Source organism: Corvus cornix, chromosome 20 (genome assembly GCF_000738735.6).
Source record: "Corvus cornix cornix isolate S_Up_H32 chromosome 20, ASM73873v5, whole genome shotgun sequence".
NCBI lineage: Eukaryota > Metazoa > Chordata > Aves > Passeriformes > Corvidae > Corvus > Corvus cornix.
The window spans coordinates 12,541,238-12,612,260 of NC_046349.1; the positions used below are offsets into that span (position 1 = coordinate 12,541,238).

Below are 71,023 nucleotides of genomic sequence, written 5' to 3' on the forward strand. Positions count from 1 at the left end.
GGCTGTGAGATATCAGAAACCAGGAGGCTGGAATGGATGTTCACGCCCTGTGCCTGGAAGGAAGTTTGGGAAAAGGTGTTCAGAATCTCTGTGAGTAAATCTGAGAGAATCCAGTCTTTTTAGCCTAAAAACCCCATAAGGTTTAAGGAGAGAATTGGGATTGTTCAGCCTGGATAAGCTTTGGGGTGACCTCACTGTGGCCTTGCAGTGCCTGAAGAAGCTGCAGGAAAGATGGAGAGAGACCCTCTATAAGGGATTGAGTGTCAGGATGAGGGGGAATGGCTTCAAACTGCCCGAGGGCAGGGCTGGATGGGATATTGGGAAGGAATTGTTCCCTGTGGGGTGATGAGGCCCTGGCACAGGGTGCCCAGAGCAGCTGTGGCTGCCCCTGGATCCCTGGAAGTGTCTGAGGCCAGGCTTAACAGCATTGTTGATGTTTTTCTGCAGCAAAACTTGCTCTGCTGCTCCAAAACATTTACCTTGAGCATTGTTCAGACAGTGCCCAAAGAGTTCCTGTTCTTCCATGTTGATTCCAAGCCCTTTTCCCCACAATTGTCATCTCCACTGGAGGGTGGTTTATTCCAGCAGGGAATTTTCCCGTGTGTTTGCCGCAGCTCATGATTCTGGCACATGTTGGAATCGATTCACTGAGAGCAAAAATAAGGGAAATTACACCAGAGCCTTTGTTAAAGGAAGGTGTAATTAACGGCTTCAGATTAATTGGAAATGTTTGCTCCAAGAGTAGCAATTGAGCTCTATTCTGATTAACTGCTTTCTCCCAGACTCTGTAGCCTTGCAGAACATGCTGCTCTCCAGGCAGCGGAGGGGAAAAGATCATCTCATATCTCTGCAGAGCCTTTGTGAAAGGAGCCTGTCATTTCCCCACTCTGAAACGTTCTGTGCTGCTATAATCATGTTATAAAGAGAAGTTCCTTGGGATTCTTTCATTTAAAAAGAAAATCGTAGTTCCGCAAGGGCTGAGGATTCTTAGGGGGAATAGGCCAGCACTAGAAATGCGATTCTGAGTGAATTAGTTGCTATTGTATTTTAAGCAAATGGCTTCAGATAGCTGTCAAAGAAACACATTTCCCATTATTTCTTTTTCCAGTTTAGTGAAAAATTTCCATCTGTCACACTGGACATAGAGCAGTCAGAACTGAGGGCATTGAAAGACAATCTTTTATTAAATTTTTTTTTAGAAGACCTGGATTTAGTCAAGCCCTGTTACATGAGGCTGTGTTAAGCTAACACTCCTTCAAAAACTTTTAATCAGTTCAACTGATTAAACCCTGTTTATATTAGCATATATTGACCTCCCATTTAGTTTCCAGTGCCTCAAGTGATCTGGGAGAGTTCATTCCCAATCCTTTCTCTCCCACTTCTCACTCCAGAGCTCTGGCACTGATGGGTGGGATTTGTACCTGTGGGTGTGGGGGCTGAGCCAGAGCCCACCCTGGGCTCAGAGTGATCCAGTGGCACCTGCTCTGCCCTGGCCTCCTCAACTTCCTGTGTTGTTGCTATTAAAAAGCTGCTTTTAGAGCAGCAGAGGAAGGAGACTTGTCATCAACCCCAAATGTTTTCAATTCCTGTTGCTTCTTAAAAACTCTGCTTTGTAGGTGACGTTTCAGAGCTTCTGATTTTCCCCTCTGCTTGGAGGAGAAGAAATTTCAGAATATGAAGAGTTCATGTTCCAGCTGTGCGTGTCTCCAGAACTTTCAATCTCCAGATTGATTTTGATGTGGGTTTGTGATGTTGCAGGAGTCACTATATAAAGGTGGGGAAGCCAAGGTGTGTTTTCCCTGTAGCTGCTGAACAATTTTTGTCAGGGCTGGGGTTTGATTTCAGGAGTGCTTTGCTGGTAATTTCCTCTCCGATTCACAATTCTCTTCCCTGTACAGACAGCAAAGAAAAAGTTTAAAATGTTTTTTGTCTTTGGAGGAGTCTTGTGCATGAAGCTGCGGGTGCCTTGGTGCTCCTGTCCAATATGCAGATATTCATGCTGGAGTTTGGAGATGTGTTAAAAATTGCTGCTGTGCATAAAAGCACTGCTGGGAAAACTGGGCACTGTGTTTGTAGCTCCTCAGGCAAACTTTCTTACATTTAGCATGGACTTTATTTGGGTAACTAACATATGCTGGGTGTTCAGACAGATGCAATGTAATAAATCATAATAAATAGTAATAAATCATAATTTCAGCAGTCTGGGCTTGGTGATTTCAGGAAGTCACTGGAATATAAATATCAGTTCAGGAAAAGCAAACAAATAACTTCTACTTTTTTTTTTGTCTTTTCACAGAGCTGCCATAAGGAAGAAAAGCATCATTATTGTTTCTTTCAGTTCTCAGCATAAAAGGAAGTAGCACTTAATAAAAGCCATTGGCTGCAAGATTTCATAAGAGACAGAGAGGCAGAGAGCGAGCAGCATGCTGTGGAGAAGCAGGTGTGATTCATGAATAAACTGCACTTTGCAGCCCTGTAGGATACTGATGAAACAAATAGAATTTCCCCAGACATGGATAATACAAGAACACCAGACACTTTTTCACAGGTAAAGGCAGAAAGTGTTATGGCTTGTGTGGAAGTGCTGCTTGTTGTGCGTAGCTGGAGATGGTTTATCAGAAACTGGGAATGACTTTGTGCTTTATTGGCAAGGAATTTGCAGTAGGTTGTTTGATGTAATGGACTATTACGTGATATGAGCTCAGACTGGTCTCATATATCAGAGAGTGTTTGCAGAAGATGTGTAGGAGACAATATTTTTCTGTACTTTATTCTTGAGAAAGTTGAAACGTGCGAAGTTTTCCTGATACAAGGAGAGAAAATCAGTCTTTCTCTTGCCATGCTAGAGAGGATTTATTAACACTGTATATTATCTGTGCTAAAAATTTCCATAAGGTAATTGGAGGGGAGAAAAAGCGCTTTATATTATAGGCAAAAGCAGTCTTTTGATAATCCTACTGGAATCTGAGGTGATTGATATGCCAGAACTGAATATACATCAGCTTGCAGCACTGTGGATTTGTCTGAGTGCCTGCCACACACAGAGACTTGTAGCCTCCTGCTTGTTTCAATATTTGCATATTTGGAAGTCTGTTACCTGGAGAATTGAGCAGTGGGAAGCTCCTCTGTGACTGGGACAGCTGATGGGATTGGCAGAGGGAAAAGAGCACTTAGGGAAAAGAAGGATTGTGTTGTGTGCAGGCTCTGAGTTCTCCTGGCTGGCAAAGTGGGAGGGCTGGGGAGGATCCAGCCCTGTTTGCATGGTTCCCCTTGTTCCTCAAATATGAGAGATTTGCTAGGCCACGCTCTGGAAAACCCCAGAGCAATTACACAGATGAGGAGGAAGACCTATTTATTGGTCTTTGGATTGTCACAGGGGGAAGAGGGCAGGGGCTGCCTCTGGTTACCTCCACACAGCACCAGCCCCCTGGGCCTGGCAAGGTTTTTGAGCAGGGCACTGACAGGTGATCCAAAGACTGAATTCTTGAGCTTGACAGTTAATAATTGCTTCACCTCAAGTAATAGCACCTTATCTGGCACTGCTCCTGCCTGGCAAAGTGCGAGGGCTGGGGAGGTCCAGCCCAGTTTTCATGGTTCCCCTTGTTCCTCAAATATGAGAGATTTGCTAAGCCAGGCTCTGGTGGTGCTGGGGTCTCTTTGGAGAAGCTGTTGATGCCAGAGGGGTTGGAAAAGCACAAACCCAGCCCTGGAAGGGTTTTCCCTTTCCCTGCTGCCCGTGGCTCATGTGTTTATGGCTTGGCACAGACACACAGGCACGAGTGGCAGCTTATGAATCTCTCATCTTCCCTCTTGCACTGCTGGGCAGGTCGGGGGCAGCACAGATGTGGAAACAACCAAATGTTTGCTACCAGAAAGGGCTTTACATGAATGAGAACCAGCAAACAGGAAACCACGACCAGATGGTGTCACTTTTCACTGACTTTCACTCCCCCAGCCCTGCAGTGAAGCACATGCACAAAGCTCAGCTTGTACGAGCACCAAAATGCCCACACAGAGAAACTGTGCCTGAGAAAAAATGTGTTTTAAACTTCTTGTGAACTCCTTTTAAAAGTTGACTATATGTCTTTCTGGGGCTTTTCATCTGAGTCTTCTGAGAGCTGATAAGATCATGGTGCAAGGTGGAATGGCTGCCAGACCTTTTGCTTTTCCACCCTGCTTTACTTTAATCAGCTGCTTTAAAGTACTTTATCCCCATGGATTTCCCCTACAATTTTCATTAGACTTTTTCTTAAAGGCCACCTCTCTTAGGTGATTCATTTTTTTCCCCATTTTTTAAAATTTCACTGTTTTTTTTCTGAGGTAGCTTAAAGTGGATTTTTACTGTATACTTACCAAGGGATCAATTCCATTTAAATGAGGCCAAATGATTCCATATTTTCTGATATGTGTATTCATGAAGGTGCCCCCAGCCTTGGCAGCAGCTCTGGTAGCCTGAGGGACAGGGATGAAGCACATCCTGAGATGTCTTCCTCATCACCCAGACAAAGGTGAAGCCTTGCTGTTAAATTTCTTGCTCTTGAGGCATTTGGAGCTCCATGTGTCTTGTTTAATTCTCAATATTGCCCATATTCCTGAAACTGGGAGCGCAGTGAATATTCTCAAGCCTTTTTTTGAACAGAAATTATCTTCTGACTTTAGGGCCCAGCTTAAATTGATGTCCAGGTAGCTGATCCTGAGGAATCTGCCCCTGTTTGGAAAATGTGGTGTATTTTTATAGGCAGGTAGTCAGAACAGAAAACAAAACCATTATACAGACAAGGATCATATCCTGCTAAATCTGTTGGAGTTTAGGAGGAGATGGGTAAGGAGAAATTTACCTCAATATTTTGCTAGGATGGTTTATTAGCAAACCAGAATCCTGGGGAAAGGAGAAATCAGGTCAGAAATGTTGCACCAGCAGATGGATGCTCGTTGGGGGTTTGTTTTGTAAGCTCTTAGTCTGTATTTTGATTAGAACGTAATTTAAGAGTTTGTTCATTAAATGTTCCAGCTAATTAATGTGAAACTCATGGAGACCCTGGATCCTCAGTTAAATGTGTGTGAAATCAGTGCTGCTTTCTCTGTTGCACTTCATACCTTTGCTTAGCAGGTGTTAATGTGATTTAATAAACCTCCAGCATAATGAAATCTCTTGTTCAGCATTTAATAATTTTAGCAGCCTGGTTCGTGCTTGATATGAATCTTTCTGTTACAAGGCATGGGGGCACAAGATGAGATTGTGAGCCTGTGAGCAGAAGGATGCATGTTTTTCTCCAAAATAATTAGATGTTGCTGTTAAGTAGCCCAGCAATCTTTTTGTTTCTTCACAAGATTAATTTGACTATCATGTTAATAAGCAAATATGATAATCCTTGATACTTCTTATCACTGTGGGTTATTTTAATTACCGTAGCTAAAGGCATAGAATGTTATTATTTTAGTAGCAAACTGAAATGCTCCTGTATGAGCCACCTTCTTTATTCTATTTCAGTCCATTTTGTAGCAGAGCATTTAAATTATACCTCAGTACACCAAGAAATTACTGGGTAAGTTTGCACTTAAATACTGTTTTGAAATCAAGTCTAATTTAAAATATTCAGGCCACAGACTGTGGTGATGCTGAGGCTGGTTCTGATAAAGCAGCACATGGTCCCTGAAGGAGAGATTTCCAGGGAGCATCTCTGCCTTGGAAATAAAAGCTCATAGGCTGGATGGAGTTTTCCAAAATTTTTAAATCTCTGACTGCCTCTTTCCCCTGGAAAAGCAGTGAAACCTTCTGTTCTTTGCAGGCTTGGACTGAATCAAAGTGCAAAACGAGTGTGCAAAATGCGGGTCCAACAAGGAGCAGGTTAGATATGGCACAAGCATTTGTTAAATTCTTCTTAAGGATGTTTAGTGGTGGGAGACTCCATAATTTTCCCTGGATGGCTCAGTGTTATCCTTGTATTTTCCAAACATCTCAGCAGAACCTCTTTTGCTGTAATTTATCCCGTATTTCTCCTTACCCCACCACACAGGGAGCCGCCTGCTCCTTCCCTTTTGGCAGCAGCTGTTTATGAACCTGCCCCAGCCTTCCCCAGGCTCTGAAATCCCAGTCCTTCCTCCCTTCCCTTGTAAATCCCGTTTTCCCAAAGCTCTGATTGCTCTCATTGTCCTGAGCTGGACTCCTCCAACTCTTTCCTGGAGGCATGGAAAACGTCCTGCCCTGTTCCAGCAGAATCCTTCCTCAGTGCTGAGCACTCTGTGTTTTGCTGCTGCCTGGAATCTCCCCGAGGGAAATTCCCTTTTATTGCAGCAGCACCGTGTTGGGAACTGCTGTCGTTGTGCAAGCTGCTCAAACTTCTGGGCTTTTTCTGCAAAAAATGTGGTCTTCAGCCAGTGCTTGTGAAGCTGGCAGTTCCTGCTGAACATCCTGATTTTTTTTTCCCCACCTGCTTGCTGAATTATAGATTATTGCTGCTCTCATTTGTCAAAGTTGTTTGGAATTTGAAGCCCCCTCGCTGTTCTTTCCACCTGCCCGTCAAAATCTGCAAATTTAATGAACATAATCTCCAGTCCTTGAGCAGATCACTGATGAAACAGTGAACAGAACAAAGTCAGTCTCCTGTGCAAGCAGCACCACTCAATTTATCCTGAGTTTCCACAGTGAAATTACTTTCCAAGTGCCATTTCCTGACGAGTTCTCAGAGCTGTTGGAGCAGGAGGGTCCATGCTGGTAACTGAGGGAAAATCTGAAGTGTTTGCCTCATGTGAGACCTAGAAAGTGTCAGTTTTTCAGAGGGGAATTTTAAGAAATGTCAAGGCTTTGAGGTTCCTCAATATGGTGATGTTTTCAGTACTGAGAATAGTTAAAATTGTTGGTATTGTAGCTGTGCTATGGACATGTCACTGGGCACCAGTTTATATCTTCATATTTTTTGAGAATAGTTCTTTGAGATTTTTTATGTTATAAACAATCACTCCATACCTTTATACCAATAAGAAATAAATTACAATAAAATATCTTTGGGCTCCTCCAGCTCCTTCTGGAAGTGGCAGAATTTGCAGTATTTTCAAGGAAATCAAGCTCCTGTTTGATGAATACCTTCTTCTTTGAATAAATGTTGACAGATACTATTCAGCCAGATATGGATCTGAAGAAATAATGCAAAACATTATTACAGATGGATAATTTATTTGATGAATAGCAGCTCTGTTTGACAAATAATATTGGTCTGTCTCTAGGTCTGGCTACAAAAGATGGTATTGCCACACAAAACCACCACATCAGTCACCTGGATTGATATTTCACGTAAATTAAAAGTGAAGGCCTTTCAGATACCCCAGTCCTAGGAGACAACCACCCCCTTGGAAATGTATGGGAGCACTCAGCACGTTTTGGGCCAAGTTCAAACTTGGTGGAAGTGAATAAATTAGGAGATGGAAGTTGATAACACCAAGCTGGAGCTTTAAGGCAATCCAGATTGTGTCTGGTTTTAAAATCACTTAAATGACACGTTCAGCATGCAGGCAGAGTGAAGTTCAGTCAGATTTATGCCCCCAAATTAATGAGAGTTCTGTAAAGCCACAATTAACCCTTACCTGATCCTTTCCTCTTGGGCTGAGCCCCTTATCCTTGGAGCATGGAAGTGCCAGGAGGGAGATGCTGCTGTGGAGGGCAGAGAATTTGGAACAAGCCCTCCCAGTCCCACCTTCCCTCTGGATCCTGCACACCCAGGAGCTGCTGTCTCTTGCTCCTTGCAGGGAGCAGATGAGGATGTTTAATCTTTAATCGGGACAAGTGCAAGGAATGCTTAACAGTGAAAAGCTTGACTAGAACTGCATCAAATTTGCTCCTCTTTGGTGCAGGGAGCAGGATTTCTGTATGACTGGGCTCTGTTGTCTCAGGAAATGATAGAGCTGGGGGCAGATGAGCTGTGATCTCCTCCTGGGTGAGCCTGAAATGATGTCTCACCCAGTCATGCCGGTGTTTGTGACAGCTGTGGTCATGTGTGGGGCTGTGGAGCCCCATGTCCTGCTCTGTGTCTCCATGGATGCGTGTGCACAGATCCCAGGAGCATTTTTGCATTGGATTGCTGTCATATTGTTAGGATTCAGGTAGGATGGTCCAAGGAACAAGAAGAAGCCGAGCAAAAGCCACATAGCTCCAATTCCTCTGCAGGTAGTGCAGGGAAAGGGTTCTCAGGTAACAAGACAGGTCTGCAGGGGTGGATTGTCCCCTGGAGAAGCCCAGGGAGCTCAGGTGGCTGCACAGGAGTCAGAGCCATCCTGTGACCCTCTGGGGGAGTGAGCCAGTGTTTATTGCAGGGTGAGAGTCAGGAAGAAGAGCAGAGGAACACATTTGGCCTTTTATCCTTGAGCAGTGCCCCACGTCCTGTGTGCTTCCCTCTGCCCTGCTCAAGAGTGACTCGGGTGATGTGGCTTTTGCTCAGCTTCTTCTTATTCCCTGGACCATCCAACCTGAATCCTATTTTTCCTATATTTCCACAGTGTGGAGACTCCATGCAAAACCCTCTAGAGGGTCCTTTTAGGGCCTCCTGTGAGCCTGTGCTGGGGAGATGGGGAGAGGCAGGAAGGCCTGGGAGGGGTCATGTGCAGGGCAGCGTTGGCAGCTGCCCCAGAATGAGCCAGAAATCTCCTCTCTCCCCACGAAACACATTTTGTACCAGGCCAAAAATGTAAAAGCCTCTCCTTCCAGAGAATGTCTGGAGCCCCATGCTCTTCCTTCAATTGTGAATTCTCTCAAATCACTTGTGTGGCTCTACTGAATTTGGGGTGGGTGATGAAAATTTAATCTGTTTTAAACAAGCTGCTTTAACCTGGCAGGTGAGTGAGTGCATTATTAACACAATCTCATGTATTTCCTTAAAGTGCTGGCTTTATAATGGAAGAATTTAATTTTTTTCTAAGTTTTGTTATTCAGTCTTGTATAAAACATTCAGTTTGGTTGCTCCAGTCACATTTTATTAGGCAGTGTAACACAGACTGGCTTAGTGGCATTTTGGTGGATAATATGACAAATTTTGCTTCTTTTTAAGAAAAATATAACCAAAACAAACACATTACAAAAATTCTGTCATGCTGAGAGAAAAGCCCCCGAGGTACAAAGTGATAAAGGTCAGGATCTGATACTGGAGTCTTGTTTGCAAGTAAAAATACCATGAAACATGTGACTGTCAACAACCTAAGTGAGCCAGACAGGTTTCTGACAAATAATTCTGACAGTTCTCATGAGCTGAAAAATGCCCTTTTTTGCCTCTCTTGGCTTTGGAAATGTTCCCCTCCTGCTTACAGATGTGCAGAGAGTTAAGAGAGGTGAAAACAACAAGGTGCTGTTAAAAACAACCTGCCCCAAGCAGTGCCTTTTGTGTGCTTCTTGGGAATGGATTCTCTGTCAGTCTGACTTCCTAACAAACCTTCCTGAATTTAAATACACAGAATGATTTGTTTCTCTTTTGTAAACACCTTTTTCCTCATCCATTATTAAGCAAATTAAGACATTTTCCCTGTTGCTTTCATGTCTTGGGCAGAAATTCATTTGAGTCTAAAAGAGACTTTGGTGAAGGTAAGAAGGAGGAAGAGTTGAATATTAAGTTGAATGTCTCCCTTTCTGCAATTTTTTTTTTTTTAAGAAAAAAAATCTTAAAAAATTAAATTTGAAAAAATGAAATTAAAATTGTCATCATGCTGCAAAAAGTCTTTGAACCTTTCTCCATACAAAAAGGCCTAACAGGCAAAAATACTTTCCAACTTCATCTCAGGAGCTGCTATCCTGAATAAATAGGATCTTGCAGTTTGGAGCTGGCAGAGCTTAGCCTTAGGGTAACTGTGTTTTTCAATTCAGATATATCCATATTCTTGTTTACTCACACAGAGCCTGTTCGGTGGGGAATTGTCTTGTTAAGATCCAATCCTGCCCAGTGCATGTGAGGTGTGAATATGTGGCCATTTAAAATTCCAGCAGCGAGTGGGGAGGTCATTGTAGGAACCTTCTGTGAATGAATTATCAGGCTGCTTTCCCCCTTTCCTCACTGTTCCCATTTCTGCTTGCAGCTGGGAGCTGTGCCATAAGTTACCTTTATATTAGCATTGAAAATTCCAGGGCTTTAAAAACAAAATATTTCTTTTGCTGTCAGTTTTATTTGGAGGCTGTAAAAACGTGCAGAGTGTGTGTCCCCCAGAAACTGGCTGAGATGTCAGAAATTTGGTAAAATAATGAGTGTTGGGTGTAGTGTGGCTTGGAAAAGGGGAATCTGTGGGTTTGCTGGACCTCTGTGGTGGGACTGGTTGTTTTTATGGGGCACATCAGCTGTGCCAGGTGTCCGGGGGGTTGGGGTGTCCAAGGAAGGACTGGGCGTGGTGGGGATCAATCACAGGTTGGACACAAGGGTTGGGAAGATTTTTTCCAGCCTCAGTGATCCTGTGTGACTCTGAGAGGGCCTTGTGCTGCATTGCTGGGGTGTTCAGCAGAGGAGCTGCTCTCTCTGTGGAGAGTGGTGGGTGTAGGAAAAGCTGGGCAGGTCCTCAGCATCTCCAGCTGCAGGAGAGGCCCCTTCCCAACCCTCCTGCCCTTCCCTCGCTCCTGCACAGCCTGGGCTGGGCTCTGCACCTGGATATCCACCTGGAGAGTTTGAAAAGAATGCTTGCAAAGCAAGATTTCCCTCTGGCAGATCTGTCCCGGTGGTGAAGCCATTCTCAGGGCACAGGGAACGCTGGATCTTGGAGCTAACGGAGTCTGGATAAAAAAATTCCAACTTCCTGAGCTCTGCCTGTAAAACCTCCAGGCTCCTCCCGGATTCCCAGCTCTGCTGCTGTTGAGGGATGGATGTCACACGCGGGGACTCTGTGGTCTGTCTCAAAGGAAGTTGTTTATTGCTCTGCAAAGCCCATGGCTGTGCCTTGCCAGTGCTGTGACAGCGGCAGCTCTGCATCCCTGGTGCCTCCCCTCGCCTTTCTGCTTTGCTCGATTCCTGTTTGCCACTGCAGCCACACCTGCTGCACTCGGGAGTGACAGAAATTTGTGTCTGAGTTTACTGGCAGTTCAACCTCCTGTTTTTGGGGAGAGAAAGGGGAAGTGCAACGCTGGCTTTTAATGTGCTTCACTAAGTCCCCCTGGCAGCTGCACCTCCTCCTACCAACAGCAGTTTGCCTCCTCTTCACCCGGAAAATTTCAAATGCTCCTGATTTTTCTTTCATGTTGTCTTGTATGCAGGACTTTACACTCAGGATTAGACAGGCTCCCATGCAAAATTGATGTTTTCACTTCTTGCCAGGGTTTCTAACTCAGAAAGGTTTCCCCCGGCAGTTCTATCTCCAGATATTACCACCACATCTTCTAAAGTTGTAAAAACCCCTGTATATTTGATATCTTGTGGACTTTCACCACGTTTCAAAGGGCGATATATATTTGCTGGGCAGGTTGTCAGTAGGACATAAAATATGAATGAAATTGTAACTTTACGGCACCTACCATGGCTGTGTCACGAGCACTCTGTATCCTCCACAGCCAGATGAAAAACCAGTCTCCAAAAACATTTGATTGACTTTTTTTTTTTTTTTTTTTGCCAGTTAAGCCAGGAAAAAATCCTCAAAATTATGAATATGGTGAAAAATAAAGAAGTGAGCATTGAAGGAGCTCTGCATTTGGCACAGAAGGAGGTGTATGCTGAAAAGGTAAGGCCACTCCTTTGATCTATTTTGTAATATAGTCAGAGGTTCTGGAAAGCCCTGCTGAGATGAGGAGCATGTCTGGATTGCTGTCAAGGATACAACCACAGCCTGGGAATCACAGACAGCCCCGTTCATAACCAGACAGGACAGGTATGACTGGCTGGTGCTGCTGGTGATGTCCTGTGTGATGGATATTCCATGGAAATGCTGCAGCTGCACTGGTGGCATTACCTGGATGAAGGAGTTCAAATCCACACAAGGGTTGTTATTCTGAGTGCTGCATCAAATACTGGGTCAATAAATGTGGGGCAGAATTGCAGAATCATGGGATGGTTTGTGTTGGAAGGGACCTAAAAGCTCATCTTGTTCCACCTCCCTGCACCTCCCACTATCCCAGGTTGCTCCAGTGTTCCCATCCAGCCTGGCCTGGAACATTTCCAGGGATGGGGAATCCACAGCTTCTCTTTTCTAGGGCCTCACCACCCTCATAGTAAAGAATTTCTTTCTCATATTTAATCCAAACCTGCTCTGTGTCAGTGTGAAGCCATTCTCCCTTGTCCTGTAAATCCATGCCCTTGTGAATAGCCTCTCTCCCCATCCTCATTAACATGATTAACAAAGGTCAGGAGGATGCTTCCATCTATCTCCATGTGGAATTCTCCTGCAAAACCTCCGGTGCTGTTTCTGTTCACAGAGAGAGATTTCACCTGAGAACGGCTGGATTTGGGGGGCCAAACGTTATCCCAGTGTGGGATGTGTGGCTGATCTCTGTTCTGTTTTCCAGGATCCACAGGATTTGCTAACTGGGTCACAATTTAACTTCATTATCTACAAATACAAACACTACCGCTGGCAGAAACGAATTTTGCAGGTACCTTTAAAAATCCTCACTTTTGGTGCAGTGTATAAAAATATATTAAAGCAAACTTGTGTTGACAACACCTGATGGTGATTTCCTGCTTCCATGAAGTCAGGGACAAAGATTTCATGTTTTTTTTCCTGGATTTCACTAAAGCTTCTTGAAGTTTGGACAAAATTTGATAATGAGTAAGTCCAAGTCATGCATGCTACAGGGTGGTTTTTATCTACTGTGTCTTAACTGTGCAAAATATAATCTTCTTAATTCCATCAATATTCACCACTTTTTGAATGAAAAGATTATTTGTTTAGACATAAAGTGGAAAAATGGAGAGAGGTGTAGTAGATGTGGAAGTTATCAGTCTGGGAATCCGGATTAGCTTAATTTCAATCCTCCAATTACCAGCAGCCTTCAAAAGTCAGAGATAATCACGAGCAAAGTTCTGCTTTGGAGGCTTCCTGCCATAGACAGGACAGAGGGAAAGGCCACAGTGTGGGCATTTGGTTGTGTGGTCTGCACAACAAGTTCTTGACTTAGAACTGTTCTAAACACCTTCACTGCATTTCAGTGCTGGGGCAGAGATCGAAGGAGGGAGGAATTCAATCTCTGCTGAGGTGGTCCTGCCATTATTCTGTGTTGAAGGGGATGTTTCTGTGATGGCTTTTGTGAGACAAGGAGAATTTCAAAAGAAGTAATATTTCAGAGTGATAAATTGAAGCATATTCATCAAAAGAGAAGTGGAAACACAGCTTCCAAGGAATATCTGTTTGCCTTGTGACTAAAACAAACATTGGGCAGTATCTTGATGGTGGAATGTCATTTTTGAATTCTATTTATTCTGGTCTTTTATCTAAATGCCTTCACGTGGTAATACTGGGATGCTGCCTTTGCCTTTCAACAAAGATGGCCTCAAGTGATGAAGAATTTTCTATTGCAGCTGGATTTCAACACCAGGATCGTTTTTAACATTGAGAAAGGAATTATTAAGAAACAGTTCCCTTTCTCCCAAGTCAAAGGCTGTGAGGACGCTGAGAGGAGGCGCTTCAGCATCGTGTTCCACGGGAGGCAGGATTACGAGCTGGAGGCTGTGTCCCTTGATGACAAAAGGAAGGTGGGTTTGTGAAAAACCCCAGACATTGCCATAAATCCCAGCTGGTGGGGTGGTGGCACCCAGCAGGCCCCAGGCATTGCTGGGCATTGTGCAGGCAGGGAAGGAGGGATGTCTGTATTCCGTGGGTGTTCGGACACGGAACAAAGGGAATGTGAGCTCAGGAGGAAGTTTGGCCTCAGGATTTTGGCACAGTTCATAGGACTGGGGTGTAAAGGCAGCTCGAGATGAGATAGGAGAGTGGGGGCAGTTCTGCAGCCACACCTGGGATGGAACCGCTCTGGGAGTGTTGAAACAAGCAAACAAAAGTGCTGATGTGCACAGCTGAATCCTAATTGGAACTTTCTAAGCACTTTTTGTTCTCTATATAAGATATTTCTTAAAATGCTCAGTTTTAAGGATGAATGAGGATCGTCCTCATGCTGAGAAAAGACCCAGTGGTTTATCTTTGACCATTGTCTGAGATTTTCAGCTGAATCAATAGAGTGCTGCTTGGGCTTGAACTGAGCTGGACAGAAACTGTGTCCTGGGCTGCTTTGTATATGAATGAAAAAAGTTGTGTTTTACAGTAACCCCTCCAGAATAAAATTATATTCTCCTTCCACTGACAGGTTTAGAATTGTGGGCATAAAACCAAATTGCAGTTAAGTAGTTTAACATCACAGAAAGACCGGAGTTATTTTATGTTGGTTTATTTTACCTATTGACTGTGGCTTTGTACTTGTAAAATCCAACTATTGATGTGTTTGTTATTGAAGGCAATGAACATGGAAAGTATTTTTTCTCTGCTGCCTCTTATTATCCAGATAATCTACCTGCTGAGCAGAGTCATACAGAGCAATTCTTACAAGAGACCAGCGGAGTCCTGCTCTGGGGGACCTGCAGAATGTGATGTGATCCACGAAGGGCTGCTGGATTTGCAGCAGAGCACTTCAACCTCCACTAAATGGGTGAAGTATGAACTCTGGCTTTTGTTAAAATTTCTGATAGATGCATTGAGATTTGAATGTGCTGATAATAAGTTAATTCTTTAGTTTCTTTTTAAAGTGTAAAGGTAGATGCATTGCAGGGAGCTGTCAGTGCAGTAGAGGCACCCACAAAACCAAAGCTGTGGTGTTATGTGGAGCCTGCTGGGAGCATTGGCAACACAAATCTCTAATGGGGACGGTGCTCAGAAGAATTTTGCTGCTGGGAATTTGTTTCCCTCTTGACTTTTCCCTCCATTCTCAGTCATGCAATGGTTTTCCATGTTTGCTCCCTATTCTGCAAACAAACCACCCTTCCCTGAGACAGCTCCTAAAACACCTGGAAATTTCTTACACCATCAAAGGAGAGAAAGAGAGAGGAAAAAACTTCTGTCTAGCAAAACCTAATGAAAAAAAAATTCACATTGTAATTATCTGCACAAGGCAATTATCTCAAAAGACTTCACAGTTCACAGAAAATGATTTTAATTGCCTTTAAAAGGCTACCACTGTATGTCTTGTAAACACTGTCCTCAAGTGTCTCCAGGATTTGTTACCTCGCAACACTGAACAGGTTTGTTAACAAACAAAAATTGATTTTTATTTATCTTGTGAAGCAAAGCCCTTGTTGTTTTCTTCTTGATATTAATCCTCTCTCTTTCTCCTTTTTTTTTTGGCAAAGTAAGTGATGGTGGAAGCATCTGGAGATCCGATTAAACCATAAGTCCCTGCCTTGAAGAGAGAAGAGATCAATATAACTGCCAGCTCCATTAAGCAATTCTTATCACCTTGACTGTTTGTGTGGGAATAGATGCAATTTATATTTTATGTTTAATTTGTTCTGGAGCAGCTAAACTTATTTAAATTCCTCATAGAACGCCTTAATCAACCAGCCACACCTTGAAGAGAGAGTGGAGGGAAAGAGAGGTTTGATAGAACTGCCAGAATGATAAAGAAAGGGAGAAACCTCCAGAAAAATGAGAAGGCAAATGCTTAAATAAGAATAAAACCCACATACAGTAAAGCCCAGCCTGTTGTTGGGCCTTTGTTATAAACAGCAGGGCAGAATTCCAGAGGAGAGGCTGAAGCAGAGGATTCTGCTGGAATGGAAGCTCTGTATGCTCGGGCAATTTCTTCCAGGGTTAATTATAATTTAAAGAGCTTTCCCCCAAATTTTTCCACAGTCACTTCTGCTGGAAGCCCTAATGAGTAGAATACTTTGACCCTTTCCTGCCATTCCTGGGAATGAGGGAGCCCAGGATGAGTTCCCATGGAGTAACAGGATTTCCAAGAGAGAGGGATATTGGACTGTATGATTGGGAACTAAATTTGATGATTTGTTTATGGCTTGGTGGAGTGAAACGTGGAAGGCACAGAAACTCTGAAGCCTTGTCACACCATGCACTGCTCAGTCACAGTGGATTCCTTTAAAAGCTCAGAGTCCCAAAGATGCACTGTCCCAAATAAACAGGAGGAGTAAATGGAGAAGGAGGGACAGAGCATAGCTAAAAAATTAACAGGACTTGGATGATTTTTAATTGATGGTCAGATTTTAGTTTTAGCTCTCACTGGGCTGTTCAGATTTTATGTCACACTTTTTTAAAGTGTCAGATGAGAACAAGAAACTCTCAAACAAGAACATCTCAAAGATTTTGTGCTTTACTATTGATATTTTTGACTGTTCCGTGGAGGATGCTGTAAAAATGTGGAGATTTATTGACACTAGAAAGCGCTTTACCAAGGGCCAGGCTGTGTAAATAAGAAGTCAATGAAGAATGAGCTGTGTCTCCATCCCTTGTCCTCCAGGTGCTTGGCACAGCTGCGGGAAGGAGAATTGGCTTTGTACTGCCTTGGGCTGGGGCACAGGGGCCAGCCTGCAGCCCCTGCCACAGCCACAGTTCCTCTCTTGGCTGGGAACGTGGGTGTCAGTGGGGACAGTGGCTGCAGCACCTTCTCCCTGCACACCAGAGATCACCATTATCTGTGAGTATAGTTGGTAATTGATAATTTGTTAAAGCAGAATTGTTGCAAACAAGGTCAGGCAGCAGAGGGTCTCAGTGTCCTGGGATAAAATAACAACACTGGAGAAATGAGGCCACCAGAATTATTTCGATTACCCCTCCCATTGCTCTTCAGAGATTTGATGAGGATCTTCTGGAGGAATCCAAAGTGGACCTGAGCTGATCCACTGAAATCCTGCCCACAGCAGCTTGTGGAGTTGTCATGTCAGGAGCCAGGGAGGAGATGCCTGGTTCAGCTGCTGGGACAGATGTGAGCAGGTTCTGAGTGCCTGTTACACCCCAGCCAGGTGTAGCACACTGATCACGAGGTCACTGCAGAGCCAACACATGGCAGAACCTCAGCTCTCCAACCACAAACACATGAGCAATTAACTCTCAGGAGGTCAGAGCCAGCAGCCCTGGGCTCCTCTGACAAGTGCAGCTGCTGAACATCGCTGTGCTCAAACCAGGGATCTCCGTGTTAGGCAGGATGTTGTTTGCACTCCCTGGCGTTTATAGACGACCTTCTTCCATTTCAGGTTCCGGATACCCTTCACTGTCCAGAACACCCGGCCAGAGGCTGCTGGCAGGCTGCAGAGTGAGTGGGTGTCTCTCCTGGAAAGGCACTGCCAGCCGGGCAGCGGTGCCTCCCTGCCCCAGGAGGGCTCTCAAGGATGCAGCTCCCCCGAAGCTGATTATGAGGAATTTATTGTGCCTCTGAATGAGCAGAAAGAGGACACCCCTCATTTGGGTGGGAGCTCTGCAAGCAGCAGCCTGAGCAAGCCTGCAGTGCCCCCGGCCAAGGCTGCAGAGGGGGAGGCAGCCCCAGCAGCAGCAGCAGCAGCAGCTCTGCCACCTCCCACGGGCAGGGCAGAGGTTCCACCAGCCCCACCTGCCCTCCCACAGCCCTGCAGCCTCTCTCCAGCAGCAAAGAGAACCAAAGCCTTTCACTGGGATGTCGTTCCTTGTGACAAGGTGAGGATGAAACTGATGGTAGCTGTTAAAGGAAAGAAACCTCAATATTGTAGCCTGGATGACATGGAGAGGTATAAAAATCCAGCTGTGCCACGAAACAACCTGGATGCCCTTCTCCGGGTTTGGACGGAACAAAGGGCCTCTGTTCTTCTGGCTTTTTGTTTACCCAGTGTCCCTTCTGTATTTTTAGATTCAAAAATCTGTCTGGGGATCATGTGACCTGTGCAAGAGAAAAATAGATGTATGCAGGCTCTGTGAGCAGTTCCAGATCCAGGACACGGCAGTGCTCTTGGGCAGTGAGCCCTCAGTGAATCAGCACATCCTGCTGGATCGGAAAGTTGCGCATAACTTCAGTAAGTGGATAACAAGGGCTGTGTGCTCCTCTCTGGAAGCCTGGGCTGAGCTCTGCCTGCATTTGCTGTTTGTGCTTTCTGCCATTCCATAGGCAGTAATCAAGGCTGTGTGTAAATCATCTTTTAATTCAGTGCTTCTCTCTTTACAAAAAATGACCCCATGGCTCAGTTGCTCCCAACGTGGTCCTTGATGCTGTAGAGATGAATCCCCAGGCTGCTTCTCTTCTACAAAACCTGGAAGTGCCACTGAGCTGTGATGCTGCTGTCTTGGGGCAGAAGTGTAAAATCATCCCTGACATGTGCAAAATCAATTTCAGCCTCTAACTTCAAAGACTTTTCAAATTTTGTGGGCTGCAAAGTCAGCAGGAGCCGGTTGGGAGACAGAACTGTGACTGCTGTGCTGCACTGGGGTCAAGAAATCCCTGTAGGGGGAGGTGGGTTGGTGTGAGGAGCCTTTGGGGCAGCTCCAGGGCAGGCCACAGGAATTCTTTGCTTCTCCCTGGCCACGGGCTCAGGCTGTGAACAGGATCCTGTTCTTGAACAGAGCCCTCTGCTCTCATATGTCAGGTGGGATTCTACGAAAAGCCTGACCTAGAACAGCCTGGCAGAGCTAATGGAGCAGCTCAACACCCAGTCCTGGTCTTCCTAATAAAATACTGTGAAGGTTTTTCAATTCCTCTGATGAGAAGATATTAAAGGAGCAGGAGTAATTGTTCTTCACAGAGCAGTGGGATTTCTGTTACGAAAATGGATTTCCAAAAAATTTCTATAACCAAGAGATGCTTTTAAGAAGTGTTCCGTGTGTAAGGAATTTGGGGCAGTCAATTCTGAAGTTTTAATGATTTCATCTTGATGAATGTTAATAAGAAAAAATATATTTTGGAGAGCGTGTAAAGTTTTAATTGGGAAATGTAAATGGAGATAACTTGGAATTATTGCATCCCTTGACTAACAATTTGAAGGGTTAAAAGGAAGAGTGATGGCAAAGTGCTGTTGCAGATAAAAGAATCTTGTAATAGCACTTTTATCTACTGAATTATTCCAGTTTCTTTGAGGAAATGTCTTTCTTTTGCTTTGCAAATTGCACCATTCCTCCTTTTGATCCTGTTCCTCTTACAACGTTTTTCACTGGGACGTTCTACATCCGTTTCTTAATCTTATCCTCGTCAGTGAGAGTTTTGGCATATCCTTATTATAATGGACATGACTTAGATCAAAAGTTAATTTCATCCTGAGAATTCTGATTAATCTTCCTGCAAGTGCTGCAAACCGCGGCCCTTAAATTAAGGAATAAAAAGATGAAGCTCCAAAATGCCAGGAGGTTAAAAATTCTGGAGATTTTGAGTGGAGTTGTGAAGAGCAGAGGAAAATGAGAGTTCTGAGAGATCTCCACACTAAATTGAAGAGCAATATAGGAGAAAATACAAATAAAAGCTAAGTTCTCTAATGGATTCTTGTTGAAAAAAGAAATTTCTGCCACACAGGGAGCAAGTATCAGTGAGAGAAAATCATCCCCAGATTTCTTTTTCCTTGACTACTGGCTATGTAAATTTAAAGAAAATATGAAGACTGAGTTTTTGCTTTAGGATACCAGCTGCTGAATATTTTGGGTTTTTTTTTTCCTCTTTGGTTGGGGTTTTTCTTATTTCTTTTTAAAATCTGCAAAGTTCAGATGAGGTATTTTGGTGATTTTCCTTCCCTTGAGCATTTCCTTCCAAGTAACCCAAGAATCCTTTTTCTCCAGACATTTTTCTTAAAAGTTTCCGTATAAAACCGAGTGAGCTGAAGGAAAAACTGTACATCATCCACGAGGAGAGTGGTGGGCTTACAGATGAGCAGATTACAGCACTGAGAAGGTAACTTTGGGGGGAATTGTTTGGTTTTGGGACCTTTTGGAGAAGGCAGAATCTTCTGTGAATGATGTGGAGTTTGGAAAGGTGGTTTGGAGAGGAGGAAGGCAGACAAGTGTTAAAGGAGCTTTATGGGATGATGGGATATTGGGAATATTTGTGCGCCTGAGTGGCAGAGATTTGGGGGTTTCAAGCAGAGTGCAGATTTCTGTGGCTTGAACAAAACTGAACAGATTTCAGGAATTTGAGCAAACTATTGGTGTGTGAAATTCACAGGAACTGGATTTTATCTTTTTGGATAGTTTGAGATGCAGAAAGAAAGGAAAGAAGTGGGATCCTAGAGCGGGATCTGTTCCACATCCCAGCTCCCATGTAACACTTGAGCCATTTTAATAAACATTTTTACATGTGAAAGCTTGATGTGAAACTGTTTCTTGCCTCAAAATGAGAAAAAAAGGGGTGTTTTGCTAAAGAAAACTGGGAAAAAGAAGGCACTGACAGAAAAGTGAGGAAGTAAATAATTGATGCTTCTGCTTCTCATGGAATCTGTTTAATTTGGGCCTTAAAATCCTGATCTGAAACAGAATTTTGAAGTCTTCAGGGTCATGTCTGTACTTGGGAAGTGATGTGAGCAGGAAGAACATGGAATTAATGTCATTCTGTGGGATGGCTTGTGGAGGATGAAGGGCCATGGGCAGGATGCTGGGTATTTAAATGTTTTTTATGTTCTGGAGGGTGTTTCCTTGCTGCCCCAGGGCTCTCCCAGTTAAACCCCACACTGGTGCACATGAATTAGGATCTGGTGGAAGGTGCATGGCCCCACTGAGGGGGCTGCTCAAAATCTGACCCTAAAGCCTCAATGAAAACAGGAATATCTTATTGCAGTGCTGGAATTGGGCAGGAAATAACTGCAGGGAACAGTTGGACATCGAGGTGCTCTCCAGTGACATGAGGCTGTTTCTGGAAAGGCAAAAGGAAGGAGATTTCTCCAGCCCCATTTCCCAGGGCATCCCCTGCTCCCACCTTGGTTCAAATGGAAGCACTGACCCCACTCTGCCACTCAGGATTCACTCCTGACGCTGCAGACTCAGCCCAGGATCTCCAGGCTGCTGGAATTGCTGTGGCATCACTGATTTATGGCATCTGGGCTCTTTGCCATCAGACAATAATAATAATAATGATGGCAATGGAGCTTGAAATACCACATTTTTTTCCTTGAAGTCTCTCTTTGAGGGCAATAATGCTGAAGGAATATTCCCAGCAGTGGAATGTGGAAGGGATGTTGATTGTTGTGTTGCTCAGTGTTATATATTTTCAAGGATTCGAACGATGGTACGTGGCTTCAATGATTCTGTCCCTGGGATTGTTATTTAGTGCCAAAATCGAGGAATCCACTTGGAGGCAAATCTTGCACTGAAAGGAAGATGTTTCTTTTTCCACCCCAAGAGGTTTGAGTGTGACTGAAACAGTTGAGATGCATCTCAAAATGAAGGCTTGGATTCCCAAGGCAGTGGAAAATCGAACGAGCAGACAGGAATTCTCTTGAGCTTCACCACTCCCACGTTGCTCTGGTGCAATGCTCTGTGGTGGATTTGTCACGACACAAGGAGGACACTCAGCACTTCTGGAGACCTTTCCACTCCATTTGGGAGTTGCAGTGAAAAATTTGACCTTTGAGAGCTGTGGCCTTCAGCTAACTGAGAACCCATGGGCAGAACAGGAGCTCAAACAGGACAGTCCAGGGCTGGAAAATTCCTCTCAGTGCAAATCATACCTGTCAGAGTGTCTGAGCCAGGGCAGAATGTCTGAATCCTACTACTGTAGAATAAAAAATACTTAAAGTCAAACCCAAAGTTCCATTTTCAAGGCTGCCACCGGGGACCAGAGTGTCCTGCTCATGTATCCAGTGGAAGTGGTGGGATGTCATTGGGAACTTCAGGACTGAATTTGATATGGAAACCTCTCCAGGGTTCCCTGAATGATTCTTTATCCTCATGTCTTAATAACAAAGCACTCCATGTCTCTCTAAACTTTCTTTCTTTCTAAAGAAATGGGAGTCTTTTTCATTGTACAGATTCCATTAGAGCGGCATTCATGTAAAAAGATATTTATGGAGTGCATTCCCATGTTTGTGTGCCTCCTTTCTCAGGGCTCCCATTGTTTAATGCTTTAAGCTTTAAACCTTCCAGATAATCTGTTAGTTCCATTTTCTATGCATAATGCAGCTGAACAATTTTATGGGGTATCAGACTTCTGCTTAAATGAAGATGTTTGCTGTCACCTTTTAAAATACCTTCTGTGAATTTGCTTAAAAACTCAAGCTATTTTTAATGATGAATAAATACCCTTTCATTTGCCAACAGCTAACTTATTTTTAAATGAGAATTCATTTTTTTCCTGATGGTAAAGTGGGCTGAAAGGATTACATTGTAATCTGCTTTAACACAGGTGGAGTAATGCAAAGCCAACAATTTTTCAATTGAAATGTTATATTAATTATTGACAACAGTAAAATAAATCTTACTCTTTGTCCTGTGTTTAACGTGCTAAAATATTTGCTTTTTTCCATCTTTGAGTACATTTCCTGACTTTGAATGGAAATGTATTGCTATGGCCATGAATGTTTAATCACTCTTGCTGCAAATTTAGAAGGTTTTTTGAAGAGAAAGAAAAGAGAGTAGACCTGAATACTTATTTCAGCTTCTTTACACTCCTCATATGTGAGCTCTGACATCGATTCCATTTTTCTTAAGAAATGCTGCGAATTCCCCCAGTGATGGCTCAGACAGGCAGGAAGATCTCCAAAGGAAGGGAGCTGTGGGGCTGTGTTTGTTTTTCCAAGCGAAGGCATATTTGAAGACATCCATTTTCTAAAAATCTGCAGCCCTGGAGGATATTCTGTGACCTTGTGCAGAGGGGAGGAAGTTGTGGGTCTGTGTTCTGTGCTGTCACTATTGAAACAAGTAAAAAAACCCGTGAAAATCAGGGTAAAGAAGAGAAACACTCCCAGGGTGGGGTTGCTGGGGTGTCTGTGCAGGGCCAGGATGGACTGGATGATCCTTGTGGGTTCCTTCCTGCTCATGTTATTCTGTGATGTCAGAGATAAGAAATGGATCCAACCTCTTTGCAAATCAGGGCCTGAACTCCTCTGTCTCATGGTTTTGCCTTTCTGAAATATTCTGTCATTCTAAATTATCTGTACAGCTGCAGGGGAACATTCTGGCTGTTATTTTCCTCGTGTACATATCAGCATTTCCACGTACCCAGAGCTATCTGCAGACTTTTGCTTTCCATCTCACAGCTGGTTCAAATACCTACTAAGGATAAATATGAAACACATAAACCACAAAATGTAGGAAATTCCAGGGCAAGGAATGGAATTTCATCAGAATACAGAATGAAGAGGAAGAGGACATCTAATTTTCCTTTTCTCTTCACAGATATTTGCCCACACCAAAAGATGCAGAAAGGTACCTGTCCTTCAAGGGGTCATGCTCAGAGCTGCACATGGTTGACCAGTTTATGTTAGAGGTAAGGAGTTTCAACATTAAAAGATACCACATCCTATTTTTAGGACATTCTCCAAGCTAAAACCACCACAAGAAGCTGTTGATTAGCACTTAAGTTTAAAATCTCACCCAGAATCAGCACAGGAGGATTATTCTGATGAAGAGTTGAGACAGGTAGATAATAAAAAGAGAATTATGGATCCCTTTGTGTCTCCAAATCACACTCCCTCCTCTTCCTCCAGAGTAGGAGCTGATTTATTCTGAGCTAGATTCCCAAAATCTATAAAATGATATGTGTTTAACTATTTTTGCTCACAAGGAAGGATTGCAATTGATTTTAAGAATGTGTGCCCTAGGAGCAGACAGTGAATTTGCAGTATGTGCCAGAGCGTACCCACAGGATTAGACCCAGAATAAAATGAGTAAACGAACACAGAAATTAGGAAAACAATGGCACAGCTGAATTGCTCAATAAATAATGAAATGTTTGTATGTTTTGGTGTAAATTGTAAACAATGCATGTTTTGGTGTAAATGTGAGTTCTGATTGCTGTTCTGTTCCATTCTGTGCAGATGTGTAAAATCCCTCAGCTGGGCCAGAGGTTGGATCTCCTGCTCAGTGTCCGTGAGCTCCCCGAGAGCATCAGAGATCTGGAGCCTGTGAGTAAGAGGAGCCCTCATGGTGTGTTTGTGATCAACATCTGTCAGTTTGATAAGAGAGGCCCAGGTCACCTCAGCGCAGATTTCAAAGATTTGTAGTTGTGGAGGATTATTTTGGGGTTTTTTTCCTTTATTTTCCATACGTACATTTAATATCATCCTTATTCTACCAAGGTTCAAGATAATGGGCCTGGCAGTAGAATAGACTTCCAAAAAAGAGGGAGAAAAGAACAGGAAAAGATCTTCAAAATTTTCTTTGGTGCTGTTAAGCTTTCCTCCTTCTTTGGGCAGTGATAAGACAGAAGTGAATTTCACCATTAAAATTCAATTCCCTTTGTGGGGAGGTTCCTGCCCCATGAGCTGAACGAATCAATCTAAGACATGGAGGAAGTTTGTTTGACAAATCTCAGAGAGATTTAATATTTCCTGAAGACTGAAGGAGCTGTTCCCTCTAAGGATTACAGCTCTGGACTGAAACTTTTGGGAATTAGAGCTCAAGTCCCTCTCTGCCTTTTCCCAGGATGACCTAAGGGTGGGGAATGCAAATAAACCAGTGCCAGTCTCATGACTGGATCCTGCTGTGCCAAGCCATGCCTTACCTGCCAGGTTTTGCCCATGCTTTGATTCAAAACAAGGATTTCCACACCATGAAGATGTTTCAGAGGTTTTGCCGTCCTTCTGCATGGGAATGAGAACAGAATGTGAAAGTTCTGCAGGACCAAGTTGTTGTCCTTTGTCTGGCTGTGATTAAAACCATAGTAACAGTGAGGAAAGCTCAGAAGAGGAACAGATGGAAAGCACAGGGGAGATGCAGAGATTCCTGACCCTGCCTGCTGCAGCTACACCTTTGCTGTGCTCCACTTAAGCCAAATATTGAATATTTGGAAGCTATTTTCTGCACTGTTTGCTTTGATGGATATTTAATGGTCACTGAAGAGCTAATTAGTGTCTAAGTACGTTCTTATGCACACTAACACCTATGCTTAAACCACAGAATACACACCTAAAATCCTATGGGACAATGTGAATATTAGCTGTCAGCATCCTCTGGCCTGAGCTGTGCTGTAAATGCTTTAACAACAGCCTTCAGCTCTCCCATGTGCTTCTTCCTCTCCCTGTTTTTAAACTGGTGTGTTGGTGACTGCTGAAAAGAGGTGTGGTGCTAAAAACCCCAAATTTTCTAACTGAGAACAAAATCACGTCTTGTGCCTAAAGCCCTACATGGGAGGTGGCTTTCCTGGGAAAAATGAATTATACTGAGTTTGAGTACAGGAAATGATTATTCTTCCTTGTGGGGAAACTGTGCTAAGAATTTTGATAACAGCATTGAGCTGGTGTAAAGAGAAGGGTGGGAGGTGAAGGATGGAGCTCCAGACTCTGCTTCCGCTGATCCCTGAAATTTGGGCAACCAAAGAGCAAAACACTTTTCGTGCACAGGAGGCTGAAGCTGGTTTGGCAGCCAGAAAGGATGTGGCTCCTTTTGGGGTGACTGTGCCAACACAGCTTGGTCTTAGGGGAGTTTGAGCTGGTCCTTGCTGAAAATCCCTGAGGGATTTGCATAGGGAGGTATTCTTGGGCTAGGGAGTGACTTCAGGTGGGGACAGTGAGGGCTGGCACAGGGAAGGCCACGGATTGCCCACATTTTCAATCTATCTGAGGGCAGGTTTGTGCATTTCAGCTGATAATCCAGAAAATCCAAGCAAGCAAGCAGCTGCAATCCAGCCAAAAGTTTGTTGCTGTCTTGGAGTACATTTTAGCCATGGGGAACCATCTGAATGAAAAAGCTGGAAAAGAGCTGGCTAAAGGATTCCGATTGTCATCTCTGGCCAAAGTGAGTACATATTTGCTTGTAATTAAAGCCATCACATTCTAAGGTTTGTTAGCCATTAATATTAACTCTGAATGTGGAGAGAGGCAATAATTCCTAACGAGGAGCCAACAGTTTACCACCTGCCCTTGGTTCCACGAAAACCAAGTCCTGTTTAACAATGGATTCTTTCATTCTGTGAGAAGAAGCTGTGTTGCCCCATTTCAGGCAGCAGCATTGGCTTTGTGGTGCTGAATGCCCTGTGTCTCTAGTGAGGTAGAACACCAAAATTCTGCCTGCCCTGATATTAAAATCCCTTGGCATGAGAATTGTCTGAGCTGCAGGCCCTGCTTAGGCACAGTTTAGATAAAGTGCATTTTGCAGTTTCGTTGAATGGACCCTTCTCACTTCCCTGTGCTCAGAGGATGGACCTGGGCATTTCTTCTGCAGTGGCTGCTCTCCTGTGGCCCTGCAGCAATTTCTGAGTGCTTCATTTCACTCCAGTGCAACTCATCCAGCCCTGGGGCCAAGCACAGGGAGGAGCTGGAGCTGCTGGGGAGAGCCCAGAGGAGGCTCCAGGATGAGCAGAGGGATGGAGCAGCTCTGCTGGGAGGAAAGGCTGGGAGAGCTGGGATTGCTCACCTGGAGAGGAGAAGCTTTGGGGTGACCTCAGTGTGGCTTTGCAGTGCCTGAAGGAGCTGCAGGAAGGATGGAGAGAGAGGATTTCCAAGAGATAGAGAGACAGGACAAGGGGGAATGGCTTCCCACTGATAGGGAGGAGGTTTAGATGGGATATTGGGGTGAAATTCCTCCCTGTGAGGGTGGGGAGGCCCTGGCACAGGGTGCCCACAGAAGCTTTGCTCTCTCTGTGAACACAGCACAGTGATTCTAAGGGGAAAGGAAAAATGACTGTGTTTGCTTTGGGGGGCCAAAATCACTTGCAATCAATTAGAGTACCTGAAGTTTAAAAAGACCTGTGGGAATAAGAAGACACCAAAGAACAGGGAAGGTCACGGGATATGAATCGGGAATGTGAGTGAAACAGCAAAATGAAAAGGAGAAGTTTAATTCCGTTGTTTTCTATTCTTGCCAAATATACCTGGGATCTGTCAGCATCTCTGCTGTTCCTTTTACGTGTTTTATTTATTTGTTTAAGGTATGACAGCCCAGTATGTCAATCATTGCTCTGCTCTGTTGCAGCTGCCTCTGCTGAGGGGGAAGGAGAGGACGTTCACCTTGCTCCACGCCCTTGTGGAACAGATCCTCTTACACGAGCCCGAGCTGGCCACGTTTCCTCAGGAGCTGACAGAATTTGAAGCTGTTCCTGATGGTGAGAGAAGGCAGGGGGGAAAATAATCAACAAATAAGAAATTAAGTCCTTCAACTTCCATGCAAACTCCCATCCTGACTGTATAAATGATATTTATTGTCATGTTTTTTCCCCTCTCTCTTCCCTTCCAGCATCCATGAAGGGCCTCAGTGCTGAAGTTGATGGTATGTAAATGTGGTTTCTACATTCAGAGACAGATTTTCATGCGCTGTGCAGTCATTTGGAACAGGTTTTCACTGCACCTCTGCAGTTTATAAAGGGAGTTAAAGGTTCAAAACATTGAGGTGAAGTGTTGCCATGGTGATGCTTAACCTGCCATGTTGCTGTGAAGAATTTTAGAAAAAAAAAGAGATATTGAAGTGTGTCCAGGTGGTTTAGAAATGTAAAAAATATGTACTGCCCATGGTAAATAGAGTTTATCATAAAATACAGAAGTTAAGTGGCACAAGTGCTCCATCACAGTGAGGGCTGTGACAGTCTCTGGGAATTGGGAGTGGGAATGCAGCAGGAGAAAACTTCCTGGAGTTCAAGAACTTCCTGGAACCAAACTGGTTTCCTTCTCTAGAAGGGACTCCAGCACCAGTGAAGTCATCTGGAAGCACAGACCAAGGTTGTTCAAATGTAAGATGGATTTTGGGGAGATGGATTTTGGAAGATGCATTTCCAACTCCCCATGGAGCAGTGTCATAACCTGTGAGCTCAGTGGCTTTTAGACTGAACCCTTTGAGAGCTGATAGAGGCGTGTGAGTGGGTGGAAATGATGTGTATTTTGTTGAAATTTATAAAAATCTGTGTTTTGAAGGTGTGCATGGGTGTTGGCTGTGACTGCAGACCAGTATTCCCAGTTTCAGCCTTTGATAACAGATCTCCATGATGGTCACTCTCAGCTTGGGTTTGGCAAACCCCTGCACCCCTTGGGGGCCCTGGGGTCAGCTTTGGGAGTAGCTCGAGGCTCCTTTGGTGTGTTTTGTCCTGCTCCAAGAAATTCCAATCACCTTTTAGGAGACATAAGTGACTAAATGTAACAATATTTACCTTCAGTCACTGGTGGTCTGCAGGGACAATTCAAAATCACAGAATATTTTAAGGACAGTTTTGGAAAGTGCTGGGCAAAGCTGCAAAATGGGCACAGACCCAGGAACTGCGGGGAGAGGTCCAAAGAGGTGACTCAGAGGAGCCAGATGAGGCTGACTGGGCTCTTCCCTCCGTGGATTCCTGATGTGCCCAGGGCAGAGAGGAAGGAGATGCACCAAAATCCAGGGAACCAGCTTTTCCCAGTTCAAGGCACATCCTGGAGCTCGGTGCTGCAGGAACTGCCCGAGCACAGGGGAGGGAGATGCCAGAGGAGCCCCCAGAGCCCAGGCTGTGTCCTCTGTCCCCCCTTTCCCAGCAGGAGAGCTCCCAGGGAAGCAGCCCAGTGCCGGCTGACGAGAGTTCTTACTGTTCCACAGAGGAGGATTTCTGTTCTTTTCTCTTTTAAGGACCCCAGAGCTTCCTACAGAGAAATGTGGGTTGAAGAACGTTATTTCCATGGCTAAGCCAGTGCTCAGGCTGGGGAAGGTCAGATTTATGGCTGCTGCTTTACCACGCTCTCGCCCTCTGCGTTATCCTGCAGTTGCTGGGATGTGAGCACGTTTTTGCCATGAGAAAATGCCTCTTTCAGGAGCTCTACCTCAAACCAGGAAGTGAATACTCCTAGATAAATGTATTGTAGACCCATGTTCTCTTAGATTTTCCTTGTGCCCTAAATCAGACAATTGCAGCCCTTTGGACACCTCTTCATGCTGCTGAAATTCCTCATTTTCTTTCCCTTGTGTTAGTTTTAAAAAAAGAATTGGAGAACATTATCCAGGGCAGGAGGCTCATTAAACCCAAAGCAAGCAAGGCAACACCCCAGGAGTCCCAGTTCTGCAAGGAACTCAAGGTAACTCTACCACACCCTTCCTGTGGGCTGGAGTAAGGGATGAGTAACCTGGGAGTTTGTGCTGACACCTGGGAATCAGGAGGATTTGAGGGAAAGTGGCTTTTTACTCCCTTCTGGGGATGTCTCCTGTTGTAATTTGCAGTGTGGGAAGGGTTTTCAGGGTTTCTGCATCTCCTGCTTTTCCTTCCCAGGCAAATGGATGAGGAGCAGGCAGCCCCACGGCTGCCCACAACATCTGCTTTGGGATAATGGGGATTTTAGAGTGAATTTGTTATCATTTCTTCTGCCTCCAGAGAGGAGAGAAGAGAGCAGAGATCTGAGAATCACAGAATGGGTTGGAAAGGGCCTTAAAGATCATCCAGTTCCACCCCTGCCATGGAACACAGAACCATAAAATCCTTTAGGTTGGAAAAGCCCTTTAAGAGCACTGAATTCAAACCCAGCACAACTAATCCACGTCCCCAAGGGCCACATCCCCATTCTTCTGAATCCTTCCAGGGATGGGGCCTCCAGCACTGCCCTGGGCAGCTGTGCCAGGGCTGGACAACCTTTTTGGTGAAGCAATTCTTCCTGAAATCCAAGCCAAAGCTCCCCTGGGGCAGCTCGGGTGTCCCCACCACGTCCATCTCTGCTGTCCCACACATCTTTGTGCTCCCAGGTGCTTCTTCCATAGACATTAAGTTGTTGAGAATGTGGGTGTTACAAACAAAACAAAATTAAGAGGTTTCATTTCCAGACTTGTTTCTAAGGCCCTGTTCTGCCCTTTAAGGACCTGGAGCTTGGCAGTGTTTGCTGCACGTGCAAAAAGGCCGAACGTGCTGGAAATCAGGACCCTGTGATGCTTATCTGGCCCTGCCACTTTTAATGGATTTAGGTTTTGTCATTTCAGAATACAGTTAAAATTCTCTAGAGTTAATGTTTCTTTTTTTTCTTGTCTTTGATGTCTTAATGGTTGCAAAGAGATGTGTGTGCTGCTCTTTTGTGAAATGTGAAATTTTCATGACATGAAAATTTTGCCTTGAATGATCTTGTTTTCGCTGCTGTTTAATTCCTGCTTTAATGGTGTGCTCCTACAGCAAATTAAATTTATTTTATTACAGGATTTAATTCAGAAATATGAAGGGGATCTCTCCCAGCTGTCAAAAAGATGTGATGAAATGAAGAAGCTTTATAGCAACGTACTGGTACATATCATATTAAAATGCAATGAAAATAAAGCTACATTTCTTTTTAAAAGGGGAAGAAAGGAGTGGAAAGGAGCACAAGAAATTTCCACTTGCTTTTTATTTATACTGGCTGTAGAAACAGAAAGAAAATCCCATATTTAACAGTCAGAGATCTTAAGGAAAGGGACAGAAATGCAGTGATAACCTCCGAAACTGGAAAAATCCTGGGATTAGGACATGACTTTATGTGGTGGTGGTGGTTTTTTGGTGGGTTTTTTTCTCCTATTTTATTTTGTGATGGGGGAGGGATTAGAAGCAGAGAAATTTAATGATCAGCAAATGTCACCCAGAGGATGCAGCCCAGGAGGACCTTTGGGGACCTGCCTGAGCAGACACTGAAGATTAATGAGATGTTTGACCATGGAAATTTAATTACAAACGTTCCACTAAAAGTAATATTTTCAAAAAGGCACCAGGGTTTCTTTGTGGCTCCTGCAAACAGGAATAGTGCCTCAGTGTGGGGCAGCAAGCTGGGTTTGTGTGCAGCACATAAACGAAGAACTCTGTCCCCAAAAAGATTGAGAAAGCAAGAAGAAAAATGTGGGACAATGAGAGAATTAACAACGAGTGGAAATGGGTGGGGGATACTGAACAGATTTAGACGTGGGGAGCCTTGTGCTGCGGGGAGGACACTTCTGGAGTGGGGTACAGACAAATCTCTCCTGTTTCTCCTGAAAGCCCTGCTCAGGACGGGGTGCTGGGGGTGGCTGCTCCTGCTGCAGAGCTGAGGGGTGCCCAGGCAGTGCTGGGGTCCCCTCGTGCCTGCGCTGGCCCTGCCCTGCCCTGCCCTGCCCCTCCTCATCCTCCTCGTCCTCCTCCTGGTCCTCCTCCTCGTCCTCCTCCTCCTGGTCCTCCTCGTCCTCCTGGTCCTCCTCGTCCTCCTCGTCCTCCTCCTCCTCGTCCTCCTGGTCCTCCTCCTGGTCCTCCTCGTCCTCCTCGTCCTCCTCGTCCTCCTCCTCCTCCTCCTCCTCCTCCTCCTCGTCCTCCTTGTCCTCCTCCTGGTCCTCCTGGTCCTCCTCGTCCTCCTCGTCCTTCTCCTCCTCCTCCTCCTGTGCTAAATATCCTTTTATTTCCGATTCCCAGGTCAAGTTTGGGGAGGCACCAGACCTGGACTCGCAGGAGCTCTTTGGATGGATATCTTCGTTCATCAGGGAGTTCAGGAAGGCCTGTGCTGAAGTCACACCATAAGAGCACAAATTTTATGGAGAGCTGAGGGAAAGAGGAGTCCAGGAAACAACCTTTGGTTGTTTTTTTCTTTACTAATCAGTAGCACATTGCCAGCATCTCACCTGTGCAGCAGGACACCTCGATTTTGAGAGACAGTCGGTTTATAATGTGGAATTTTTAAATGATGTTTAACCTGTAATATCACAGATCACTTATGACCCTCTCAATTTTGTGCTTTTTTTACCTTGACATCTCTATATATTGAGAAGAAAAACACTTTTGACCTTTTATAATTTCTCTTTTCAATCTTGTCCTTTGAATACCCTGGCATCTGAGGCAGTTTTAATATTTTCAAGGAATAACGATCTGTGTGGTGATCTAATTTCTAAATATTTTACATGTTTTATGATGAAATGGGGAGCTGTTACCCACAGAGGAGAATATTTAAACAAATTCTTGTTTATTTTGCTATTAAAACATTGCACCCTTAGTATGTAATGAAGAAAGTTTTTGGCTGAGTGTTTTATTTTGTCCTGTCCCCCTTAAGTAGGACAATAAAATAGTTCTTTTTATGGCAAATGTCATGTGTTTGCCATAAATGCTATAGAAATTAATCAATAGATAACGTTTGCATTGTCAGGAAGAGAAAAATGTCAGAGCAGCAAAATAAACGTCTCATGAAGCATTGAATGGATACGGGAGGGAATTATCCATGGTTTTCAAAAAAGAAAATATTTCTGTTGTGTTTGTTGGCTTTTGCATGTTTCTGATTAGAGTAATTATCAGGAGCTCAATGTATGGGAGGAAAAGAGGCCGAGAGATGCAAGGACAAAACGGGTGTGTTGAACATGAACAGCAGAAAGGAGTTGTAAAAGGCCCCTGATGAAATCGGGCATTTTCTCTCCCAGCTTTGCAAACAGTGTGGGTTGAGAGAAAAGTGAATTACCTGATTTATTTTGGGTCTTTCTGCCCCGTGTTTGGGCTTTGATGGAAATGCTGAACTTGAGCACGAAGAGGAGTTGGGATTAACCTCTCTGAAAGGCTTAGATGCACTCACACAGCAGAATTCCATCATCACAGCCCTCTCTGAGCTGGCATTTAACGCTTCTCCATATCCAGCATCGCCTTTGCTGCTCCAGGTGTGACCTGGAACATCCAGGAGTTCAGGAAAAGGCCAGGACAGAGCCTGGCTGCTGCAGCACAGAGAATCTCAGTGCTGGGGCAGCCAGGGACAATCACCAGGAGTGCAGAGGCACTTGGACACTGCCTGGAAATTGGGGATGGAAGATTTTTTTCCATGTCTGCACCAGCCAAATGTGTCATTTTGGCTCCCCAACAGTCTTTTGGAGCAGTTAACCACGTGCACTCATGTTTCTCAGCGGCAAAAGGAATGAAACAAAACCAAAATTAGCACCCCCGAGACTTACTTTGCATAAAAATATTTGCAGAAGCAATTCAAGTATTTAATTTTACACACAAAAATATTGGCTGTATTTGCCTCGAGTCAGCATCAGAGCAATGATATCTCCAGGATCTGCAGATCCCACCCCTGATTTCTGCCTGGAAGAGGAAAATTCAATTTCTTTTGAATTCCTTGCACCCCTCATCCACAGTGGCCTGTGCAGTGCAGGTGCCTGCCCTGTAACCACCACTGGCACCTTTGGATGTGTGATTACAGCTCCAAAACCTGAGCTCTCTCCATTGGCATGGGAATCGTGTCAGATAATCCTGCATCCAAGGGCCATTTCCATGGATCAGGATCCCTGCATCCCTGAGCAGCGTTCGTGATGCCCATGATAGGTTTCATGGCTTTTTAGCTCCAAAGTCCTGGAAAGTCTCTTTTAACTGAGGATTCTTTCCTTTTATCCCCCTCATTACTTTTTTCCCCTCATTACTTTTTCCCCAAGTCTTTCTTCTCCATTATTCTAGCAGCTTGTACTTGTTTTATAGCCCAGCTGGCACGGCCTCTTCCAATTAAAAATATATCCTGCCCAGTGGTCGATATCTGGGCCTTTGTGTGAACATCCTGGAGCATTAATTAAAGAAATTAATGCCCAAGCACCTTCTTGGCATGAAGTTCTATCCTTTCAGAGAGCACAAAGCTTTCCTATGGAGTGGGAGATGTTTCTGTTTTCCCAAATAAGCTGTTCCTTCAGTGCCTGGGAGCTTGAGACATCCCAATCTATTAATAAAAATAAATAGATCTCGTTCCCTACCTTGTTCTTTGTTTCTTTATTTAGCATAAGGCTGGGGTTTTTCAAGTCACTTCAATTGTATTCTTGTGTTTTAGGGGTATAAAGAATAATGGTTTTTACACCTCAGTATTTATTTGGGATTAGATAGATGAGCTCCAGGTCTCCCTGTGGATAATGTCCTTGGAATCCCTCCTTAGCAGGTGATGGTTTCATCCTGCAAAAGTCATAAAAGTCAGAGCGTTGGGTGAAGCTTCTCTTTGTGTAGGTTATTGATATTAGGAGCAATCTGACCTGCAAAACTGCAGCATTTTTACATCTGGGCTATTTTTTTCACACAGAGCTGATTTTTGGCATGTTCTGGAATATGAAAGATTAGTGAGGGTGTTACAGAAAGTTCTGGTCAGTGGAATTAATCTCAATATTCAGCTGTGTGGAGCAAGGCTCTCGGTCAGATCTGCACTGATCTTCCTCTGCTGACAGCTCAGCTGTGCCAGAACCGCTGGATCCAGAAGGAAAAGGAGACCTCTGTCCATGGCTTGTTTCCTCAAAATTCACATCCCTGGTAGGGTGAGCAGGAGCAGCAGGGACAGGGAAGATAAATTCTGTATCTCCTTTTGGACAATAATGGCCCTCAGCAGAACCACGGCTCAGAACAGCCCCGCACTCCAGGCTTGGAGCTCCCAGAAGAAACCCCTGACTCCAGGAAATGCTGGAAGAAATGGAGCTCATTTAGGCACAGGTCACTGAAGGGATTTGAGCTCCCACAGGGGCACCACTCACAAGGGGTTTTCAAGAATTCACAGGCTGAAATACAAATATCTTTCCCCAGGGGCAGAATTTTCCCAGGGTTTCTTCAAACCGATGATGTGAAGAGCAGAGATTATCCAGCACTGGAGTCAGTGGAAAAACTTTAACTTCCATAAGTGCACAATTATATCCCAGGGCAGTGGCTGACCTTTGCTTTCCAGTTGTCCTGGTTTTTTTCCCCCCTTTCCTATTTGAACTGCAGGCACCAGGCAGAGTGCTCCTGCTAATTTGTATGAATGAGCAGTAAAAATAAAACTTGTGGTCACTTGGAAGGTGTTCTATGCAGAAATCTTTGATGCTGCTTATGAATACAGGTTTCTGTTTTGAATTAATGCCTTTCAAATCCAAACCAGTTTTAGGAGAAGGGAAAAATGGTGTTGGATAAAGAGAATAAAAGTGGGGTTTCTGAAAGGGCACCTGTTGGGTGCTCACTGTACAACAGCTAAGGCCTGAAAGAGTTGGAAAATCCTCACTCTTGTGCTCAGGAAGTTGCTGGCACAGAAAAGCCACAAAGAAGTTTTAAACTGCTCATCCTAAAGAAGAACATGTGGAAAATTCAGGCCTGGGGCTGTTTTGATGAAGAGCTGAGGTGGCTCAAAGATCTCCTGGACAGATCCTTCCCTGCCTCGATCCCAGAGGTTGGGATGTGAATATTCACAGGAACAAGATTCCAGTCCCTGAGTGAACGGCTCAATCAGGCTGCCAAAATGCTCAACTGGTAAGTCTTCCCCCTAAATTCAACGTAAATGTTCATTTTTTCACTGTTTAGCATGTACTAAAAGCTTTATTCTCAGAGTAACAAAGAACAGGAGAGCCTTTGAAAGCTCCAGCTCATTCTCATGCAGGTGTGAATACTTTGTGAAAATAAGATTTTCTTTAGCACTAACTTGAATCCTTCACCTCACAGCACGGTGTGATGTGCCTGAGCAGCCCAGTGGCTTTTTGGGTGTACACTGAAATGACTGCAGGCATTGCTAAATGTGCTTTAAGCCTTCCCACTTGCTACCTATTTACCCAGGAATGAATTCTGCCCGCTGGGAATATTCTATACAACGGCAGTCATCAGTAATTAAACAAGAGAAAGCCACAAAGTAGCTAAATATTGCTTTAAGCTCATTTGACAAATAAGGCATTTGAAACAAAAGGTCTCAGATGCAGATTTGAAGTCCCTGGATGCAATTCAAAAGTGCTGCAATGTGTTTAGAAACATAAATCACTGACACACTTTTGCAAAAGGGTAAATAACTGGTGATCTCTGCTGTGGTGATGTCATTTGCTCATAAGCACTGACCTAAAAAAACCCCAAACCCCAAGGGTTATTGTCCATAAAGATCAAGTACTGATGAGCAGATTTTTACCAAAATTCTTCCTGTAGCTCCTAGAAATGTTCCTGGACAAGCTCTGTAGGACTCAGCCTGAAATGGTGCAATTATAAATAGAAATTTGCTCAACTCCAGTGCAGGAACTTTTCTGAGTCAGTAAATAACTCCCAGATGACATCCCAAGTTGCTGTCATTAATACTGAAGCTTGCTCCTTGGAGTGCTGCCACTTGAGACAATCTGATCTCTCACGTTGCCATCAGGAATTAAGCTGATTAGGAAAATCAGACCCCTTCCAAATCCTGTAGATTATGGATTTACTGAACTTGCCCTGCGAAAGGACAACCTTGCTGGGATGACTCTGCTCTCCAAGTCCTGGCTGTGGTGGATGAAGCAGCTCTCCAGTTTCTTGGCCCAAAAGGCACAAAAATTGGTGTTTTAGGTGTGTAAATCTTTTTCTGCATTTGTCTCTCCCTTTCTGCAGGCAGGAAAGCTGTGCTGGCACCCTCCCCAAAGGGCTGGAATTCATGCAAAAAATAACTTCTGTCTTAAAGCTTTTTTTTGTCTGAATCCCTTGAGACTCAGATCTGCTCATTAACACTGATCTCGAACTCATCCCGAGGGAGAGCTTTGAGACAAAGCTCAGTGCAATGCGGGCAGAAATTTTCTTACCTGCTGAAAGACAATGTCTCAAACTGAAAATTCCAAGGACTGGGATTGGTGTAGGCTGGGATTCACACACTGCACGGTAGGAAGTGACTTTTGGAATGGAAATCTTTCAGAAGGACACCCTTGTCAAGTACTTTGACCTCACAGTGGTTACTGAATGCAGATCTCCAGCAGTATTTACTGCATGGTTGGTTTTAACCTTTTCCCTTAGGTTTTCTTTGTTCATTTTGGAGAACTCACGAGTTCATTCAGCTTTGCTCATTTAGGCCTCTGCAGATGGAGCTGTCCTGGGGTTGTTGCACTCTTTGCCCTGACACGAGCCATTGCAAGCATCTTGTCTGCTGCAAAAAAGGCTCAAAAAACTGTTGGAGGAGCAGAAAAACTGGGGCTTCCAAAAAACCATTCATTTTTGGAAACCAAATACTGGGGAGAAGAAGTAAAAAAGGTGACATGGCATGTTCCTGTCCCAATTGCCAAGGATTTCCTAGAGATTTGGAGGCTGTGCCCGGCTCCAGAGATTTGCTCTTATGATATTTATTCTAAAACAGGAGGAGGAAAACTCAGCTACTTCCAGGTGCCCTGCTGTGATTTTTCTGTTTCCCAGCAGTGTGTGAATGAGTCAGGAGCAGCTGATGTGACCCTTGCAGGGAGGCTGGACACCAATCCCAGCAGCAAAAGGATGCCTTGGAAGGTGGTGAGTGAACAACCAATCCCTCCAATAGAAAAAAAATCAAACCCTCCAATATATAAAAAATCAAACCCTCCAATACATAAAAATCAAACTCTCCAATACCTAAAAAATCTGTAGAAGTTGGCACATCTCAATAGATGGCACTAAGAATCCTAATGCAAAGCCATTCCCTGTGGCTTCCTCCCCAAATATCAGCACAAGCCTTCCAGTCAATCCAATCCCTCTAAATCTCAAACAAGCAATCTGATCAGTGGACAACCTCCTGTTCACTGCTTGTTTTAATGCAAATGACTCCCTCAGCAGTGCTAGTCTTAATTTTCCATTGGCCCTTGATGTGGAACTCCTTTGGTGAGAAATAAATCCGGGACAAGTCCTCCTGAGGGGAGGTGATCTGTGCACCTCGATGGATGTGGAGGGAGATGCATTAAATTTCACCACTTCATGAGCTCATTTTTCTCTGTTTCCTTGACACCAAATTAGCACACAAATACATCCACAAAATATATTCAACATTTTAAGCTAAACTGACCACCAGCAGAGTGTTGGAGCCTCTGCAAACTCCATCCTGAGTGTGGAACAAACCCCTTTGTTTGATCCTTCCCTCCTGTCAAAAGGGGAAGCTTCTCCTGCCAGGCTGTTTTCCTGGTTTTCTGATTTCTGATTTTCCTGTATCATCTGATTTTCTTGCATTTGAGCAAAAATCTCACTTCTTGCCTCATTAAAATGCTGTTGAAACACCCAAGATCACTCCCTAGGTCAGGGCAGAGCTTTGTAAAATTATTTATTTCACAGGATTGCACAGATGGATCAGGAAAATTAACAGAAAAAAAAGGGAAAAACAGGAGATCTTTCCTAGACATGAACTGAAGTACAGTAGTAAACCAAGACTTAAATTTTGCTTTATAACAAGTTTTAAATGCAAATACCTGCTTTAAAAGCAGTTAATGTATGTGCTTGATTTTATGGTCTTAATCCACCCAACCCCTGTTTTTACAGGAGGTTTAAACATGTCAATACTTCCTGGAAGTATTTTGAATACACATAAATACAGGAAATATCGAGCTATTTGTGGATAGTTTAGTGAGGATTAATGATGGCATTTGCTGGCCTGTTGGTGGCAAACAACTGACTCCTACCTGGGGTCTAGGAAGGAGCAAAAAGAACCTCCAGGGTCGTATTTTGCTCTCACTTTCACACTGATGTAATCCCAAAGTCTGTTGGACTCAGAGCACCAGAAACATTGGGATATTCCCAGACATCCATCAAGGAGCAACTGCTGCTGGAAGGACTGGCAGCATCTGCCTGGGAGCATTTCAAACCCCAATTTTCACTGGGTGCTTGGGGCTGGGGTGTGCTCAGCTGTGGCACGAGAAATGCTGAATAAAGACCTCAAATGCCAGAGCTGTCAGCAGATCTGAGCAGTGTTACCTTCACACATGCAGGCATCCTGCTGACTCATTTTCTTAATCACCTCCAAAATTCACAGGGAGTTTTAAAATTCTGTTTGCTGAGGAGGCCATCAAAACACAGATTTATCATAGCAGAGTGTCAGGGAAAATAAAGCAGCCCAACAAATACAGGCAGAGGATTGGTTTTTATTGTGTTCTCTGTTCTGCTGCTTCAGAAAATTAAAAAAATTCTTGAAGATGGGATGGACTGAGGAGAGGTACATGGAAATAGGCAAACTACAGAAAAGGCTTACTTCAAAAACCAAGGAAAATTGGATTTCAGACTAAAATAAAGCAAGGAAAATCTAGGCTTGAGTCTGCATCAGTGTGAATTAAAGACCAAAACCTTCTATTCATTGTAGGCACGTGTAGAGCTGAAGATTTTATTATATTCCTATAGGATTGCTTCGCATATTATGCTTATTTAAATGAAGTGAAATTTACTTCATAAAATATTTACAGCCTGTTCTTAAGAACCATCAGGCTCATTAGCCAGGTGAATTTGTCTTGGGTTTGGCCAACAAACTGTTTGAGCAGCAGAGAACCACGGGCCAGCTGTCTGGGAGCCAACAGCCAGATGGAGATGCCAGCCAGCTCAGGAATTGCAATCCCAGCCTGAAAGGATGTCAGAGCACTGGGAAAAGCCTGACCACGGAGCTCCACGAGCACAGGTGGGGATTGCCATCAGTATTCTGGGATGGAATCCCCCCCTGTGCCCCCTCATCTCACGTCTCCTCATTAGGGTGGGCTCGGCAGAGCACAGAGATGGGGGGAGATCCTGGGAGGGGCTGGGGGTGCTCAGCTCCCTGCAAAAACCTCTCCACGCTCAGCAAACAGAAAGCTCAGCCTGGCAGAAGGGAAGAATAATTAGGCTGAAGAAGAAAGGCAAGGAGAGGAAGGATGGCTCTGTCACCGAGGGGTTAGAAGGATTCCAAAGGCCTCCAGACACAAGCACGGAGCTCAAAAGCACGAGAGGAAGTCTGAGGCAGATTATTCCTCCCTTTTGTGAGGCAAATGACTAATTATACAAAGCAAGATGTTCTGTTTCCAAAGAGATTTGGAAGGTATCATGCAATATTGATACAGAAATCTTATTTAATGCAGGTTTACAAGGCAAGAGGTAGAAGGAAATGTAAATGCAAACACGGTGTTTTATCCTGATTCTCCCTGTGGCTCTTCCCTCTGTCAGAAAGCCTCCTCAGTGCTGGGGGTCTCCTGTGAAACAGCAAAATTCTTCCAGCTGGAGGCAGTTTTAGGCTTCCACAGTGTGTCCAGAAAGGGAAAGATGCTGTGAGCTTAATCTAACTGTTTCCATTGTTGTGTACTGTTGCTATTTATTTTACTCATTTTTCTTTCAAAGGAAGAAAAACCAAATCCCTGTTAGCAGGAGCTGGATCAATACTGGGAAATTCTGTCAGATAAAATAAGAGCAATCATTAACCTTGTTGCTTATGAATTAAATGCAAACTCCACTTTTCAACTCACCTCTCCCACAGCATCCCCTGCAAACTTCCCTCATTTTGCTCAGCAATCAAAGCCCAGCTCAGCCACCCAAACAGAGATTGTTACAAATAACCTTGGAGCTCTCTTCCTTCTGCTTGGCTGGGAAGAAAGGAGGAGGTGTTTCCTGGTATCAGATATTTTGGTGATAGGGACTCTCCAGGCTGCTTCCTTAGGTGGATTATGGATATTATTTCTAGCCCTGATGTCTCTTGGAGGAGCACATGGAGAACGTTCATGGCCATGCCCCAGCTCTGCTCTGGTCCAGGTGTGGGGTCCCCTGGCCAAATCCCAGTGCAGTGAAAGTCATCCATCTCTAATCCCAGCACAGGGAGGAGCTGGAGCTGCTGGAGAGAGTCCAGAGGAGGCACCAGGATGAGCAGAGGGATGGAGCAGCTCTGCTGGGAGGAAAGGCTGGGAGAGCTGGGATGGTTGTTATTGGTGCTGTTACTTGTGCAGTGTTAAAAGGCCACTCAGAAGCTTTAGGGACAGAAGAGATTTGAAGCAGGAGATGTTGAAATAGTCTGGAAATATTTATATTTAACTGTTTGTATTTATTTACAAAACACTTTTCCCACAGCTTTGTTTTGCTAGAGTCCTCAAACTGGTGTTCCTGTGCACAGGAGGGAATCTTTTAATCTGCAGCTCAAATTTCTACAAGAGGTACAAAGCTGTGCTCAAGTATTTGTTTGATTTCTAGTTTCCTTTCCTGACAGTAAGTGGTGCCTCTCAGCTGGATCCTTCCATCCATCTTTGTTGTGTCACTGAGCAAGAGGACGTTGATGCATTCCTAGAAAACAGAACCATTTCTTTTTGCCTCTTGCCTGATCAACGGGATTCCTTAAAATTTGAGTCTGGCCTTCTGAATTTTAGGGAGTTTGATGCTTGCTAAGAAGACTTTTGGCTGCTTTACAGCTTCTCAAAGACTTTGCTGAGTTCTGCAGAGTTAATGCTTCACCCTTGGTTCTCTGCATCAACTGAAAACCAGTCCCAGCTCACACTTGCCCACAGAAAGCTTTGCTGTTCAGCAGAGAGTGGATTTTGGTGCTTTTTATTCCTCCTCTTAGTTTCCTGTTGCTTGTTTAATTTCTTCTGTCTGCACCCAGAGATGCCTTGGGCAAGCAGGGAATGGAGGCTGCTGCTGTTAATGGTTGGCACAGGATGTATTTGTTGCAAAGCTGTTACAGGCACAAACAATTTGCTGTACTGAAAGGCATCTATCTAAAAATCATTTGCTCAATTTCTTCTAAACTGTTGGCGCTTTTTTGGTTTGGATAGAAATCTGTGTAGCCAATTCTGCGTCTGGGAGCACTGTGCCACTTCTGCCAGTTCCTGAAGTGAGTTTAGGTTTCACCATGAGACTATTTCAAACAGGGCCAGGCAATGCAGGAAGGGTCTTGTCCAGAAGCCATCAGCAGCACCAAGCCACTCATGTTTTTAATAATCTCGAAAATCATGGGAGAACTACGCTAAGGTACCTGCTCAGTCTCCCAATCCTTCCAGTACACACCACAAAAGTAAATTAATCAGAGACAGAGGTGTTAAATCACACCATAACCATGTGGCAGCACCGTGAGGTGGCACCTGGCCACGTTAATGCTCGAAGAGGAGGCAGGAAAGTCCTGCCGGTGACCTCAGGGTGTGATTTGAGGAAAGCTGTTCCCTCCTGCGTGCTCGGGGTGTCCTGCCCCGAGCCCAGCTGCAAACACCTGCACAGGAGCTCCGTGCCCTGGGACACTCCCGCAGGTTCAGTGCAGCCTTGCAGGCTGCAGCGCTTCCCCATCCTCCTCCTCCTGAAAATCGGGGATGTTGCGATGTCCTGGCGCTTTCCCTTGGGCTTTGCAGCCGCTTCAGAAGTTGCCTGGGAGGACAAGAGTGTGTGTGAGCAGGGGCAGTTCCGAGGGGAGGCTCCCTGGGGATGAAACCTCGAGCCTGCCCCGCTAGGTGAGAACTGGGCAGGTTTGTTCTGACACAGCTGCTGCGGAGGGGGGGATTTGTGGCGGGGGAAGATAGAGACAGAGAAGTGCAGTGTGCAGCACCCTGCCGCTGCTATCAGAGGCAGGATCTGGCAGTTCTGGGGGAAGGTGCCACCTCTCCGCTCCGCCACTCCGAGCATCCTGGATCTCCAGCTCGAATTGCCGGCAGCGGCGATCATGGCAGCGCCGGATGGGTTTATTTCTTCGCCACCTCTCGTTTCTCTCTCTCAGCAATAATTCACCTGAGGGCTTCTTTTCCCCCCGCCTCCCCTTCTCGCGCTCTTTTTTGATGTGCAGAGAGGGGAGAAAAGGGCGTTCTGGACAGCGCGTATTTCGCTCGGCAGCTTTTTGCGGCGCGCTTTAAAGAGCTCGCCAAAGGACCCGGGGAGAGAGAGAGAGAGAGAGAGAGAGAGAAAGAAAGAGGGGGGAAAAAAAAAAAGAGCACGGCACAAAGTGGTGGCGGTGGGAGGAGAAGGCGAGGAGAGAAGAGCCGGCGGGCAGGAGCCGGCGGAGAGCAGAGCCGGAGCAGCGCGGTGTGTGCGCGGAGCCGCCCGCGGTGGCCGGAGCGGGGCGCGGAGCGGCCGCGGGTGCGGACCATGGGCTGGCGGCTGCTGCTGCTGGCCCTGGCGCTGGGCGCCGCGCCGCCACCGCGCAGAACGACACCGAGCCCATCGTGCTGGAGGGCAAGTGCCTGGTGGTCTGCGACTCCAACCCGGCCCCCGACGCCAAGGGCTCGTCCTCCTCGCCGCTGGGCATCTCCGTGCGGGCGGCCAACTCCAAGGTGGCCTTCTCGGCCGTGCGGAGCACCAACCACGAGGCCCTCCGAGATGAGCAACAAGACGCGCATCATCTACTTCGACCAGGTGAGCGCCGCGCCCGAGGGACCGCGGGGCCGCTGCACATCCCCCGCGCATCAACAGGTGCTCGCCCCTTCCCGGATCCCGGCTAAAACTTGGGAATCCACCCCGAGGCGGAGGGGCAGGGCAGGGCGAGCTGAGGCTGGGGGCTGCAGAGGTTCCCCATTTGCCCCCCGGGAGCGGCCCCTCCGCACCTGCGGCCCCGGGGAGAAGCGGGGACCGAGCCCGGGAGGTGCCGGGCTGGCAGCGCTCGGTGGCACCGGGGGGTGGCACGGCCCCGAGGGGCTTGGCGACAGGGGGACCTCAGGTGCAGCCTGTGTAGGGTTTAGACGGTTTGTTCAGCTTTTGAGAGGGGAAGAAGAGAGAATTTTTAGGGGAAATCCTTTAACTTTCCCTGCACAGTCCGAGGTTCACGGTCCAGCTTTGCTCAGCTCAGCACCAATATTAACGTGCAGATACCAACACACGTTTTAATGCCAGCTTCTGTCCTGGGGCGAGCCCAAAGTCATTGAGACTGATGGTTCTTCTCGTTCCTCCACCCTTCTGTGGTGAGCAGCGAATTGTCGTGGCAGCTGGAGCCAGATATGCTCCACAGCTTGGTACTGGCACTGTAAATGACCCTAAAACTCCATGGACAGTCCTAGAGGCTTCCGAGGGCTGTGCCTGGCACAAAAGAGCCTGGAAATACCAATTAAAATAAAGCACAACAAAGCGGAATGAAGGCAAAATGCAGTCATTGCAGAGGATGTGTACCATACTGGTGATGCACTCATTTCATATCTTCCCCTCTGTCACTTGCCTCCGTTTAATTAAACCCAAATCATTATTAGTGCCTGTAAGAACAACTGAAGCCAGTTTTTGCTGGGATGTGCCGGGTATTCCAGTAACTCAGCCTGGCTGTGAACTGGGAATGACTCCTGTCATTCATGCAATCCTTCCTCACACTTGGTGCTTGGGGAAGGCAGTGTTGGCTTGGCCGTTGCTTTTTAGCCAAAAGCCGTGAGCCACTCCCAGGACTGGTGTTTGGATGTCATTTCAGGGAAAGATGAACAAAAACGCCTTTTTAAAAACGTGTATGGAAGAAAGGACTTGAAGGTATGGTATAGTATCAAAGTAAGAAATAATTCTCACCTTAGTTTATTTGTAGTAAAGTTGTCCTATAAATACAACTAAATACCCATTTTATGAGTTATTCCAAAGTAAGCGACAGAAAATGAATAAACCAGCTTAGATGTAGATTAAAAATTTTCCCTGGGTGAATGGTTTCTAAAGTTGATAATCTGTATTTTCATTTAGCACTCACTACCTGTACTAATCCCCATGCTATATTTTTCTGTTTGTAGATCCTAGTAAATGTGGGCAATTTTTTCACGTTGGAGTCTGTCTTTGTAGCACCAAGGAAAGGAATTTACAGTTTCAATTTTCACGTAATTAAAGTCTATCAGAGTCAAACAATTCAGGTATGTTGATCGAGTATTATTACAAGATCTTTATTTAAATTGTTTGTTTAGGATAGGGTCTTGACTGAGCACAGGAGCATTTAACAGGATTTTAAGGAAGAATAGTTTAGTTTACAGCAACCTGTGGTGTTCACTTCCTAGCAGCAGAGTCAATCATTTAAACAGAGCAGCTGAAATAAGGCAGAATCCTCACCTCAGGTAAATCACCACAGCTTCACTTCTGTGCCATGAATATCTGGGTGACATAAAGCATTCAAGAGAGGGAATGATCCAAGAGTAAAAGAGAGCTCTGTTGAAAAGTTGTGTTTTGCTGCAGGTTAATCTCACTGTGTGGAACACAGGAGTTCTGGGTACCAGATTTGAGTATTTTTGGAACAATTTGTGCCCTGGCTCCTGGTGCCAGGTCCCTGGTTATGCCCTCAGTGTGCTGAGGACCAAGGTTGGTTATATCCCTACAACAATGTCTTCTAGGGAGCCTTTACAGCAATTAAAACTTCATTTTTTCACTATATAATGTACAAAAGATGTGTCATATATTAGAAAAAAGGGGTAATTTTGCACTTTCTTCTGTAGCTTAATAGCAACGGAGCTGCCTCATTAAATACAAGAGGGAAAAGCCTCCAAGTTCCTGAACATCCCCTTGCTGAGCCAGCAGCAAATTCCTTGAAGTAATTCCTTAATCTTCCTGCCAGGTCAGGCAGTTGCTGTGACACCTCCTGGCTTCCCAGGGCTGGAGTAACATCTGTGGCTTCCCTCGTTTCCACCCACGAGACCTCCAGGTTCATTGAAGTGTCTGATGCTTTTCCCTGCTCTCTCCTGCTCCTGGATGTGTTTTTAAGGCTGCCAGGCTGAGCTGAGATGGATATCTGCAGGAGGAGTGATCAGACATTTCTCTGTGGCTGCTCTGCCTCTGCATTGCTGGCTCTGGATTTCCCAGGAAAAGTGTGAATGGTGGAGATGGGGAGAGCTGGTGGAAGCCACAATCCTACCTCTGGTGAAATTCCCCTTCAGTTTACTGTGTAAAATCCTAATTCCAATCAGGTCAATGACAAAGCCTTAAATGAAACACTGGCCTCATGAAAATATCTGTAGTGAGCTTATAGGCTGTTTAATGTGCTCAAAATGTGTTCTTTTCACTCTCTTGAATGCTGAAGGTTGAATAACTCTGTCAGCCACTTCAGTGGATTTCAAATGCACAGTATCAGGAAAGATGCCAAGCTTTGGGTTCTGGAAGTCCAGCTTGGATTTTGGTGTTTCACAAAGCAGGAGCTCAAACCTGGGAGTTTGGGACTCATGGCAGGGAATGTTCCAACCTGTGCATGGCCTGAAATCTTTCAGGAGTAAGAGATTCTGAAGGGATGGATGGGTTTGCTTGGCTCTGTTTTGGAACAGTCAGTGTGAGACCAAGCTGTGCAAACCTGTGATGTGTCCTCTGATTAAATTCCTGTAAGATGATGTGAGGAGAACCTGATGGTACAGAAGGAGTGAGATAAACCCAAGCCAAGCAATGAGTAAAGCCTTGATGCCCTTTTTCTGCGTGGTAAATGGGGAGGAGAACTGGAAACCATTGGAGTGGATCAAACTGGTTTGAGTCTCAGCCACATCCAGACTGAAGCCCCACTAAATCACCTGCAGGCTTCCTGCACAAGTGATGTTCCTCTGCCCCCACAACATCTGTCAGTGCCATTAAATACCATTAAACTGCAATGGGTTCCCCGGAGACTCCTGATTAAGTGGATTTCCCAGACAGGTGAATCCCAAATAAATACCAGACCCTGCTGCCCTGACTTCTGCTGAGCACTAATTTATTCTGTGGTGACTCCCATTAAAATTAATGGGAGCATATGCAAGGCCAGCAGAGTGGATGTGGGTAAGCATCCCATAATTCACCCCCTGTGACTGCATTAGAGCTGCTTGGAATGGAAAAACAGAGCAAAGCTGATCATTTGCCATGGGGGAAATGAAAAATGCCTGGAACTGCTCATTCCCCCAGGCCCTGCCCATCTTTATTAGAGATGCTGCTTTCAGAGCACAGGCTGTGCTGGCTTGCAGAAGTGTTTTACAGAAAAAATGGAGTGAGTTTATAAAGCTAAAAGTCAGTTCTAAACTTTAGAACCAGGCTGCCATCTGTATTGAGAGGGACACACATTTTGTTCCCAGTGCAGTGTAAGCTCCCAGCCCATTGTGGTGCCTCTGACACCTCGTGTCACATCTCTTGGTGACCAAACTTATTGAAAATACCTTTTTTTTTGCTCCTGTGTGACTAAATAATCCCTGAGATAGGCAAAGTGATACAAACTGAGGTGATGCCTCACTCAGCTGCAGGTCCAGCTCACATCCATTTGCTTTTGCCAAATAAATGTCATTACTGGTTTAAAACAACCCAAAAAGCACTGAGGATCGGGCCCTTGCACTGTGGTTAGTATTCAGGGGTGGTTCTTGATGTTTTGCTGTTAATTAGAGCTTTTCAGGGCTTCCCTTGCAGGTGAATTTGATGCTGAATGGGAAGCCAGTGATTTCTGCTTTCGCTGGGGACAAGGACGTCACCCGTGAAGCTGCCACTAACGGGGTCCTGCTCTACCTGGACAAGGAGGACAAGGTTTACCTGAAACTGGAGAAAGGGAACCTGGTCGGTGGATGGCAGTATTCGACATTCTCTGGCTTCCTGGTCTTTCCCCTGTAAAGTCAATTCTCCTGTGACATCCATCCCGGTGTGGACTCATCCTTGCCTCTGTTTACATGAAGATCATTTTGTCATCATGGCAGTGGTGGTTCTTTATTGCTTTCTCATGGGTGATTTTGGATTCTCTCTCTATGGATTTTGGCCCCATCTGAACTACTCAGAAGTCTCACAGAATTTTGTGTGTTCAAATACAATATCTTTGGACTGAGACTAGAGCAGACAATAAATATCAATGCTTAAGGTTACAGTCTAAAGCTCTGCAAGATTTATTCCAATTTCATTTTCTGGACTTACTTTGTGGAAGAAGTGGATTTTCTCTAACTGTGAAAAGACTGGCACCAAGTCTTTCGTGTAGGAGAGTTTGAGTTCAGACTCCAGTCAAGAGTTAGTGTGTTGCTGCCAAAGAACTGTGTATTGATAAATTGGTCACACGTGTTTCTCTCCCTGGGACTGGACTGCCACGATCTGTTCCATTGTCTTAGGAAGGTAATTCTTACTGCTAAGTGGTCGGCTTGAGTTCTCCTCTGCGTGTTGTGTGTCGGATGGTTCACCCAAATATTTAAGCTCAGTCACAATCAAGTCCAGCCTCCATAAACCTGAGGGGTTATGGATGTATTTTGGTTGGATACGGAAGGGGTTCCTCTTTTCCACGTGCTGATTCCTAAAATGAAAAGCAGATTATAACCATTCAGACAAAACTCCCCAGGGTTAAAGGTGATCATTCAGGCACAGCTTTACAAAAATAGCTTTGCCCTGCAGGACACCTCACACTTGTTCTTCAATTTTAATTAACATGATTGATAATTACTGCTTTATTCAGCTCCTGAGGGATTCCTTCCTTAGACACAACCACTTTGTCAGCTGGAGATGAGATCCCCTTGTTTGTATTTCCGTGTATTTTCCAACCCTTCTGTTGTGTTAAAGGTCTTTTCTGGTTTTGCCTTAACTCCACAGCTGTATAAAATTTTAGGTCATTTGTTCAACAAATATGAAATCCAAATAAGTGGTACCTAACTTGGTACAAAAGCTTCCCAGCTTTTTGTACAGGTCATGTGAATTCATAAACTTATTTATTATCTCATTGTTACATAATAAAGATTAATATATGTTAGCTGAATTTTTGACCTTTGGATTTTGGAAGTCGCTTCATACTATTTTTTTATTGGATATAATTGTTATATGCAAAATGGAAACTGCCCTGGGAGGTAGGAGAACTGCCACGAGTTAGTGTGGCAGAATCCTGGAGGTAATCAGAGGGATCGAGAAATAACCTATGCATTTTATTTAAAAATAAAATTTAGGCAGAAATCCTGGCCTCACTGAAGTTGGTGTTCAGAATCACGTTGATTCCAAAGGATTTTGGATGAAACCTGTTCTTTAGGTTCTGCCATCAGCACCAAACTCCAGTGCCATCAGATTGAATATTAAATAAAATGATTTTCTCATGAGCTGCTAATGAAAGCTTCATCCCTCGTGCCCCAAATACTCTGAAGTGATGGATCTTTGTGCCTTGTGTATCAGGAAGGATGTGGTTCCATATTAAAAGTTTCTGTGTACTTGAAAATGTTGGTGGGTGGAAGCATCTGCAGCAACCTGGGAGCTTCCCTAAAGGCCAGTTTGGGCTGGGATTTGCTGCTTTTGGGACCTGGTTCCAATTCCTTCCCTTGCTGGCCAAGTGCAGTGTGTCCTGTTGATATTTCACTGATTTAAAATCGAATTCATGGCTGGTTGGTGCTCCTTGTAAAGACATCAGGGAATCAGTGGCACAGCACTGTGCCCAAATTCCTGATTGTCCAGCACCTACCACTCAGGACTTTTTGGGCAGTTTCAGGAGGATTGGTGGGTACTTTGCACTCCTGTGAGATAAATCAGATGAGAAGGTGATTTCTTGGACCCAATTTTGTTTCTGTACTGACCACTGCAGTTGGGGAAGAAGTGGAAGGACCTGGCAAGAAGGTGAAAGATTCACATTGCTGAAAAATATTAAAAAGTTGTGATGAGCAATCAAAAATGTGTCCCTGCTGTACCCCCAAAATGTGTGTATATAAATATATGTATATCTAAACCCCCTGGAATTGCAGATCGTAGTTTGCATGATGTTATAAAGAGGTTACTTGTCCTAAGAGTTTATTTCAGAGGGGAGCATCAATATTTTGTATAAAATTGGTAAAATCTGCAATCTCACCTTGCCCATGGATATATCTGTAATGTAAAAGAAGTGTTGCTACTGAGACAGAAGAAAAACGGCATTAAAGGTGTCAGTATAATTTCAGAATGATAAGTGTATCTAACTTCTTTCATCTGTAAACACGTGATCTTTAATGGCTGCCTTTAGCATCCAGCAAAAATCCTCAACCATCTCATTATTGCCTTGATTGCCCCTCAGCAAAACATTTCTGATTTCTTCAGAGTCATTAATGCTTACTTCAACTTGAGCTGGAGAGACTGGGAAGTTGTTCCGTGGATACTCCTTGATGGAAAGTGCTTCTAAAATCTGTTGAAAAGCCTGCACAAATAATTACCAACTAATTATTTTGCTGGTCAAAGCAAAGGTTTAATTGGAGTTGCTGTCATCACACAGGGCTGGGCACTCAGAGGTGGCCTCTAGGGAAAGGCAGGTCCCATTTAAACATTTAATTAAGAGCAAACTGTGAGGTTTAGACACAACTTGAGCTACCAGATCTTGTCCTCATTTTTGTGTTGTCCCACCACAACTGTGCCAGCAGGAGCTGCTCCCAGAAGAGAGAGGATGAGCCAGGCTGGATGGAGCCAGGGCTGGAAAATGAAATTCCTTTTCCTTCTGCCTTCCCATGTCCCTCATTTTCCTGTTGGGAAGCAACGGCTCAGGAGACGCTTCACTTTTTAAAGGGTATTTAAGATTAGAGGTTTGATTGTTTTCAAAGAACTTAAACCCTGTGTTGAGCTGCACTGTAAAGGTTAGAGCCGACTTTCTGATCCTCTCCAGTTCCAGCAGACTCGTTGATTTTGGGGAGGGCAGGATTCCTCCCCCTGCTGCACAGTGGGAGGATCTATACCCACATCCTTTACCCACTTTGCAGGGAACTTTGTAGCTGACAAAGTTGATTGTGCAAGAAAACCTTTTAGCCACGTGTGGTAAGGACAAAAGAAAGAGGTTCCTTTCTGAGAAGAAGAGATTTATTATCAGTGATGTCTTTATGAATGAGATCAGTATTTTTACTTTTTATCTGGTTTATTTATATTTTATCCATATTTTATCATGGAAAACCCCTCTCTAATTTCCTTTCTTTCACTCCCCAGTGATGTAAATGTTGTTGATAGAGCCAGGTCTCCCTGCTCACCTCTGTTCATCCAGTGGAGAAATCTGCTGTTTGTTGAATCCTCTGTGCTGTGAAGAATTTGGGCTGCACAAGCCAAACAACTGCAGAGCCCAAAAAGATCCTGTTCAAAAGAACCTGGTGGCAAAACTATTTTTGGAAAAGGCACTGAGGTAGCTTTGAAATGTTCACAAGCTCTTTTGTCTCTACATAAAAAGGAAAAACCAGCTTTGAAGGAGAGAAAAGGAAAAGATATTTTTTTAAACAAGGTTTTATATGTGGTTTCTGTTATGTCATTCTCTAGCAGTATCTGAACATTTCATGAGTGTTAATTCAATCACTTTGGCCTTTTTGTAGCTGAGTAACCTACTGAGAATACAGAGACAGGGTTTGGGAAATGATTCCCAGGTGCCAACGCATCCAATCCTGGTGCTTGGCCCTGTTCAGTTTGCTGGATCAATCCTTTCTCTGATACTGGACATTTTTTAATACAAAGGATGGTTTAGGAGTAAATGGAATTCTGCTCTATTTCCCTTTCCATGTTTCATCTAAATAACATTCCTGGAAAGGGGAATGCAGTGAAACAGTTTGAAATGCCTGAAGAATTTCACAATTAGCTGCCAACTCTTTTTTTAAGCCCCATGTCTGCACCAAGTTTAAAATAGAGAAATTAATGCAAGGAGTTCTATGTCAGGAGCACACCAAGGAGCTGAGCCATTAACATGAAGTATGGGCTGAAGAAAACAGAAAAATGTTCTCCTCCTTTATGATCTCCTCCCTTTCTAGGGGGTTCTGAGTTGGCAACATCTTTTACCTCGGCAATTCGTGACTGTTGCCCTTCATATTGTAAGAGCTCTTTAAAATATTCCAACTCTTTGTCTTCTAAAGATAACATCACCCAGATAACTCAATGGAAATAAACAAAGATGCCTAGGGACAGAATTTATTGGCTGGCACATGCCACAACACCATTTTTTCTGTACTGTTGCTGTTCAGACAGAAAAGGCTCCTTTGAGAAAAGAAAATTGTCTTGGACACTCAGCTGAAGTTATTTATTTGTTGCTGGTTGGGAATAGGGAGGGGAATAAAGCCCTTTTCTGCCCTAAGGGGAATTGATACAAAGAATAATGATAAAATCAGGCACTCTTATGGAACTGATGATGGGAATATTGGGGAAGTGGCTGGAATAGTCTGTTTGGTGCAAGCTGTGAGCTGAGGCGTTCCATGGAAGTTGTGATCACTATTTTAATCCTCACAGTTTGGGGAAGGGAAAAGTTGCATCATTTTTAACAGGTTCTTTTCCTTCCCCCCTTTCCCCCTCATTTTCCTTCTGCCTCCTGCTTCTTCTTTGCTGCAAGGGAACAAAGTGATCCAAAATGATCTAAGAAAGACTCATTTCTGGAGAGGGATGGCAGATTTTGGGTTTTTTGTTGGATTTTATTTGGCTGGTATCTGATGTGGGGGAAATACCCAAGTGGGGGGTGGGAAGGACGAAATAACAAACAATTTAACCTAAATACATTCTTGTCCTATTATTCACCTCACTGAATTACCTCAGTATGTTCTGTTTATTCATTTTCTGCAGGCCATGGTTCTGACCCGTCCTGTTCCAGCCACCACGTGGTAACAAATGGTTTTTGGTCCTGCTGGAGGACAAGAGATGTCCAAGGGCAGTGCAGAGCGCTGGAGATGGGCAAACAAAGCAGCTTCATCCCTGGATTCCTGAGTGTGCCTGGGTTTACTCCCAGCCAGCAGCTCCCTCACCCCACTGTGCTGCCGAGGGCTGATGCGGGCAGGAAGGTTGGCACGGGGCAGAACAGGCTGGGAGTGTGGAGCTTTGGGAGTTGCTGCTGGCACGAGGAAAACGCTGCATTCTGATCTCTTTGGGAGGAGGTTCAGAGGTGCTGGATAATCCTAATGCTGGGAGGAGGGAGATCCCCAGGCCACCAGGGCAGTGACAAAAAAGCTCCGTGCAGGGGACAAGATCTGCCCGCAGAGGGAGGGTCTGAATCACCCCAAGGGTTTGGTGGCTGTGTGGAATCTGAGAATGGCACTCAGACATCTGGTAGCTGTCCTGGAGTCCTGCTCAATGGAAAAATCAATGTTTGGGGTTCTATTTTATCCCTTGCTTTGTAAGAGGAAGTCTATTTCCAGTGAACAAATGGGTTTTTCCGACAAAGGCTGCCTTTAGAATTAACACCACCTGAAAATAAAAGTAAGAAAAAGTCCTAAGGATCCAGCAAGGCTCAATTTCCCTTGAGCTGAAGCCGTGCCATTAAGCAGCAAAATGAATGAAAATAAAGATTTGTCTGTGCTCTGCTACAGAACTAAATATAAAGCAGCGGGGTTGAGAGATGCATTTTCAGAGAGGAGGGTCAATGCCAGAGGGGCACTCTCCTCCTCCAGAGCCTCCCAAGCACCTGAGCAGCCTTCACAAGGTTCCCAACTTTGATTTTACTCGAAACCATTCCCGACCAGGAAATGCCACTGGGATCCAATTACTGTTTGCAAAATGCAGATGAATTAGAAAAAAAAAAAAATTTATTTTGCAAATAAAAGGAGAGAGTTGTTTTGCATCCAAAAGCCTGTGTATTTAATTTGAAACTCACTTTTTATTTGAAAATTCACATTGGTTCAAAGAGAAAAGGGAAAGAATTGATGCTGAAATAGAAGATTTGAACTTTTCAAATAAATGATTGCAAATAAACAATTAGACTGCTCCAAAGTGTTGTGGGGTTTTTTGTCACCAGATTTTAATTAAGGGAAAAATGGTACAATTTTGGAAGTTCATTTGGATGTTTTTGGTCATCGTATTTCCAAATGTCTCTCTTTTATTTTAATTATTTTTAGCATAAAACAAATGTTTCCCCACAATCTTTACTTTCATCCTTTCATTGATTTTCTAAAGCATACAAAACTGGCTGTTGAAAAGCCTGCAGTAAGATTTAATAAGCTTGCTTTTTTTAATTTCAGAAGGTATCTTTAATGTCATGGTGAGTGCAGCTTTCCCTTGAGGGGGGATCAAACAGTATGGATTTATTTTGCTGAGAAAATCCAGATCACGTTAAGCTCACGTGGTTTAATGATTTCACCAGAGGCTCATCCCAGTGGTCAAGCTCAGTGAAATTTCCAGGAAGATTTTGGACATTTTAGGGCCAGGGTGTGGAAGAAAAGGTCCAGGTTTCACATCAAAGGTGATTTTCTTTGTGCCTAAAACCTGACTGCACCTTCACCCTCAGCCACTGCTTCATGATATGATGGTGGTGGCCAGTTAATTTTATTTGTTAATTAAAGATTTCGATCAATTGTAATTCTGGTGGTCTTGTGAGACCCTCAGAAGTGGCCAAGAAGTGTCACCAGTCCCTCCAAAGCTGGGGAAGAGGTCACGGGTCCTTTCACCCTTCCCTTTCCTCTCTGAGGGCTTTTAGACAACCATAAATACTTAATATAAATATTGAAATCTTGATAAATGTGGCTTAGTCCAGCAGCTATTGGTACAAATGAACCAGCTCAGCTCAGTTACCCAACACTGTCAAATTTGGGTAACTTTTTGACAATTTTTAAAATTTATTTTTATTAATAAATCTCCCTGGGCACTGAAGAAAGACCCTGAAGAAACCTTCGAGCCCAGGAAAATGGAAAAGCTTCCGGAGCAGCTGCAGGAATCAGAGTCCAGGGGGAATTGCTCAGTGCAGCCCAGATTTACAGCCAGAACAGCAGGAGATAACCCGAGGTACAGACCTCTGTAAGAGATCACCTCGTTCCTCTTTTCTTCGGGAGAAATAAACTCTGGCTCATTTCTAGAAAGCAAAATAATTGAAATATTTGAAGAATGAAGACCTTAAGCACAGGAATGCTAAGGAACATCAGGGCAGTGAGAGAGGAATGAATTCTCCAGAGGCATCGAGTGTTTTACTTTTTGTGGGGTGTTTAAATGCGTTTCTACAAAAATAATAAAGGCTTCTGGAGGAGATAACTCCAAGACCATCTATCTTTGTTGCCTCAAATTCAATAGTGGTTAAGTGAGATAGTCTGGGCCTAGTCTGCTGCAAACACTGATTCAGTGGGCAGGATTCAGCTGTCAGCTCCTTTTTGTAGAGGAATTACTCCCCTGAACGAGTGGGGAAGACACTTTTCTTCAGGTCTCTGAGAGACAGCTGAGGGTTTACAGCTCTGATCATATAACAATGTCAGGAACAGGGATTGTGGTGAGTTTAAAAGTCTGTCTAGCAGGCTGCAGCCCAAATCCCTGGGTTTTTGGAAGCTGTATTGAATATTTCACACATACATTGCTGGAAAAGGCTTTTTTTGTGCTTGTAGGTGTCAGTCCTGGCTGAGACATGGGGGTGGCTTAAATGAGGTTTGCAGTAATGACAGCACCTCAAGATAACGACTGTGAGCACTTCTAAACTCTGATGATTTGTCAGGGACTCACCCTGAGATGAGAAATTTCACCGAGCAGCGGATCTGAGGGTTTGCAGTGAAAGGCTGCTCAGCAGAGCTGGAAATGCAGCGAGTACATTTTGTGGAGAAAAAAGGTGACGGCTCACAATATTTATTTCTTTTTAGATGCAGGAAAAAAGAGCAAAGTCTGATGTGCAACAGCATCTGCACAACTTGGAAGAATAGCACTCAAAAGATCACTACAGAAACACATTGTTTAAGCAGTAAATAAATCAATAACTGTGTGAGCACTGCAGGTTGGGCAACTTCAGGGGCGAGCCAGGGATGCCTTTAAGCCAAGTTTTTTCCTCTGTAGTAAATCTGAGTTTAAGGTGCTCAAAAGGGCATTGTTGGATTTTTTTTCTGGAAAGCTCAGCTAAGGAATTTGGTTTTCATGATGCCCCATAGGGTCCCCACAAAGTAACAAGTCAGCATCATTTTCTAGCTGCAGCTGATAACATTTATTGCTAATTCTTTAAACCCTGCTTTAAAAGAAAACAAGTCTGCAACCTGCATTGCACCCACAGGAATAATCTTTCTTTTCCTCAGTTTGGTAATTCAATTGTGACTTGTAAACTTGTGCAGCTGTAGCAAAAAAAAGTCTACAGTCAACTCTAATCTATCTTGAGGAGAGTAAAAAGTGCTTACCAGCACTGGTGTAGTAAATCCTGGCTGCTTTATTAAATAAATGTAAAATTTCACTCAGAAGCCTTAAGGAAGAAGAGTTTTAAAATATCTGAACAATTTAGCACATTCTGAAGCTGAATGAAGAATGACTGAATTTTGGAGTGAGATTTAAACTGATGACAGACCAAATCCCACTTAAATGCACTTGAGAAACGTGGGCATTATTGATGTCTTCTGAACAGTGAGAGACAAACCAGGCTGCTGGAGAAATTCCTGAGCGTCACAGTCCTTCTGCTGCTGGAAAAATAAGACTCTGAAAAGATCCCAAAGCTTTTTATAAGTGTAAGTCAGACCTTGAGGAGTCTTTACATAATCAGCACACACATAAGCAGGACAGGATCCAGCAGACAGTGGAGCACACGTCCAGTGCTAAAATCTGAAGGGATTTCATGGATTTGGGCTCATTCCCTTCCATGTCTGAAGCTGTGCATCTGCTTAATTCTTTGTTGCAGCAACAGAAGAGGTTTTCCAGGGGTAGGTGATGATTTTAGAAGTAATTTGATGTGCAGGCAGCCAAGCAAATTCCTCTTGCTGGGCTAAACCAGGGGCGTTGCTCACTGATGAAATCTCCTCCCTCTTCCAGGAGTCTCTGAACTGGAACAGTGGGGGTGGCTTTGGGCTCCAGACCTTCCCAGACAAAACCAGGGTGAGTCACTTTAATATTCATTAACAAAAAATAGAAATCTGCTGTCTTTTAGCCAAGGAAGGGCTGTGACAAGGTGATAAATATCAAACCCACCCTCCTTTAGCCCAGCTGGGGTTGGGGGAGCAGATGTTGCTTTAGCCCCCCCACAGATCTCAGCCCAATCCCCAGGATGGGACTTGGGGCACTTCCCTGCCCTTTGGCTGCACTCAGGATGACACCAGCCCTGCCAGGATTATCCCACAGGGCAGAATTCCCTTCTCCTGAGCTCCAGAGCAGCTGATCCCCAGCAGACTCTGTCCTTCAGTCAGCGTTGGTGAGCCCACCCTTGTTTTGGGGGATTCCTCATTTTGGGGGACTCCTCGTTGTCCACCCAGGAGGAAGATGGGTCCCAAAACTTGAATCTTTGCTTTGTCTCAAGGCCTTTTTTAGTCTTCAAGAAAACCACAGTGAGGCTTTGTTTCCAAAGCACCCAGTCTCTTGGATGTGCCACACCTGGGGACTGTTCCTGGCACGCTCCTAAATCCTTTTGGGTGCTCTGTGTCCAGGGGGTTTAAGAACAGGGTTTGATCCTGGGGAATGTTCCTGCAGCACCAGGATCCTGCCATCGGCCTGTGGGATCTGAGCCATTTTATAGCTTTTGGAAATCTGAACTTGTTTATCATCTCTAACAATTCCTGTATTTTTATCTCCCCAAATAACCAAGTGCAGAAGTACCAGCATGGAGTGGGTTACAAAATACACATTATCATTTAATGTATTAAATATGCTTTCTCAAAATTCCTACTGGCATTAGGAACACGCCAATTCCCCTCGGCTTTCTGTCTGATGCCTACACAGAGTGAGGAGAGCAGATGCCATTCACCTTTGAAAAGGTTGGGAACTGGGTTATTTGTATATTTATGCAGAAAATGGTTTCTAGATGCTCATTCTTTACCAGCAGATAAGGAGGCCCCATTTAGGCTTAGAAATATTGGTGTGGGTGAAGTTGTAACGCTGCAGGAAATCACTGCACTGCTGGGGACTGTTCAAGATTACTTACAGCAAGATTAATTCATGTGGCAATGAGCTCCCAAGTGCCTGGCCTTGAACACAGCACCAGCATTAAAATGCAGTTAAAACAGAAATATAGAGACAATTATGAATGGCTCTCAGTAGTGGCTGTAGGGCTGCTTTTAATTCACCCTGAATTTTCAATGGGAGAGGGCTGGAGATCCTTGTTAGCTACAGAAGTTAAAATCGGAACTGAGGACCTCAAATGGAACAGGATTACATCATCTTCATTTAGGCCAGATTCTAAATTCAAACCTCACATCTGTAGGGGATCTCATGAAAAACTCCCACCCTTAAAACACCGAGGTGCTCAAAGGCAATGCAAAATATAATACACCAAAAATATACATATTTTTTCTCCATGAAGCTGGAGAATTATGGAATTGGTCACAGAGAAAGCGAGCACCAGACAGCACAGGGGGGTTTCTCTGCTCCCAGCTCTCTTCCCAGCCGCTATTTTACACAAATATTGCAGAGTTCCCCAGTTTAGCTCAGTTTCCCCGAGCTCTGTGCTCATTACTGTGTTTCTGTAGGATAAAGAAGTGCCTGAGAGCCACAGAAATACCTTCATGCACTAAGTGAGGGTCAGGGCTCAGAGTGCTGCAAACTTGGCTCTGCTCCAGCCCAAAGCAGCCCAGAGCTGCAGGACTCGAGGAGAGCTGGAAAAGGTTTAAGCCAAGAGCAGAGGGACACACTCACATCCACCTTGGGCACTTAATTTGCCAGCCTTGGGGGATTTCTGGCTGCAAAAGGAGCAGGACTGACTGAGAGCCTGGGATTGAAAATACAGCAAGTTAAAGTGAGTCTATGAGGTGACAAGAACATCTGCTACTGGTATTTTTTTGTTGAATATGACCTCAAGCACAAAAAAGTAAGAATATTTCTGCTTTATTGCATTGATCTGGCCAGAGCTGATGTACTCAACCGATGATCTATGGGTCCAACAAATCCTTGAAATGAAAAGTTCTTACCTGATATAGGACACTTCCCCCAGAAAGTTGTACAAATTGCAGAGTGATGTGTGAAGAGAGCTCTGAGTTGCAGTCTTGAATTTCAGATTTCCAGGGCTGGAGGAACTGAACTGAGCACACAGGGTTCTAATTCACCCCTGAGAGTTCAATAAAAGTCACATCCAAATGCAAAAGGGAATTGCTTCTACAGAAATTGTGGGAGAAAATCATACATATTTCATGCTGGGACTTGAGCTTGGTTCATTCTTATTCCAGTTTCTGCATATTTATATATACTGGAAGTGTCCAAGGCCAGGCTGGATGGGGTTTGGAGCAATCTGGGACAGTGGGAGGTGTCCCTGCCTATGGCAGGGGTGGAACAGGATGAGCTTTAAGGTCCCTTCCAACCCAAACCACTCTGGGATTTTCTATTTACAACTTTGCAAAGCTATAGGCAAAGAGAATCAAATTAAGAGCCTTAAAAACATGGCCAGAGAAATATCTTCTAATGGGGCCACAACTTGGAAACCCCTTGACTGAAGGAACCTGCTTGTTAATTGTCCATTCTCCCACACGAGGAAAGCACAGGGACAAAATTAGTCCTGATGAACAAAATTCCATCAAATCACCACTGAGCTGTCATGAAGCTCCACTCACGGCCTCCTGCCAGGGCTTTCTCTCTTAAATAAATATCAGGTTAATGTGACAAACTTCAGGCTGTTCACTAAAGCCCCCCTCCTCCAGATCCACGGCCTGGGTAAGGAGTGGGGATAAAGAGCCACAGAAGAAAGAGGGTTTGGGTTCAGTGGCAGAGTTGTAGCTACTCCCACGTGTCTGGAGTAAGGGACTGAGTAAAGGCAGCTTAGGAATGACTCCCCTGACTCATGGGAACAGAGCTCTTCTTATTTGAGAGGGCTTGGAAGTGCTGTGAGGGCTGTGAACAGAGGGAGACCACGTGTGACAGGAAAAGCCAGTGCTGGTGGGATATTAGGAGGAATATTGGGAGGAATATCCTACTGCTAACAGAAATCCCAGTGTTGGATCATCCTCTGCCTGCAGCCCGGATCAAAACAGGTCAAAATAGAAGGCTAAAAGTAGAAAAATAACACTTCAGGGTAAGCTGCTAAAAACTTTTCTCAGGAGCAGCTCAGGGTTGTTTCTCTAAGAACCTCTGGTGGAATCCAGACTGCTCAAGATCTTCAGCCATTGAAAAATAAAAAATCTTCAGTATTGAAAAATACCAGCCAGAGAGTCTGGAAATCTGAGCCCTCTGGAATTCATTTGTTCAGTTAAATGCTGAAATTCCCTCCTGTCTTCTCCCTGTTTTCACCCTCACCGTGGTTCAGGTCTTCAGGATTCAGTTCCCTGTTTCGATTTGAGTAAAAATAACCCAATTTATCGTGTTTGATGGAGCAGCAACATCTGGCAGAGCAGCTCCCGGCGTGGGCTGTGCTGCAGTTCCCTCCCATGGGGCTGTCTCACCCTCCCTGAGCCCCAGAGCAGTTTTTTGGGATGAAACTCTCCCTGAAACCCCATTTGGATCCTGCTGCACTGGGACCAGTCCGTCCCTAATAACATTTAATTACTTTATAACTCAGCAGTGAATTGAGCTAATTTAACTGTGTTATCAAGGAAGGTTGTGCTGTTGTTTCTCTGCAAAGCCTGGCTTGCTTTTGGAGCATTTAAAATGTCCTTTTTTACATGTCAATTAACAGCTGACAAACGTGAAAGAAATGGATTTACGACACAATGATTTCAACCCTCAGATCCCTCAGTCTCGGAATGTGTCATCACATTTTTACTCAAGTGTAGCTTTTGTTGGAGGCTTCCCTTATTTTAGTTTTAATGAGAATTTAAGAATGGAATGGAAATATAATCCTGATGCTTAATTCTAGCATAAACCTAATCGAGTTTATGCATAACAAAAATGTCAAGGCTTGTATATTCTGCTAGAGGCCCTTACTTTAAAGCAATGCAATTAATTACATCCTGGAGGTTTATTGCTTCAGATAAAAGCATCCCGAGCCACCTTCTTTACTATTATTTCTAGAAGAAAAACAGTGTAAAATAAAGATAATTGAAGTATCTCTGACAGACAGGTTGTTTTTTCTTTTAAGGAACTGTGTGGCTTTAACAAAGAACCTCCTTAAAGAAATTTAGGAATAGCTGCTTTGCATAGAAAATTTTGGTTTGTGTCAGCCTAAGTCATAATTTACTTTATTCTGTGCCCTTAAATAGACCGTTGTACATTTCCACGGGTGATCTGGATGCCAGTTTAATTACCTAATGTCGCTTTATATAAGACTGATCAAACTATTAAACCAGAAATTCAGTGCTAGGGCGGAATGGTGCTCCTAAAAGTGAAAAATATCCCTTTAGTTCTGTCAGCAATCCTGGCACAGCTGAATTTCCTTCCCCTGGGTGGGAGGGATGCTGGATGGAGCTCACAGCCCTTTTCTGAAGACACACAGAGCTGAGTCTGAGGGCTGTGCCTTCCAGAGTTGTCTTAAACTGGCTCTTTGACAGGGACTAGGATTTTGACACTTATTTGAGTGACTGCTGTGGGCATCTTGTGGAAGAGGGAGAAAAAAAATCCATGAAAATGTTACACTTAAATAAAAATCACCAGCAAATTGCTTGGCTGCAGGGAGTGCTTGTATGAGAAAGAAACAAGGACAAAAGAACTTTTTCCAAACTCCTGGCATAGTTTTCCTGATCAAATGTGTAATTCCCTGCTACTCCTTGTGCCTTTTCCTCATCGTGTCTGGCTACAAGAAACTCACCCCGATTTGGATCAGTTTGATTTAAAAACTTTGTGTTTTGCCAACAGCCAGATTTTGTAATAGTTTCTTATGGAGCGGCTTTTATTTTGTGGAATCAATGATATTGATTTCCCTTTAAATATAAAGATTGCCCAGTTCCACACTGGATGCAACAACAGCATTTCAAAGATGAAGTGACTGCCTGGTTTGTTAAGGTCTCTTCTCTATAAATCGCCCTTTGTTTCACAATTTTGTGTGAAATGAATCCCCAAGAATGAGCAGGTTTTGATCCTTAATAGTGAAAGCTTTAATATACGTTACGCCAAAGGTTTTGTCAGCGTCCAGCCACCCTGTATAAACTCTAGATTATTTTTGTTGATCAATGTTTATTTAAGTAAAATACCACTGAACAACTAAGAATAACTCAGGGTCCTCTTTGCCTCACTTTTCTGAGTCTTTTCCTTGAAAATGTTGCAGGGAAAGGTCTAAAGCAAAGTTCAAAAAACCTCCAAACCTGTCCTCCTACAATCTGCTAAGAGGTTTAATCGAGAGTGTTTTAACAATATTAATACCTAAGAAAAATTTCTGAGCCAGTTCAAGTTCCTCATCCCTTTTTTGCTTTCCACCAAGGCTTTTCCCTGCAATAAAAGAAGCCAAAAATGAGAAAAATATCTTTACATTCTCCCTTTTTCACTTTGTTACAACTTTCTTTAAAAGTATTTAAGAAATGTTGGACAGTGGCAGCGATGAGGGGAATCTATTCCCCAAATATCTCCCATTTTCCTCTGTGAGGAAATTGAAAGGCCCCAAATTTTTATTTCAAATTATTAGGCTGGAATCCAGCTGGAGGAAGAATGGCTGTTTCATTTGGGAGTGAAACTTTTGAGAAAGCTTTAATGGGAAATTTCTGAATGGATTCTGAACACCAAAGAGAAGGAGAAGAAAAAGGGAGGCAAAGCATTTGACCATCTGCAGCAGGAAATGTCGAAGCCTGACCTTTTCATCCTCCCTGTAAAGAGAGGCTGATGTCTCCTGAGCTCAGGGGTTCTCACTTGCTGCTCCTCCTGCTCCTGAGTGTTGCTGTCAGCAGAGCACACAAGGCTGGAAAGCTGCTGAGGTTCCTTCTTAAAAATATTAGTATTTATAACATGCAATCAATGCTTTCCCACGCTGCTCACACCTAACAGGAGAGATTTGTAAACGTGCCACAAGATGTGAGAAGCAGCTTTGCAGCACCCCAAAATATCCCAATTTCTTTCTCAGCTACTCAACCAGAAAAAAGAAACCCCAAACCCCCTTTCTGAACACCTGAATGTAGTTTCCTCCTGGACAGAAGGGCATTTTAACTGAGAAGCCTCAGACACAAAATCCTTGCTCTTGTGCTGTGCAAAGGTAAAATTCATGATAGGAAAATTAAGAGAAACAACTTGAACTAATGGAGAATTATGCTGCTACAAGTCACAGACCATTTAAACTCCACATGACACTTCTAGCCCAAATTAACAGAAGATCTGTTTCTGACAGAGTAAATGATCCTGGCAACATGAACTCCTGCCTGGTTTTGGAGGAGATGAGACAGCCAGGTGCAAGTGCACAGGTTTTATCCTTTCCTTGGAGATTTTTGCCTTTGCTCTCTCCCGGTGCCTTTGTTTCCTGCTGCCCTACATAGAGCTGAGCTGAGGAGCCTCAGCTGAGAATCACTAAAAAAAGCCACCAGCAAGACACAAAGTGGGAGTCGGGAATGTTCTCTCTGCACACTCCAGGAGCTGGGAATAACTTCCAGGCTGACCACGAGCCTTCAGTCCCAGGGATCACAGAACACCCCCGGTGCTGACAGCAGAGTTCCAGCCCAGCCTGGTTCCAACAATTAACCCTATCTCCTCTCATTTGGAATGTTCTGCCCATTTTTAGGGATTCAGTGAAGCCACACAGATTTTTCCCTCCTGGAGGCCTGGGAACAGATGCTTTTTGAGCAGGAGAAGAGCAGGAAAAGTCCCAGGAAAGAACAAGATCCCCTTGCTCAGTTTCTCTAACTCAGTTCATGCTTTTGGCTTCCTGCCCTTCCACTTTGTCCTGAGACCCTCAAAATCACCTTTCCATCACGTCAAACCCTGTTAGCATTTATTGCCTCCATAGCACAACACGTTTGATATCCTATAATGCAATAAAAGTCAGCTGCTCTACGTTTGACATCGGAATTGTGTTAAGAAAGGAAAATCATTATAAAATGAGTATGGAGAGACTCCACTCCTCTGGATCATTCCCTGCTCAAGGCTGCCCGGGAGCCACTGAAGCCAAGGAGAAAGAAAGGACATCATAAATTCCATAAAGGGGTTTTGTCATGGTCACATTGCTGGAATGTAAACGAACTCTTATTTACTTTGTTCAGTGCCACAATTAGTGAAGATCAAAGTGCCTGCAAGTGCAGTTTATACTGTAAATTAGTAGGTAATTAACCTTAATGCACCCTGCTTAGGATCTCCGAAATAGCTGAGAACATCCTTCAAAAGCAACAATACATGACTCATCACTGCTTAATTGTAAATAAAATGAATAAAACGAGCCCCTAACGAAATGTGAGGGGTTGGGGGGGGTGCTAATGGAGAGTGGGCAGGAGGAAGAGGGGGGAAGAGAGAGACAGAGAATTCAATCATCTTTCTTCAGAGCTGAGAGACGGAGATTCATATCACAAAGATAAAAATAATGCATAAAAAAGGAGCTGCAAAGCTTTGAAAAAACCCATCCAAATTGCTGAGAGTAATCATTTCATGTTTGCTTATAATTATAATCTAATTATGAACCCAACCTTGCAACAATTTTTTAAAGTAGGCAGTTAGCATTAAAGTACTTTTTATGCAATTATCTGCTATTGAGCTTCCTCATTATGCAGCAATTGCTACACAAATTTTCCTGTTGTTTAAGCACCATTTTCACCATTTGCAGATTTCAGTTGTAGCCTGATAAAACAAACCGTTGGATCCAAGTTAACAGTCCTGTTTTTCATTCCAGTTGCCAAGAAACCATTGTTAAATATTTGATATAATAAATATTGACAGGGAAGCTCTTTTTATTGTTTCCTCTTGCAGGCAAATTGACAAATGGAGAGTTTTACATATTATAATAATCTTGCCCATAAGCTTCACAATCATCCAGCTTAAAATAAAACCTATTTAATAAATCATAAGTTTGCACTTTAGTGGGAAACATCCTGGAGCAGGAGGTGTCCTGGTGGGGAACATACTGGAATCAAAGTGTGGGGAAGGACTTTACATTTCCTGTGGGTGCTGTGAGAATAATCTTGTGTAAGGACTTTCCTGTGGTTACACCTTGACTCTGTCACAATATAATGGAGAAAATTCTTTCGTTGGAGTTGGCTGAGAGAAAGGGGAGGAGGTGGGATGTGGATTTTTCTCATCAGGCTCTGATTTGGCATCGTGAATATGGAAATAGCTCTGGACAACTGTAGAAAATGGCATGAGGTGCAAATCCTGGGAAAAAGGAGCAAGACCTGCTTTCACAAAGAAAATCAGAACACACCACGCCAGGAGAGTTTGGGGATAGTTGTGAGCAATTTTTAAAATTAGATGACATTTCCTAAAGCTTCCACCCTGTGGGGAACAGCTCTGACAGCCACAGAGGCCCTGGGGGGACCCACTGGCCCCAGACTGGCACAAGACTTCTAAATATTCTGAAAAAGTAAAAAATGCTAAATTAAAAGAGAAGGAATTTATTCAGTGGCCTGAACTGGTTTCTATTAATAATTTCCCACTGTATAAACGTAGCTGGCCAAGGAATTCACAGCTGGCAGACAGACATCCATCCCTTCCTCTGGCATTAGGAGAAAATGCGTGTTTGCTCCAGCTCTGCTGAGAAAACTACAGCAACACCACAGAAACTCCACGGCTGCCTCAGCAAACACAGACACATCCTTCCCACAGCACCAGGAAACCTGAACAGGTGGGATACAAGTAGGGCTGGCTCAGTGGGGCCCTAATTCCTCCCAGACTGGATTCCCACTGGAAAATGGAGCCTCCTTTAACACCTGCGTTCTCAGACACTTTTAACGCATCCCTCCCCAAGAGCCCCGAGGAGAAAAGCTCCTTCTTTTGTGTTTCTCACAAATGGTGCTGCCCTGGGTTGGTACCTTTGGGACACAATTACTTTGCTGTCTCGGGGAGCTGTGTCAGTGGAGTTCATTTCAACAACTCCCGATCCCAGGGGGAAGGCAGGGCTTGGAGAAATCGGGAGGCAGGAGAAGCACCCGAATTGGAGAGAGCAGCTCATCCCTGGATGAAGAATTCCCACTCCTCCAGCCCCTGGATCCCCTCTGAGCAACGCCGGACACAGCCTTGGCTCTGGCTGTCTGAATAAATCACCACCATGGGGGGGTTTGCTTCAGGAATAGCTCAGGCCATTCTAAAATCACCAATTTCAGCGTTAAAAACCAGAATAATACAGGTGATGCAAGCCTCTTCCCATAAGTTTGTTAAAAGCACAGCTGGAAACTTTCAGGGGATGAAAATGTAGAGAATATAGAAGAAAATACAGAGTTGTAAAGTTATGAGTAAGATAATTCAAGTGACTGATTTCTGTGAAGTTCAGTTCTGCAGTCCAAAAAATCCATTTGCACTCGCTTTTCCAAACTGATGAAGCAATTCCCCCGTTTGTGCATCCCAGTCAGGTAATTGCAGACCTCATTTGCATATTTTCTGTCACCCAATTCCATGGACACCTATCACACGTGGGAACTGGGAACGTTCTTTTGCAGCCAGTCTGAGAATCAAACCTCAGCATCTCTTTCTTATCTCACTTTCATGCTGCAGTTCCCATTGTGAGATTTAAAGTGGGCTTTGGCCATTCCTCATTCAGAGCAAATAATGTGAGTTTTTCCCTGCAATCTGAGGTAATGAATCCGTTTCTGCAGGGTTTTTAGATGATTATCTCGTGTCATTAATAAAGCTGAAGGAACACACATGGGTACAGCTACTTCTTGTCCAACACTGATAACAGTAAAATATAAAGTTTGTGAGGCAAGTTGAATATTTATGTAGGAAATTAATAGAAAAACAACAAAATACAGCAAAACAAACAAAAAAAAATGAACCTCACTGCCTTTAAAGGAAAGAAAAGGAGTTTTATGAGATAATTCCTGAGGTGATGACTGATTGATCAGGTGATCTCTGATATTATTGACGTAGCTCAAGACAGATAAAAATGAGGAAAATAAAAGAAAAGGAGGTACAGATAAAAATGAAACTGTTTGCAGACCTCTAGGGCAAGATCCAAATCGGAGCTCCCGATCCAAGGGGGCTGTTCAGGTGTTGGGCTTTTTATTGGGTTTAGCATCACCCACCACACACAGCAGTGAGGTTCCCACCCTCTCCACCACCACACTCTGAACCAACATCAGCCAAAGCTGCAGAAGATTTTTCTACATTTCTAGTTTTACCAATTTCAGGTTTTGTGGCTGGGGAAAACAAATGGCATCCTTTTTAAAGGGGTTTGTATCTCCGAGGCTGAGAATTCCTGAGCTGCAAGAGTGCTAAGGCAGAGCAGGATAAACACATCAAGGGCTGGGAATCGTCACTAAAACACAGAAACCTCCTGCAATAAGAGCTGGAGCCTCCCTGGCTGCAGTGGTTTGGGAGGCAGGGCCCGAAATGTCTCTCACTTTTTAATGCTTTCTGGAATGATGCTTTATTTTTATGGGTGAAACCCGTGGAAGGTAGGAACTGCCAGGAACTGCAATAACTTCCATGGAGCAGTGCCAGCCCATCCCTTCAGGCAATCTGTCTCTGTATGGGAACAAGAGGTAAGATTAAATATAGTTAATATGAGAGTAGAAGGGTTTTTTTCTAGAATTTGTTAAAAATAGTCCTATTTTCTCACCATTTTAATGAGAAAGTAACCTTTTGTGCTAAAACTATTCAGAGGTTTTTTTCCAAAAGTTGATTTTAGCATGGACCAATCACAGAGAATTAAAACTGCTTTAAGAAAGTTTTTTATCTTTGAAAGTAGCAGCCATTTGGAGCATCTTTGGATGCTTTCAAACCAAAGGAATTAAACTGTTTTCCTATATTAATTACACTCTTCTGGCTGAAAAGGTGGTACAGTAATTAATTTATTCATTCCAAACCATGAAAGTCCAAATTACACAGAGCTTTCTGATGCATTTCTGTTCAAAGTTCTGCAAACTTGAAATCATTAACGTGGCCAATATGAATCAATTCAGACCCTGCCAGAAGAGCATAAAAATGTTGATCTTACGAACCATTGGAGCCATCTGGAACCATCAATTGCCACGGAAGGAAATTCATTCCCAGACAAAACATTGGATTCAGCTTTCCCCCAGCCTGCCAAGCTGAGCGAGCTCCTTCCAGCAGAATTATATCTGTATTCTCTGACGTGTTATCAAGCACCAGCTCTCTGAATGAGGTTCAAATCAGACAGAGACTTTGTCAGAAATAAATGGAGCTTCAAACTCAGCTTTTCTCAAGCAGCCCTGGACTTGTCACTGCTGCTGCTGCTGCTGCTGCCCCGTTCCCTGCGAGTCAAATTCTCATCTCTCAGAGCTGCTCTTCTTCAAGGTCAGCCCAGAGCTGGGCACCTGAAAGGGCTTTAATAATCATCAGTGGGTTTGGAGGAAAAAATACAGCCTTAATAAGCTCTAAGGGGGTTTTTTCACTCAAAAGATAAGCTTAGCTACAGGACTTTTTATGTAGAGATAGGAAATAATCTTTATGGACACACAGAGCCCTGCCAGGGCTGCTGCTGTGATTCCCTGTCCCCAGGAACATGGGATGAAGCCCCTTGGATACCCTCCCCATTTGGAACGTGCTTTATTGCTGGTCTGCACCGTGGATTTTCCTGCCAGAAGTTCTCACAGCCCTGGGAGCACCAGAACTCAACTCTGGTTCTGTTCCACTGGGCTGTTAAAGGGAGAGAGAGAACAAAGCCCTGCTGGGGTGGAGAGCCAGCATTTCTTGTCTGATCCCATTTGTTTCCGTAGCATTTGCAGGAGGTATTTGAAAAGGACAAGTATTTTTAAAGCCACTGCCAGGAGTTTATTGCTTCCTCATAACTGATTTAGTGCCTCAAATCAAAGGTTTAACCCTCCTCCTCTACAAAAGATACGCAGAGCACGGAGATGGATCATCTGTCATCTCTATAAAAATGTCACCCACTATTAGTTCCTTCTGTTAAAATGCATCTTTATTACCTGCTGTAATTATGAGGAATTTAGGCTGGTTCATATATTTTCCGAGGTAAGGGAATTAAGAGCCTTTTTGCAGCAGCAGAGCTGCAATGGGCCTTCATCAGGGCCGAGTCTGCTTTTATCAGCTAAGCCCAGCCAGGGATGCCAAACACAGAACATGATTTTAGTGGGATCCTTCTAATTTTATTAATGGCCTGAATGAGCACTGCAGATTCCAGAGGATGTGAGGCAGTGAGAGCTTTTCTGGCTCAGAGATGAACCAGCCCAGCCCAAGGAGTCCTTGCAGCTCAGCTGAGATGGGAGATGCAGAAGCAGAGAAAAGAGAACTTCTGTTAGAATCGGGGACAAGCTGGCACGAGGCACTGGGACACAGGAGTGAAGATCCTGGGGCCTCTATGAGTGATCTTTGCATCACTCCTATGATTTTACGAGTAAAACCTCTCTGGATTGAGTCCTGGATCTTGAGGAAGAAATTCTGGCCTCACAGAAGCCAAGAGCTGATCCAAATTGCACCTACCAGATATTGATGCAAACCCTCCTTTGTTTCAAAGCCCTTCCATGTGCATTTTCTCAACTCCAAAGCTGGCAAAGCCAGCTGAGACTGGCAGAGATTTGTTTAAACCCTCCAGGGCCCAGACCATGTCCCCAGGCAGGGCAGTATCCAGAGAGGAATCTGGTCCAGCTCTGACAATTTACTAGATCCTTAATTACTTAAAGGATTACCCAGTGATTAATTCAGTCCCTCTGAAATCATGGCTCTACATTCCAATGTTCTTCCCCCCTGGAGTCAAGCTGGGCTGCAACAGATCCCTCCACTTTGCATTTTCAACTCGTAGCACTCAATTTAACAGAGAGAGGCAGAAGTTCTGTCCAAGTGAATCAGCTCTAACCCCGATTTCCTTTCTCACTTTTCCAGCTCCAGAGAGGAAAAAAAAAAAGTTGCTAATCAACAGGAAATGCAGTTTTGACTGTGTGAAAACTGCCTTTTGCAATTGCAGGCAATTCTAGCATTGAATTGAAACATTTGCACTCCTGTGGCACTGTTGAAACGCTGATATTTTTCAAATTACACACTGGATACAAACACTTGATTGAGCAGTTTCCCCAGTACCTTGGGATGGGTTCTTACTCCCTTATCCCTGCTGAATAGGTGTTTTCTCCAGGAGCATTTCTATTGGCTTCTGAGGGGCTATTTGCAGCATTGAGCTTTAAGGAACGCCACAATTCACCCTGAAACTCTTTTGTGCCCTTGGTTTCAGTGGTTATTCGCTCTGAGCAGGTGCCCAGGCTCACAGCAACACCCAGAACAGACTCTCTCAGCTTTTACCTGGGCTAATTCACAAAGTATTTCTGTCAGCAAAACCTGCATTTGTTCACTTTTGTAAAGTCAGGAGGAAGGTTTGCACACTGGCCTGGTAGCTGGGCAGCCCTGGCTGGAAACAGGAACCAGGAACTGGTGCCAGCCTGGTTTGCAGCACTGGGGGTGCTGGGACAGGGCACCTGTGGGCACTGAGGGATCCAAACTCCTCCTGCTTTGCCCTCGAAAGTCCCTTTAGATCCAAAACAGCAGCAGCAAAAGCTGCACTGCTCTTGTCCCAGTCAGTAAATTCCCTGACGTTAATAAAGCTCATTCCCAGCTGGATTAATTTGCTGGCTTTTGGGATAAAGCCGGACTTTTCCAGCACCCAAGAGCTGTGAGTCACAGCTTTGCTAAATTAGGGGATTCCCCACAATCTCAGTGCCAATCTGATTCCAAGGAGGCTGGAATTCAGGATGGTTCTGTTCCTCTGGGGCCCACATCAGCTCCTGCTCCACCTGCAGCTGGAGCCGCCTGTGCTGACGTGGGCCCTGGATCACCCTCTGGCTGGGCTGGCAGTTCCTGGTGCTGGGATAGCACAGAGTTATAAATGGTTAAAATGATGTGATTGTGCTGGGAGCAAGAATCAGAAACAGGTCCTGCTCTGTCAGTCCTGAGCTCCGAGCCTGCAGGGTTAAGCTTAATGAGATATGTGACAAGGGGGAGTGCTCTCAAAGTGGCAGAGAGTAGGGCTGGATGGGAGGATACTGGGAAGAAATTCCTGCCTGTGAGAGTGGTGAGGCCTTGGCACAGCCTGCCCAGAGAAGCGAGGATGTAAAAGGTGGTATTTGATCCCAGAACACCCTTTCAATCCAAGGAATAGGATGCAATAATGCAATGCAGGACTCCTCAATCCATCCTAAGTTATTTTTTCTGTTCTTTCCCAAAAATTGCTTTTGTCTCTTTTCCTGTACTTTTCCCCTTTAATTTTCAGCATTATTCTTTTTTTTTTCCTGATTAAGCTCTGAAAGCCTTTCTTCACATCACAATCAGCCTGATAATTAGTTGGAAGGTATTCACCAGCCCACCGTAGTTGCCATTGACTCTCTTGTCAGTGAAATTCCTCACAGACCCTCAGATTTGGTATTTTCTTGATAGAATTTACTGACCCTGAAGCAGATGGGACAGGAGGGGGAGTGTATCAAGAGATATTATTGAGTTTTTATACTTCAACCTGCCCATAACCATGGATTGGTGCCTTGGGATGAAGCCTGGGAGAAGAAAGCAGAATAAGCAGGTGAAGTTGGACCTATGAGAGCAGAAGGGATAAAAGGAAATAAAAACAAGCTTCCCCCTCCCCTACATACTTTAGGGATAGATTTTTTTACTCTATTTCATTAGGGAAAGAAGCAAAGAAACAATTTGTAATTAATTTTCCTCCTAACAAATTTTCTAAAAGCTCCTAAAAGCCCTTAATTTTTCAGGTGTGTGAATAAACAACTGAGTGTTGCCTCACCCCTGTTTCCTACAGCTCCTGTGGGTGATGCTGCTCTGCTTCCAAGAGGATTCCTCCACCACATGCCAGGTGCTCCAGGCTCCACCACCTCAACTGGTGGACTCTGAGATTCCCTCGCTGCGCTTTGATGTTGTCCCCAGGGGAGGAATGGA

At 44.3% G+C, this 71,023-nt stretch overlaps 2 protein-coding genes across 2 annotated transcripts; both read left to right on the forward strand.

The window, feature by feature from the left end:
• Positions 1–2,312: 2,312 nt before the first annotated feature.
• LOC104687797 (formin-like protein 17) lies at positions 2,313–31,904 on the forward strand. Its single transcript, XM_020583956.2, has 17 exons — positions 2,313–2,548; positions 11,569–11,673; positions 12,455–12,541; positions 13,467–13,640; positions 14,444–14,592; positions 16,409–16,585; positions 17,142–17,577; positions 17,768–17,930; positions 19,675–19,786; positions 23,221–23,311; positions 23,862–23,948; positions 25,627–25,779; positions 26,956–27,085; positions 27,217–27,249; positions 28,906–29,009; positions 30,110–30,193; positions 31,319–31,904. Exons 1-17 carry the CDS (start codon positions 2,513–2,515, stop codon positions 31,421–31,423), a joined length of 2,226 nt encoding a protein of 741 aa, XP_020439545.1. The 5' UTR covers positions 2,313–2,512; the 3' UTR covers positions 31,424–31,904.
• Positions 31,905–42,604: 10,700 nt separating this feature from the next.
• On the forward strand, positions 42,605–49,289 carry CBLN4 (cerebellin 4 precursor). The gene is given in 5 exon segments (XM_039563729.1): positions 42,605–42,644; positions 42,647–42,825; positions 42,827–42,871; positions 44,209–44,325; positions 46,811–49,289. Coding segments are annotated over 5 exon segments (579 nt in total). The 3' UTR covers positions 47,009–49,289.
• The last annotated feature ends 21,734 nt before the right edge of the window (positions 49,290–71,023 follow it).

Excerpts from the sequence above, each read along its gene's own strand:
- LOC104687797 (XM_020583956.2), top strand. The coding sequence starts at position 2,513 with ATGGATAATACAAGAACACCAGACACTTTTTCACAG. Across the intron at positions 17,578-17,767 it reads ATGTCGTTCCTTGTGACAAG|ATTCAAAAATCTGTCTGGGG; the intron begins GTGAGGATGAAA and ends CTGTATTTTTAG. Across the intron at positions 29,010-30,109 it reads AGTTCTGCAAGGAACTCAAG|GATTTAATTCAGAAATATGA; the intron begins GTAACTCTACCA and ends ATTTTATTACAG.